At 37.6% G+C, this 72,089-nt stretch overlaps 4 protein-coding genes across 4 annotated transcripts in view; 1 reads left to right on the top strand and 3 right to left on the bottom strand.

Moving 5' to 3' along the window:
- Positions 1-3,606: 3,606 nt before the first annotated feature.
- LOC139742954 (uncharacterized protein MT2135-like) lies at positions 3,607-15,175 on the bottom strand. The gene is made up of 13 exons (XM_071653462.1): positions 15,164-15,175; positions 13,901-13,963; positions 13,064-13,150; positions 11,884-11,919; positions 11,373-11,418; positions 10,900-11,036; positions 10,074-10,214; positions 8,544-8,681; positions 8,009-8,104; positions 7,446-7,522; positions 5,738-5,926; positions 4,468-4,654; positions 3,607-3,822 (listed from the first exon to the last, which is right to left on the bottom strand). The coding sequence occupies exons 1-13, from the start codon at positions 15,173-15,175 to the stop codon at positions 3,607-3,609; spliced, it is 1,425 nt and encodes a 474-aa protein (XP_071509563.1).
- A 6,141-nt stretch (positions 15,176-21,316) lies between these two features.
- On the bottom strand, positions 21,317-38,955 carry LOC139742955 (uncharacterized protein MT2135-like). Its single transcript, XM_071653463.1, has 13 exons — positions 38,914-38,955; positions 36,147-36,209; positions 35,331-35,417; positions 33,446-33,481; positions 33,029-33,074; positions 29,674-29,810; positions 28,493-28,633; positions 24,778-24,915; positions 23,793-23,888; positions 23,124-23,203; positions 22,485-22,673; positions 21,977-22,163; positions 21,317-21,613 (listed from the first exon to the last, which is right to left on the bottom strand). Exons 1-13 carry the CDS (start codon positions 38,953-38,955, stop codon positions 21,317-21,319), a joined length of 1,539 nt encoding a protein of 512 aa, XP_071509564.1.
- A 7,518-nt stretch (positions 38,956-46,473) lies between these two features.
- LOC139742956 (uncharacterized) lies at positions 46,474-58,665 on the bottom strand. The gene is made up of 13 exons (XM_071653464.1): positions 58,630-58,665; positions 57,982-58,050; positions 57,398-57,484; positions 55,007-55,042; positions 54,527-54,572; positions 54,106-54,242; positions 52,530-52,670; positions 51,305-51,442; positions 49,772-49,867; positions 49,349-49,425; positions 48,314-48,502; positions 47,191-47,377; positions 46,474-46,665 (listed from the first exon to the last, which is right to left on the bottom strand). Exons 1-13 carry the CDS (start codon positions 58,663-58,665, stop codon positions 46,474-46,476), a joined length of 1,431 nt encoding a protein of 476 aa, XP_071509565.1.
- Positions 58,666-61,679: 3,014 nt separating this feature from the next.
- Positions 61,680-72,089, top strand: part of LOC139742940 (inositol 1,4,5-trisphosphate receptor-like) — a 146,872-nt gene continuing 136,462 nt past the window's right edge. The window contains exon 1 of the mRNA XM_071653448.1: positions 61,680-62,278. Coding sequence (XP_071509549.1) covers positions 62,187-62,278 — 92 coding nt within the window. The 5' untranslated portion in view covers positions 61,680-62,186. The remainder of the gene's footprint in view (positions 62,279-72,089) is intronic.

The raw sequence follows: 72,089 nt of genomic DNA on the forward strand, positions 1-72,089 counted from the left end.
TAATTAAAAATCAATGATATAGTTTGGCAAAAAACTGAATAGCTGTAGATATTGAGTATGAATTCCTCTACAAATTGCATTTTGGTTGGAAGATGAAAGCTTTTCTGGTGGAATTTGAGGGGACTATATTTCATTGGGTACGTGTACGGAAAATGGGTGATTTTTTGAGTGACAAGAACTTGTAGTCTGGCTTTGCGAACCCCTGGACAGAATTTGAACTGACTTATCCACCCTGAGAATTTGATGGATGAAAGGGTATATCTAACTTATCCAGGTTAGTGAAGCTGAAACACTTCGTTTCTCCCAGCTATTTTACAGAATTTTTTGAAATTTGATTTTTAACACACATCCCTATGGGGAAATATTTATGGGTGTGAGTCCTATAGAGGATGCATGCAATGCACACAAGTCTATGGGAAGTATTCATCCCATACAAACTCTGCTGCTTTATGTTGATCTATTGTGTCAGATCTCTTCCTCCCTCCCCCTTCCCCTTCCTACCCCCACCTCTCTCCTTTACCCCCCCCCCCCCCCCCAACTCTGTTTGGCTACAATTTGTTTTCTTATTATGTTGTTGTGGTATAGATAGATCTTTGTACATAGCAGTCATCAGTATCACACAACTTTGAATGACTGTGTTATTGTAATGTATTTCTTTGTTTGGCTACCACTGAAACAGGTCAAAATTCATAAAGTTAGTCTGTTTGACAAATAAAGTCTTTTCAAGTATTTTGTAGGCAATAATGTGATGATGACACCCCCATAATCAAAGATTACTGCCTGCATCTAGGTATTCATCTTATGAAGAACTGATCAACACTACATTTTTATTTTTATTTTAAACCTCAAAGGGCATGAGTTTCAAAAATGGCCCTTTGAGAAGCTTTATAACCATTGAATGTGTAATTTCCCATATGATGTAGGTGCAAATCTCATCAAGACAAAAACACATTTATGATGTTTAAAAGTCAAATGAGAAATATGACCTCCACTATACCAGTGTTACCTACAGATAGTGCTCCCTCTAGTGTTCAGGAAGGAATAGGCAAAAACTGGCAGTAGAGGAATCCCGTTATATATTCAGATTTTATGCAACAACCCAAGTAAGGAGAGTACTGAATTAACGCGCAACAGAACTTTCGCAGGTGTCAGCAAAAAATTCATAAGTGGTAAAGAACATTTTACAGGAATCATGAATTAGTTGCATCTCAAGTATCACATTTTCAAGTAACTAAGCTTTTTAAATGTTAAAAATTTCGACAATTTCAGTGTATAAGCACGTACCTCCGTCGATGTCCTCGCAGACTTTCGTTAATAATCTGTTTTTATCATAATCGGAAAGCTTCGGAATAAAAAAATGCCGTTCAGCATATCAAATATCCTAAGTTTATTTTAGTATTACTCTCTGTATCTCTTTCATTTGATTTATAATTAACATTCTTATCCACTTCTCTCTCTCTCCCTTTCTGGCTCTTTTCTGCAAATGTGTATGTGTGTGCTATTGCATTGAGTCACTGTTTAAGTCTTTTAGTGATTTCTTAATTTCTTCTTTTTAATCCAAAAATCTAAAGCTCGAGAAATGGAAATGGTTTCATCAAATCGTTTTTCATCCTCATGATATACTTTTAAGTGTAAACTGAGAAAAATATTAATATGTTTTTAGTTGAGATTTCTGTATTTTGGGTATAGATTAATTTTTGTATCGTACATAATATTAAGTGAATACGGTTTATGTTTCTTTTGATTAGGATGAATAAAACTTAGAAAAAAGTATTATAAATTATGTGAAGTACATAACTTTGTAATTTCAGAATGTGTGCATATCTTTATTAGTTTGTTGATTACCATTGATTGTCATACTTTGTACTGTAACTATTATGCTTTTGATTGGATTGGAACTAAGCTGAACTGAACTGAAGTGTACTGAACATAGTATTTAGACAGGTCGAATAAACACACTCTATGGGTTCATGTCCCAACCAAGGGACAAGTTAGTTTGCCTCTTATATAAAGCAGACTGCATAATGACCACAAACAATGAGTAATTGGCCAGAAATAAGATATGATGTAAGAATTCTTTATTTGTCTTGACGCATGATACAGAACCGACTCATCGTTCAAATGGACAGTTCAAACTAAGAGATGCAGCAATATTCAAGTATAGTTCTTATTTCTGAAAGTTTCCATCGCCGGACTAACATACACGAATGGACAGAAAGAGTACTGACTTTAATAGAAACAGAAATCAGTTATCAATAACATGCTCATATAATGGACCTACACATGCTCATATCAACCCGTTATGTATACATTGTGTAAATACATTCAAGATTCAAGATTCAAATTTATTTTCATTTCCATCAACAGAGAAATTATATACAATATATAAGCAAAACATATTTGTAACATTGCAAAAAAAACATAAATACAAACTTGTATGGCTTATTTTCAAAAAATTTCCCCCGATAGATACATCATTCAAACGAAAAGTTACGGGACTCAGGCTCGGGATCGGGCTTGTCCATTTATCTACAAGACTTTTCGAGGCACTTTTCAGTGGTTTGAGGACAGTTAATAAGATTGCCACCTTTTTGTCGCTGGTGGCGCTCTTTAAATATCCACTTCACACTAGATCACCTCCACTTCAAAGGGAAGTTGACTCTGATAATCAGTGTCAAGGAAAACAAACAAAAATTATGAAAAAAAAAAACGATGAAAACGCTTTCCTGAAGATTGGGTCAGGAAAACAAAAGAAAACGGAAAGCTCACAAACTGTGGCCTGCCAACCACATCTTCACCAAGCTTTGTTGTTGTTGTTGTTGTTATTTGTTTTAAAGGAATTCCAGCATGATATATTCCAACCTGTGCATCAACTTATTATACAGACATCATGATTTAGCAATGATGATTCGTAACTTTGGACTTGCAGTTGATACCACTAGTTCAAATGTAAAGATGTGTATCTCACTACGTACAAGCCAAATGTAGAGTAATGGCACATTTCTTCATTTTTTTCCCCGCATAGTATAATCTCAACAAATACTAATATTTTGGTGTGTTGGGCATCTTATTTCATGACATTCTTGATATTTATCCATTCATACTGGAACTTTCACCTTTCTGTTTGTTTTGTGTAAAAAAGGAAGAAGTCAAACTGAATGATAGAGCGGAGTCCCCTATAAGCGGGGAGGTGGCACCTACCTGCTATAAGTGTGCGCACAATTTAATGATGCACTGGACAGACTGAGTGGATCGGTGAAATTATTATTGCATGCGCGAGTATAACTTTGGAACTGTTTAAACCCACTCGCTGCGCTCGTGGGTTCTAGACAGTTTCCAAAGAGCATCCAATTCTCACTGATCCATGAAATGGGCCTGTGCATCATTTGTGTTGTAAAATGGCCCCGTAAATTCATGAAACACAACCACTTTCCCCGTTATGCTGCCGGTACACCTACAACACTTGAGCCATGCGTTCGGATTTTACCGGGCGCATGGCTCAATGTGGATCAGTAAAAATCAATGCATGACGATTGACCAATCAGATTGCAGAGATTCTAAAGCAATTTTTATAACATGGCATGACACACTTCACTCGTCACGACGTCACGTGAGAAAGAAAGGGTCAAAGACTGATGACGTCATAATCATCACCATCACCATCACCGTTATAATCAGCAGCATCACTGTATGAGGAGCTGCCAGGATGCGTGCTGAACTGGTGGGGAGCGGAGGAGGAGCGGCCTCGGTGGGGAATCGACCGGTGAGCCAAGGCGAGTAGTTCAACCACACTGAGCCAGTCGTACTCATGGCTTCGATCAACTACGTGGATGGAAAGAAACCGCGACATCACTAGTCAAAACTGTCATAATATAATAACATTCACAGACAAACACAGAGATAAATACAATTTCGAAGATGCAGAGCGTTATTAATCAGTTTCATGGGCCTTTCTTCTTGAATATTTTAAGGTAGATTACTTCTTCTATGTTACATTACTTTCTCTCTTTTTTTTAAATTATCGGAGTATTTATTCTATGTCTGGTTTCACGTAAAGGAAACACAAACACATAACATCATAGCCTGTATAAATATGTTCACTTAAAATCTGTACTCCATGATTATTGTTAGAAACTATTCCCTGTTATCACTCTATTTCTCTAATAGCATTATTTCGCATCGTTTCTCCTTTTCATTATCTTTGTTATCATCATCTTTTTTCTTTTCAGTTACTATTATTATCATTATAAACATTATCATTATTAACATTATTGCTATCATCTTTAGCATTAATACTATTACCATCATCATCTTTTTCATCATCTTCATTATTTTACCATCACCATCACCATCCTTTTACTTGAAGGTATCACTATCAATATTTTCTGATAAATCCCTTAGTAGTGCAAAATTGATATAGCAGACAGAAAAAGCATGAACATCAACCTATATGTGTCAAGGGGCCACCTTTTGCTGTTGGTATCCGTTACGCGGCACGCTGAACTTGTAGCCAATCGGACACAAGGGCTGTCTGACGTCATACGGCCACGTTCTCTCGCTGACCGTCCATTCCTCCGGGTTCGACGAACTTTCGCAGGCGTAGCTGAGCGAGCGCACGCAGTCTGGCGAGGTATACCATCGATGGTCGACGTGGCTGCATGATGACATTTTATGACAGTTTAAGTTCAACACCAATATATAGGATTATGTAACGCCAGAAGAGATCCTTGTCATTTGATCGGTTGTTTGACATTGATCATTCGGCCCATTTCACTATGACGTCATCATCCGTGCAATTCTGGCTCCATTTACAGTGCAATTTTGGATCCATACGATTTTTGCTCCATTGCATGCTCGCTAGTTGAGAGCCCGGGGACACTACGCGGGTTACGCGCTTGCGTTTGCAGTGTGTGTATGCGACAGCGCGCTATAGCGTAAAACGCTCATTGAGCACTCTCGCGATCTCAGATTTTCTCCTGTTTCTAAATTAATAAAACATCAAATGACGAGGATCTATTATAGGCGTTATGTAAAACAAATAATAAATGTTTTTCATTCGTGTAATGGACAGAATATTTCATTCGGTGAAAGATGAAATGTTTGATCCATTCAACGAGGCGCAGCCGAGTTGAATGGATCATTTCATCTTTCACCTCATGAAATATTCTGTCCATTGCACTCATAAACATTCATTATTTGTATGATATGTGATATGTGTAAAGTGATATAATCATATTTCTATGTAAATAATAATTGAACATCATATCTGACAACGTACGTGTATGTAGCGAGTGATCCTTAGTTTCGAACAACAGCTATAAAGGTGTGGGAAAAGTGCGATACCAGTGGCACTTTTCTGCTGCGTGGGGCAAATTATTAACTGCATTATAATTGCTGTGTTCCGCTTTGCAACTACTACTATGTACAACTACTTTTACCACTACTTCTACTACTCCTACTCTTTCTACTACTACTACTACTACTACTACTACTACTACAACTATTACTACTACTATATACTACTACTACAACTACTATACAACTGCTACTACTAATGATATTACTATTCATATTACTATCGACACTGACATTACATCTACTGCGTTAAACAACTATAATATTAACAGAAGCACAAAGAAGAACATACATCCACATACATACCCACCCACTCATACACATTATACACACACACTTTTCAATTCATACAGCATGATCTCATTTCCTGAATTATATTCACCTGAGCATGATACAGGAGTCTTCATCGAGCTCCAGACTTGGTTCCCCCTTGGCCCAGGTGAAGACAGCGGTCTCCATGAGTTGTGGGCTGACCATGTCAGTGGCCGGCAGGTTGATTCGACATTTCACCATCTCCGAAAGATCCGTGATCACTCCGACTCTTGTAGGTCCGTCGTAGATGGCATCCAGTCTAAAAGTAGGAAGGTAATAAAGTAAAAGTTTGCAGTTTATTATATCTTTAAATACCCTTAAAATACGATTTTCAGTGCAGTGGCGGATCGAGGAGTGGGGGGGGGGGGGCGGACCAGCTGCGTGCCCCTCTTTATTTTTTGTTGAAACAAAATGAATAAAAAACAAGGGGGCGCGTGTGCCCCCTTTAATTTTGATAAGGCGTCTTCCCTTCATAGAATTCCTGGATCCGATATTAAATACTGTATGTCACAATCACATGATTTGCAAATTAGACAAGGTGCTGTCATCATCGCTTTACAAGTTTCCCAAATGACCTGCACAAAAACCTTCACTCTATGTTTTTGTTTTCAAACATGAAAATGTATAGAGACATTTTTCACATCGATTATTAATGTTGTGTTGCTCCAACCTGACAATGATGTCTACAACAAGAAATGAATTTAAAATTGCAGAATTCTTGACTTAACGCATATCTGTGAAAGGAGAATCTCTGTCTCTTCCAAAAAAGCCAAATCTACTTACGCTTTCCTGTTTGTCATTGGTCATTATCAACGAACCCTTACTCCTTATTATACTACAAAACGATGACCACCTACCATCAAGGTGAAAGCGATGATTATTATGCTATTAACGTTGTTTATGATGGTAAAGATAATAATGATGATGATGATTATTTTGATAATAATAATGATGATAACGATAACAATACTTGATAATGATAAGGAGGAGAATAAGATAAAGAAGCAGCATGTAGCAAAAAAAGCTGCTGAAAACTGCTTATCCAATGAAGGCGAGCCAATGAAGTAAAATGGAGTCAAAAGGGGCCTGAGCTTTCGATCCTAGCAGAATCTTCGTCAGAGGCAAAATGACAAACAGGCAGGGAAAGCAATCACATATAAGGACTTCACACAACAAGAACAGACAGGGACAGGCTGGGTACACAAAACAAAGAAAACAAAGGAGAGGGTGGGAAGTCATGGGCAAGGAGCCCAACAGGTAAAGGGAGGGGATTAGAGCGAGCAGGAGGGTGGACAGACAAAAGGCAGAGGAGAGCGGACAGACAAAAGGCGGAGGAGGGTCAGTGATGATCATGAGGATCAAGGAGGCAACCATTGAAGGAAAGGATGAATAGGGAGGCAACATCAAAGAAAACAAGGAACACCAGAAGGATATGGAAAGGGAAAGAGTGAAAAAAGCAACAGCAAGGGAAGGGGGGGGGGGGGCTGAACAAACAGGGAGCCCTAAAGGTGTACCAGGAGGAGGCAACAAAAGGAAGTAATCAAACATATCAAAGTATATACACATATAGTAATGGCAAAAGTGACAATGGAATAACAGTAATGAAAAGATAAGAAGATAAAGAAGATGATGAATACTCATGATTATCATTGTTATTATCACTGTCAATATGATCATCAGTCTTGAATGTTACGTCTTTATCTGTTATCATCATGATCATCATTGTTACAATCTTATCATGATTTCTATCTTCTGGGGGTTTCCCCCTCAAAACTTACACGTAGTGCGTGGCGTCGCTGCGAAAGCGGCGGCAGTTTGTGCTGTTCTTCCCGCCACACTGTGGGTACGACGTAAACTGCAAACGAGCGGACAGTGTTTATGAACAAACATATATCTAGTAGCAACATTTCGATTATGAAATTCGTTTTCCTACCGAATTCTTTTTTTTTTTAATTCCTACCGAATTCTTAATAACCCAACCTCTCTATTTTCTCTCTTTTTGTAACTGGCAGACGGAATCTCATCAAGTTATCCCCCTCCCTCTGAAGCCAGCCACTATTTCATGATTATGCTGTCTCCGTGTGACTAATTTTACATACCATGTTTATCATTTTGTATTGGTTTCGAAGTGCTGTTAGAAATCTTTGATCAAGGGCATTATATATTTTATGCATTTTCTTAATAACTTTGAAAGCGTCAGTGTCACGTTTATCGAAATTTCATCCCTGCTTTATGACAAATGCTTTACACCTGACTTCTTTTAAAGAAAAGAAGACCCAATAGAAATGGAAAAACTATTGTAATTAAAAGATAAATATATGAGTTGGCTTAATCTACTTACTTCTTTCGCCCCGGCCGACTGGCAGCCTTTGACGTGCAGGTATTTTCCCTGGTGGGTCATATCGGGATTCCCGACAACAACCACCCGTTTTCCATCCTGGAAAAAAGAAATCAATGAGGTCAATCAAAGTATACCAGCTGCATGTGATGAAAGATCAATTTGTTAGAAATAAAGGCTGCAATGACGCACAGTTCGATGTAAAACAGGAATGTATATAGTATGGTACCCAAAGAATCACATGGATCATCAGTCTTTTGGTGATCGTATCAACTGCCAGTGATGACAATGAATTCTACCCACAACTTTGCCTTATTCAAACTTTCCTTCATTGCATTGATAGTCGACGTCGTCACAAAAAGGGGCCTATGAATCCAAAACTTAACATTGCAACCAGCACTTTAAACAGCACATGCTGTAATATTGGACTGTGTTCTGCATAACATTTTCAGCATTTTAGACAACAAATTGCCACGCATGCGTGCTTTTACGAGTGTTTTTTTGTTTGTTTGTTTGTTGATTGGTCTGTTTGTTTTACCTCTCTCATCCTCCGTAGCGTCGGCCAGACTCCTCCGTAGGTATCCCGGAGATCGGCGGGACTCAAGATGCGATCATGACCCAGGTATCTCTCCAAAGGACCGTTCACCTCGGCGTCGTGACCCTGATCGAACTTCTCCTGCGTATCGGGAGCGATGACAAGGAGACACATTTGGCTTCATCTTAGGCATAAGCCCTAATAAGTTATTTAATCACACGACAGCCTTGGCTTAACAATATTAGTAATGCCCTAATGTATATCTCTACATGAATTGGACATTTCTTCATACCGAAGAGTTGTCACGTGTACACACTCAGCAAAAAAAAAAAAAAAAAATAGGCACACGTCACAATGAACACTCACGTAAGAAGAGACTTTGATGCACGCGCGCACACACACGACCACACACACACACACACACTAAAATCTAAACTCTTGTAAACAAACTCGTGTGACTGCTGGTTGTCATCTTGCATAAAAGTCGACAGTTTTAATATGTTGACGTGCAAACTGGTAGAGTTTGCATTGAAGCGTTGATACTTGGATTTTTAGAGTTTAGCCACCAACTTCTGCTGTACTTTAACTGCTGGAATATCTTGGAAGAATTTTATCGAAAGCGTTGTTTGGATAATAGAATGGCTTTCGTTTGGTAGTTGCTAGTCTCAATGTACAGCCAAAGTGATATACCTACTGTTTTTAATAGGGGGCGAATGTTAGATATTGCCACAGTCCTCCCCCCCCCGTGTCAAAAGCCATTCTGCAATAATGAGGTGCAGATTTATGACTGAATTCAGTAATAGTATACGATCTTCGAAAATTCTTTTATTTCATTCATTGAAGTTCTGAACCACACTTGCTTATTATACTGTTATAGTTACAGAAAAGTGTAGTCTTGTATAGGTTCAGTGATCACGGATTATACTCCCATAGAATATATACTATACATACAAAGAATTAATTTCCCAAAGCAGGTAAAAAGTTTAATGACCCACAATAATTTTAGATGCCTATTGCACAGTAACCCATAAACATGTTTGAATATGCGTGTCACCTATATAATACTTTATAGCAGGTGAAAAGATTACTGAATAACATTAAGCCTGAAAAATAAGTCGGTAATTCTCTAAACTAGACATCTACAGTAATGAAATGAATTTCATTATTTTTTCACATTAAAAACTGCAACATGAAAAAAAAATCCAATGTCCTTATATATTCATTCTACAGTAAGGAAATGAATTTCATTATTTTTTCACATTAAAAACTGCAACATGAAAAAAAAAATCCAATGTCCTTATATATTCATTCTACAGTAAGGAAATGAATTTCATTATTTTTTCACATTAAAAACTGCAACATGAAAAACAATCAAATGTCCTTGTATATTCATTCTACATAATAGTCTATCACCTCTACTCATCGTTTCGGGTCTTTTTTTCTCTCTCTCTCTCGTTTATTGTTTTGTTTTGTTTTATTTGTTGTTGTTATTGTTGTTGTTGGGTTTTTTTTTTGTTACGTGATTTCACTTACGTCCAATCGAATCTTGACGAATTCTTCTTCATTCCCTGGCTGGTCGAGCCATTGCCCGATGTCAGCTATGACGTCAGAGAAGAGAACGTTGAACTCTCCGCACCCAATGGCCAACGGTGTACCCAGATGAGCGATCCGCATCTACACGGGAATTCCCCCAAAATGACGGCATGTCACACAATGGACAATATTGCCAGTGATTGCGACGCTCGCTAGCGTATAGACGCTTGAAATCACAATGGATGTTTTTTTTTTTTTTTATTTTGTCTGCATTGAATGAGAAGTTGTTGATTTTTTCTTCGCTTTCATCCCGAGCGTAAAGGCCGAATGAAGCGTTACATGAGATAAAACAAAAACAAAAAACAAACTAATGCTAGACAGTTTAACTCCTGTCACTCAAGTTGACTACCGTGAGGGGAAAAAAAAACACAAAAATTTTGGATTTCCTTTTTATTCGAAAGGATGGAGCAGAATCTCCAACACCAATAAAATTAAAACATGTTGAGTTAGTATGACTGAAAGGGAATTAACATGACATTGTGTTAAATTGGAACGATGTACATGATGTTTGTGATTAATCTCAGTAAGTCCTATATTACCCAGTTTGAAATCAGCCTTTGAATACCGAAGTGTGAAATAGTTATGCATTATAATGTGCAAAATGTATTCATGTGCACCGTACAGAGCATGTACGATTTGTGTCTTCCCTTCATTTACTCATATTTTCTAGTGTTGAAACGTGGCAAGCTTCTATGCACATCAAAGGGTAATGGTGAATGATTCAGAGGTACATAACATGCTGGGGAAAAAAAAAGTTGTCACTTACTGCGTCTGCGCACCACCATATATCAATGGATACCGCCCTCACGCCCATATTCAATATGTCGACGATACTGAACTCGTGATTGGCTAACCCAAGACACAGCTCGTCGTAAGGCGGGGGCCAGTGACACGTGTCGAGCGCTGTAGATTTTTAAAACAAGACGCAAGTACGATTTGATAAATATTCCAATAAATGTTAACTTTGACCTTGCTCAAAAGGGAACAGTGAAAACAAAGTTCATTATGATCTGATTTGAATGACAGGTAGATACAAAGTTAAGAAATCATTTTCGTATATTCTTTAAAACAGATATCATTCAGATCACGCAGGGCCTATGCAAATATAGTAATAATATCATTGCCTAATAAATACACTGTAATTAGTTTGTAAAGGTTTAAGTTCTGTAATCTTTCTGGCATATCAACCAGCAAGTTTAAATATTGTACATGGTCCACTTGGGCAATATTTCCTATTACCTCCGTAAGCAGGCCCATACGCCCTGTTGTTGAAAGCGTTGTGCGACTAAAGAAAAAGAAGACAAACAAAACACTAAATATCACAACTTATAGTCATGTTTATTTTATCTACAATAAGATGTGAAAGAGAATGAATTGAATAAAGATGCTCACTCGAATCATCATTTAGTGGATCGTAAATCTTAGCTAAAAGCACTGCTGTTTGGTCACGAAAAACGTTTAGCCACCTTAATATACAAACAGTGCTAGTATTATGCGATATATTATGCACTTACAGGAAGTATCATACAAATATTTGTTGGCATAATGAATTTAACATATTCTTTGCCATTAAATACCTGCGTAACTATGTCACACTGAGTAGAATCACGATACAATGTACTTGGAATGAACTGCTATCCCCCGTCCGAACCCGTATTTAGAGTCCTTTACACCAACACGGCCCATCCCAGCATGATCATGATGATAGTGATGTTCGAGTAAAAATTCAAATGTAACGTAAATCACTTACATCGAATATTTGCATGTCAGGAATCGGCATATCCACCTATTGAAATGAAAGAAAAAAAAAGCACTAGTCTATTGTACCTCGGTGAACATGCATTATTGACCATACATCCTCCAGTTCACAAACACAAGAGACTGACAGGAAGACAAGTGATAGTCCAGTGAAGGGATTTTGAAGGATTGAAACAAAATGTAAATCAGAAAGAAAACAAAAATGCATAATAAATTAAAGTCACTTTTTTGTGTGTGTATACAAACATATGATATTCTCCTCAGGATCACACACACACACACACACACACATACACTTTTTTATAAAATTTCATTTTTGGATCCCCTCTCATAACACCGAAATGTACATCTCTCCACGCTAGATTTCCAAGATCTGCCATCTCAAACCTATCTATCACTTTCTGCCACAAATTCTTAACATACACATAATTCCAAAATAAATGTTTTTATGTTTCTACCGATTGCTCACAAAAAGAACACCGGCTATTTGCAACGAAACCAAACTCAAAAAGATTTTCCTTTGTATAAACAACTCCATGTAATAATTTATACTGAAATTCCCTGAGTTTCACACACACATACACACACACACACACACACACACACACACACACACACAAACAAGACCGACCACTTCCAGAGCCAAAGTAAATAGTTACTATATATTGTTTAGGCCTATATCAAAGACAAGACCCTCATGCATATAGTTTTGTTGTCAACCCTGGCAGTCGGAAACATGCAGAGCCTCGTATTCGACCTACATCTTCTTGCTCGTCTTGAAACCACTACGGTGGCAGGTGCTTTGGCAAAGAATTTGGTACACTATGGATCACACAAAATTTAAAGTGATAACAAACAGAAGAATTCTCGACGTGAAAGATGTGTGAACATCAAGTACAAAGAGTATTTGATTTTGGTGCCATTGTCCTCCAACTGTTAATGATAAACGCCGTAAATTTCAACCAACAACAACAACAACAACAACAACAACAACAACAACAACAACAACGCCTATGTGCCCGATGGGAGCAGGCAATTAAACCTTAGAAGTTGATAAAAACATACACAAAAACAAACAAACAGACCGGCAGACACACACAACAAAGCACCACCCCCCCCCCCCCAAAAAAAAAAAAAAAATGTAAAGGGAGAGTATTATGAAACACGCTTACCTGTAATTCTCGCTGTGTTTTCAAAGCGAACTGCAGCCATGTTTCAATCTTTAGTGTGCCTTTTCCGCATCTCCCGTAGTCATCACACTATTTGGGAGGTGAAAACAAAGCAATATGTATTAATTAGTCCTGTAATCAAACGTGAAGCTACCTCCCAACCAGAACTTTATTGTATTCTCAAGCCAAACAAACAACAAAAATAAAGTAAATATTTATGAAATCTTAGTTGATTGTGAGCAAATAATCAGAAAGCCCGATGAGGAGTTAGAGTATTAAACTATCTTGCCCATTATTCTGTCTGGATTTCCAAAACTGATCTTCATCTTCTTTTACACCAGACACTGAAACATTACGTATAAGATCATATTATAGTGTATATACACCGGCGCATGTAAGCAAAATGTGAGTGTTTAACTTTCACCTTTACATAACCCTTACTATCATAATTATTCACTAGTACTGCTAAAGAACATTATCTAAAGTAAGTTCACGACTTTGGCCTACCAATATCGGTTCCATTATCATGTCAATAATCAAAGAAGATATTTACGATAGGTAACGAAGATTAGATAAGATAAGAGATCATAAGAGATGGTGGTAATGATTGATAGATAAGAAGACGCTCATCATTAACATTGCCACCATTAGCATTATTCTTAAAGAAACCTTTCTTCATGAAAAGCATGAGTGCGGATCGGTAAGAGAAAATGACAATGACAAGGACAGGGTCAACCTAGGCATATACAAGAAGGGGATTTAATGAATACGTTGTAATCCTGTTCACCTTAACAGATCAAAGGTTAATGTTACGAATCACACGCAAAAGAAAGGTCTCACCTCACAGTCGACATCTGCACTCAATCCACGACAACCAGCTCCCGTGCATCGCTGGATCGACGTCTTTAAAAAAAAAATGTGAAAATTGCTGGGAATTCTTGTAGGAACAAAGAAGAATCATGCTTCATGAAACTAAATATCTCTTGGTGAGCCTCAGCCGGTCGTCTAATTCACATTGATCATTACATCTTCAAACTGACATTACTATAACCTTTATATTATCATGAGAGTATCATAATTCAGTATCAGTATAATATAATATATAATATCAGTATAATATCAGTATACCCTGAAGTTCTTTGTGTTTATAACCCCATTTATGTATACTTCAACTCCATTATAGTAAGGCCAGATATAGGATGAGAAAATAATGTGTTCACTGCAAAATTGGTATTATAAAAGACACTTATATTAAGTCATCATCATTCATTCATGCATAAAATATATAATACACAAAGCGGTTTGGAATTATTTTTTGTTAGCTCACAGTTACTTATTCAGACACCTTGTCTAGTGGAGATCTTTGAGTGCTGTATAATGCGTTACATCTGACGTCATTCAGGCATTGTATTATCTACGCAGCGTAAAAGTTTCGCGTCAAAATATCAAAGCTTTTGCAGCTCTTTTATAAAGAGGAGTTGGTCACTTGGTCGTAATTTGGCAAAAAGGTGCATGTCAGAAAAATATAATGTTTTGGGTTTTTACCATTTGGGGGGTTTTCGATGCCGAAATTTTCATGTGACAAACTTTCGTAAGTCATCGAGCCTTTGTTTCCGAGATATTTGGGACTATCTCTGTATCATTTTATCAGTTTTCCTGCTTTTGATTAGGCAAAAAGGTGTATCTCTATACATACACCTTTTTGCCAACTTAAATGCACGATTTCTCACGGTGTATGTGAAGATACACCTTTTTGCCAAAATAGCGTGGGTTGCAGTCCCCGAAAACGTGGTTTGGCAAAAAAAAGGTGTATGTCTCTAAAAGTGCTAATTTCTGAAGTATTTTTTTAAAGTTTGATGCAAGAAAATTATCAGGAAATGAAATTAGAAGTGTATACTAAATCCTGGAATCAAATCCGAGCGCTGCACAGTTTAGATGGCTTCTACGATCAAGGAAACTGCCAAAACTTTTAAGTCGATTTTCTCGGCTTTGTAGTTGCTGTAAAACGGCAGACATACACCTTTTTGCCAAAACACGAAGTCATGAAGTCATATATTTGTCACTAATTCAGACCTTATACATTATATCATCATTATTCCTCACTTCCAGCCCCATGGCTGAAACCACAGCATGTGCTCTACAAAAGTTGATAGTCGGAACACTCACCAGCATTAGAAATGTCGATATTAGGGTCGACCGCCAGTACATCGTTGCAAGGATTTTGACGAGACGAATTATTTCGAGGGAAATGCGATACTCGCCTAAACGGCAGGGACGAGGCGCTAATTTTTGACACACGGCTTTTTGTAAATAGTTATCCAGTCAAATGATGGCCAGATTTGTATTTGGATGTAATCAGTGATAGATTAGTTACAACGGCGTGCAGTGTGGAAGTGCGCGACTTAACCGGTCATTATCTCCAAAAAGCTTTATCTACCTCTTCTATAGTGGCTTCAGTATATACAGTTCAGCAGAAGTATTCTTTGTACTTTGTTCTGTGTGTATTGTTTGTATTTCCCCTTGAGTGAGTGAGAGAGAGAGAGAGAGAGAGAGAGAGAGAGAGAGAGAGAGAGAGAGTGTGTGTGTGTGTCTGTCTGTCTGTCTGTCAGTCTTTGTCTGTCTGTACATGTCTCTCGCATGCATTCTTATTGTAACCCCCTCCCAAGTTCCTATGTGGTAAAGAACAGCGCATGTTGACTGCAACGTCGTATGAAAAAAAAAATACAATCATATGCATTCATCATTAATTCTTTCATGCGCAAAACTACAAAACACACAAGGCTGTTTTGAATTTCTTTACTTTTGCTTACAGCTACCCCTCAAACAATATCATCAATTAACATTGATGATATCCCATTAGAAAAGAAAATGAATTCAAAATTTCTAGGAGTATATATAGATGAAAGTTTGACTTGGAATGAGCATTTACATCATGTTACAACGTGTATTTCTAGAAATATAGGGATAATTTCCAAGCTGAAGTTCTTTCTTCCTCGTTCAACTTTATTTCTATTATATAATTCCTTAATTCTTCCATATATAAGTTATTGCGATGTTGTATGGGGTACTTGCGGCTCTACCAAAATAAATTCTATATTTAAATTACAAAAGAAAGTTATACGTATTTGTACAGGATCGCATTTTCTGGCTCATACTGATTCTTTATTTCATGAGCTTAAAACATTGAAGGTTTTTGATTTGAATATTATTCAAGTAGCAGTAATTATGTTCAAATATATACATCATCAACTTCCATCATCGTTTGATAACATGTTTAGGTTCAATACTTCTGTCCATTCGTACCCTACTCGTATATGTAGAAATTTCCACCTTTTGAATCCCAAATTATCAGTGACACATAAATCTATAAGACATTCGGGTCCGGATATTTGGAATAATCTCCCGGATAATATAAAGTCTTGTTCAAGTATTTATTCTTTGAAAGCTTCACTTAAACGATATTTGATACAATTATATTCTCCAAACCAATTGAGCTAACAAATATTTATAGTATAGATTGTCATCTTATTGTCAATCTCAATTTTCTTCCTTCAACTGCATCTTGCACTCTCACCTGCAACTGCACTGCACTCACCTGATCACCTTCCTCCAAGAGAGTTATGTCGTTGGATAGTCATTTTATGAGGCCTCCATCCATTTCAAGCTTAATTGCTTATGATGGTGGTCTCCTGCATTCAATTATCTCTGTTGTTTACTGAAAAATACTGTATATTTTATTTTATGTTTCTGTGTATCTACATTGCTCAATGCAATCACCTATGTGAATCTATTTATGTACTGTTATCGATTTATTTCACTGCACTTGTTATTCTTCGTCTTTGTACTTTTTGAAGTTTGCATTCAAATTGCATCTGATTGAATGCAGAAATAAAAGCAAACAAACAAACAAACACCTTATCCAAACATAATTATGTTAAAACCATCTTCTTCTTTCTATCTTTCTTGAGTTTCTCAATATCTCTAATGTATCCGTTACCGTCCTCACCCGTACCTTCACCCTCGCTCCTTCATCACTCGTTTCTTTTTATCCCCTGTGCTTTAACTCATGCAATCTAACTCTCTCGACCAATAGATCATTATACCTCTTGATAGTTTGTGTTGCATATGAATGGCTTTTATTTCTACTGCATGCTTTAAACAGTTGATTTCCTAATCTCCAAACATTTCATTATTTAGAGTATGATTCTTGTAGATTATGTGTATAACGTTTGAAGTTTATCAGATAGTATCTCTTCCCATCTCCCTGATATTACTGTATATCTCGCATTTGATCCAAACATTCTTATCTATTTCTCCCTCTCATCCCATCTCTTTCTTGCCCTTTTTCTGTAAGTGTATGTGGGTCTGTATGTATGTGAGTGTGTGTGCCATTGTTCGCTGTACAATTAGGGTTTGTTTCTTTTCAATCTTTAATTTCAATCATTTCTTTTAATGACTTGAATGCTAGGTGTTTGATATCAAGTTTTAACTTCCATTTTCTATGACGAATGAGCACTACCCATGCAGGATAGATTTAAGCGCTCTCGTTATTTGTGTCAAAAATGTGTGACCATTTTGCTGCTTTGTACAGTGCCATCGACTTTAATATAATATCATATTTGTATAGGTTGAATAATGAATAAAGATCGTTAAAAAATAGTGTGATACGTTGCATTGAAACGCCGTTTGGTTTCTTTTGTGTTTTTTCTATATTACTTTTTTTTCTATTCGAAGATCTGACGCTCCAGGAATGGAAAGGGTCCCTCTGGCCTGTTATACCGTATACCCCCCCCCCCCCAAAAAAAAAAAAAAAAAAAAAAGAGAGGATAAAATATAACGGGACCCTCCACAACGATGACTTTGAAATTAGTGAATCAATCCAAATTGTTTCAGGGTGGTATATGAAACTATAACTTATTACCCACATCCTATATTCCGCAAACCTCATCCCATTTGCTTCGGTGGTCAAAGAGAATAACGGTTGAGAATGATAAAGGGTGTTAAGTTGCCACTAAACCCAGTGTTCAAGACCACTCAACGCCCTTCTCATTCTCAACAGACTTAATGAGGATCTTTGTAGAGCATGTCACGGATATCTTTCCTCCAAGTTCTGTCCACTGTGTTCACATATTAATCAACTGTTGTTAATTTGCAGGTCCAAGAGCAACCAAGTGCTAAACTTGTAAGAAACAGGTCTATGACATACTTCACAACGACTCACATTACTCATGGTTTTCTGCAAAATATAGGTGAGATGTTATATTTTAGAGCCTGAAGTAGTATTTAGACAGTTTATTTTTGGGGGGCACATACTGTATACATAAACGGAAAGTTAATTCATCCTCGGTGCGAGGGTATTTCATTTTTTTTTATCCTCGTTTTATACTTAAATATTTATCTAAGTATAAACTGAGAATAAATTGTTAACAGAGCTCAGAATATTCTCTGTTTTGTGTATGGGCAATTCTTGTCTCTCTCTCTCTCCCTCTCTCTCTCTCTCTCTCTTTTGTCATACACTGGTGAATACGATTTATGTTCCTCTGGATTGGGATGAGTATAACTTAGACAAACGTGTGAAAGATGTATTGAGATCATCGTTTTCCGCTGTGCTTTTGAAGTTGTTATCATAAGGCTGCTTTTTCTTAATTTACTGTCCATCAACGTTAGAATTCATTAACATTGCATCAACAACTAAAAAAAGGGCAAAAACAAAAAACAAAAAAACCCGAACAAACAAACAAATAATGGAACAATTCCATAACAAGTCTGTATATAGGCTTCATGAAATTAGCCGTTTATAGAAAAGTATACAAATATAGTGAAAAAATTGACCCAACATTATTGCAAAGTGCTTAGAAAAGACAAATATTAGTAGGCACAAAACCAAGGGAGAAGCTGTTGGCCTCTCACAGAGGAGATTGCATGGTAACGCACAAACAATTCGTATTTTTACAGAAATAAGAAATGACGTAAGAATTCTTGATTCGTCTTGACGGATGATACAGAACTATGTCATCGTTTCAATGGAGAACTAGAACAAAGAGATGTAGCAATATTAAGCAGCCATTACGTCAAAAAGTTTCCATGCTCTGACAAGGCTTATATACTATGATCATGTAACAGATAGCAATATTACCTTTGAAAGAAAGAGAAATGAATCAATAATCATCTCAGTATCAACCCATACATACATGAATATTCGCAACTTTAGAAATTCTCATTTTCAATAACCTTTTTCACATAAGCAATTCCATACATATTACATGTCAATTCAATCTGTCTTTCCTCCTAATATGCCTGTTATTTTCGACACATCACTTTGCATTTTTTTTACATTTGTCATTTGCGTAGTCGTAGATTACTAAAGCCTGCCTATCCCTTACACAATAACACTATATAAACAATATAAAAGCACACACACACGAAAACAAACCCATACTAAGTTAGTTTAGGCTTTATGCAATCAATCATTGCTGTAGAAGTATACAAATGAACAGAAGAAAATGATCCACGATAACTACAGAGTACCGAGAAAATGCAAACAGACAAAGCCCTGTGCAGACTTATGTCAAAAAACCGGAGAAGCTTGTTACGTCTCTCATAAAGGAGACTGCATGATATTCATTTATACGTCAGAAAGTTTCCTTGCCCGACATACATTCACATACATTATACAAACGTGAGTACTGTCTTTAAAGGACAAGTTCACCTTCATAAACATAAGGATTGAGAGAATGTAGCAATATTAGTAGAACACATCATTGAATGTTTGAGGAAAATCGGACAATCCGTTCAAAAGTTACGAATTTTTGAAGTTTTTGTGCAGTAACCACTGGATGAGAAGACTATTGCAGTGTGTGAATAACTTAGATGTCACATGCGTACAACAATATAAGGAAAATATAAAGAGAATTTCACAAAATTTCATCTTTTGAAAAAAGTATACATTCCCCAGACTCGTTACCGACAAATGTTATGGGTAATATTATTCCCCCTGCCTTTAGAAAGTGGCAAGTCAAGTGCTCTTTTATCGTGCGAAAAAAGTGAAAATATGTTGAATTTTCTTTACATTTTCTTTATACTGTTGTACGCATATGACTCACAAGCTGTAGTAGTCTCCTCATCCAGCGGTTCCAACACAAAAATTTTAAAAATTCATAACTTTTGCATCGATTGTCCAATTTTCCTCAAACTTTCACTGATGTGTTCTACTGATATTGTTGCATTCTCTCAATCCTTATGTTTATGAAGGTGAACTTGTCCTTTAAAAGAAAGACCAATGAATCAATTCATCATGTTCATATCAAGCAATCATATATATAAGAAATTCACAACTTCCGAAATGCACATCCACATTCATCTTCATCTGTCACTTAAATATTTCAGGTTCTTATTTCATTCAGAATTACATACATGTATTGCTGAGATTATAATACAACGTGTACTATTTCATTCTGTCATTCCTCTTAATATATCCTGTTTTACCCTCACTTGCATTTATTTTGCCATGTTATAGACCATGCATGAAGGTCTCACATCTGTAAACTTTAAACAACTCTCTACAGACACAAATAAACATTTCATAAAGATATTATTATGTAGGGCATGAAAAATTCCATGTTATTCGTGTTTCGCACTTTAGTAAACTGATGTTTCATCTCAGTCGTGAAACTTGCATTCTTTTTTTGCCCGTTCAGAGGTCCTATAAAGAAGGCTATACCGTTTTACCCTCAAAAGTTGCATCTTACTTTTTATTTCTGAATGTAGTCATTCAAAAAAAAAAAGTATTCAGACTGGAAATGAACGTATTTTGTAAAAGGATGCACCCTCATCAACAGCAGCTTATTTGTTCTGACCAAGGTGGTATTTTTTTAATAAAATGTTTTTAGCGATTTTAGTCCCTTTTTTTGTATTGTTATTCTTATCATTATCGAAAAGACGAAGTGTTGGGGCTCTGACTGGTCCGTATCATCTACAGGTAGTGAGGCAAGTTAGATTGCCACCTTTTTGACGCTGGTGGCGCTCTTAGAGTACCCACGACAGAGCCTGAGAAGGCTCTGACCCACGACAGTGCAGGCACTGACCCTCATGAGACAGTCGCCTGGCCAAGTTGAATTTGATAAACAGTGCCAAGGGAAACAAACATACGAAAAACAGAAATCATCTAAAAAAATCATGAAAAACTCAACTAAATAGAAAGCTCTGAGTATTTGGTTCCCACCATATCTTCGCCAAGTATTATGTATTTGAAATTAATTATAGATCGGAGTTCCCTTCAAGCAGCAAGTGTGTGCATAAGCTGGAATGGCACAAGTCACTCGTCACGACGACATGTGGGAGTGACAGTAACTCAAAGACTGAAGACGTCATCATCATCATCATCGTCATCGCCATCGCCGTTATCATCAGCAACATCACTGTGTGAGGAGCGGCCAGGGTGCGTGCTGAACTGGTGGTAAGCGGAGGAGGGGCGGCCTCAGTGGGGAATCGAGCGGGGAGCCAAGGCGAGTAGTTCAACCACACTGAGCCAGTCATGCCCATGGCTTCGACCAACTGTGTGGATGCAAAGAAACCACGATATCACGAGTAAATATTGCCAAAAATTATTCAATCTGACGAAAACACAAAGATGGAAAATTCAAAGATGCTTTCGATTCAAAGTTGTGGAATTGTAAGTTTCATGCCATATGTCTGGTATTCATTGATAAAACCCTGGTACATGGTATTATAATATGTATACTAGAAGTACGCTCAGTTAATTCTGCGCTGCAAAGCGTAGTTGTCAATAATACAAATATTTACTATTCTCTATTGTAACAATGTTAACAATATTTTCTAAATCCCTACAGGTATTCTTATTATAGTGCATGTAGATGAAAAAATATATATATATAATAATTTGTATCACGGAGGAACCTTTTGTTGTTGGTATCCGTTATGCGGCACGCTGAACTTGTAGCCAATCGGACACTGGTCCTGTGTGACGTCATATGGCCCCGTTCTCTCGCTCACCGTCCATTCCTCCGGGTTCGACGAACTTTCGCAAGCGTAGTTGCAGGAGCGAGTGCAGTCTGGCGAAGTATACCAACGATGGTCAATGTGGCTGCAAGATCATGTTTGAACATAATAATTTAGCAGTGTGGAATAGAAAAACAGACATCGACATATTAAATATAATATGCGTTGCTATCTTCACAGAACAATATAATGTAGGAATAGTGTATGTGTAAAATTGTGATCATTTTTTGTTGTTGTTGTTTATCACTCATAAGAATATAAACACATATCTGGCGTGCATGTATGCAGTTAGTGACCCAAGATACACGCTACTTTAGTGGCGCTGATATTCCTCATGTCTCGTTCTTTCCCTGAGTACATTCTAATTCATAAACCATGATAATATCTTCTGATGGGTAACATTCACCTGAGCATGATACAGGAGTCTCCATCTAGCTCCAGACTTGGTTCCCCCTTGGCCCAGGTGAAGACGGCAGTCTCCATGAGTTGTGGGCTGACCATGTCAATAGCCGGCAGGTTGATGCGACACTTCACCATCTCCGAAAGATCCGTGATCACTCCGACTCTTGTGGGTCCGTCGTGGAAGACATGGAATCTAAAACGATTAGGTAGTATTCAAAAGTTCGATACTCTTCTAGTTTTCTTCATGATGAACTCACGTTAAAATGAACAGTTGTAATTCCACTATATACTAAATTATTAATCTTCGTTAAAGAGGAAAATCATACGAAAACTAGTACATGTAGAATTTCCATCAGAAAAGGAAAAAACATAACAAAGTTTTGAGGCACTGAAGTTTCCCGTGTTTTCATTCAACCCCGATATACGTCGCAACCATTATGTACATCAAATAAGAATGCATCGCCTCATAAGTCTCCCCTGAGCTGCACACTAATCTACACCATTTTTTTTAATACAATCACAAGGAAACGTTGTTTCTGTCAAACAAAAATCCATGATCGTCTCCATCACCGCTACCTTAACACTGCTTAATATCACAATTCTTTAATATGATGATTGTTTCTTTTTCTCCAACAAAACTTACATGTTAAAGTGCGTGGCGTCACTGAGATAGCGGCGGCAGTTTGTGATGGTCTTTCCGCCACACTGTGGGTACGGCGTAAACTGCAAACGAGCAGATAGTGTTTGTGAGAAGACAACATTTTGAATTTAAAATGTTTACTCACTCATTTATTGGTTACGCAAACTGTGACCTCTTTTGTCATTTCATTAAAGTCTGAATTTTCCTGAACAAAATTTATATATATATATATATATATATATATATATATTTTTTTTTTTTTTTAACCCCCAAAATACGAAATTCATTTACTCTAGAAGAAGAATTTATCCCAAGTCATATCAATTTACGGAAGGCAGAAATATTCGTGCAACACAGCAGTGAAGTTAAAAAAAAATCTGACGACCAGTTCAAAAGATGAATTGCTGTCACCCTGTCTTTGATTATTGCTTGGGTAACCAATATCCGTGTCCACTTCAAGGCCAGTTAATATTTCTTCTTTTTTATTTACGCTGTCATTTCGTGCTGAACACTGAACGGTACATGATGCTTATTCCGTATCGGTTTTCACGCTACGTCTACCTAAATCTCTCCTATCTCCAGCATTGCAAAAGCTTGCATTTTGAAGAAATTGTCAATCCTTCTTTATTTCAAACTAATTTCTCATAAAAAAGAAAAGTGGCAATGCTTTACCTTATTCACACCGGCCGACTGACATCGACTAACGTGGATGTATTTTCCCTGGTGAGTCCTGTGAGGATTCCCGACAACTACTACCTGTTTTCCATCCTGTAGAAATTAAATCAAACGGTAAATCCAAGTCACCTCGACAAAGTGGTTTTCTTACTGATATTCCAAACCGTTAAAGCGTGATTTTATTTACATGTATCTCGGCCTCACATGATATAGGTCAAACAAACAAATAAACGAAAAAAAAAAAGAATCAATTTGTGCTGCCACCTATAAGTATAACTATATACATCACCATCCACGTGTGTATTCAACGCCACATAAAGTGATGGGTTACATTGCCTCTTTTTTTCTTGCATGTATCGACTGCGAGTTTTCTTTTTTCTATTTGTACAACACATGTTTCCCATAGACAAATAAGGGTGAAATTTCTTATCATTTTATACTCCAGTTAGGTTTTCAGGTTAGCACTCCCCCCCCCCCCCCCCCGGGTTAAATTATTGGATAACGAAATGCTGCCGAACTGTGAAGGACCTAAATTTGCTTTAAGTTTCTGCCTTTCTTTGTGAGATATATCGAGTAGACATGCACTTGAAATGTATACTATAATGCAAGACAACACAATTTCAATACAAAACTTGACCGTCCTGGATGGAAGTATAGCGCCAGGTCATGACTAATCCTGAGAGAAGCGCAATCATTCATTAAATGTCCTTCAGCACATAATCATTTACCGTTCGAATGGAAATTGTAAATGCGGACAATAAATCTATTCGAAAGAGTGACGTCATCAAAGTGAACAAAATTTGAAGAAACGAGGATTCGTTGTCGTGGTCCACACCATCAGTTGCATATTCTATCGTGCTTTGGACTGTGTTCATACATTTCCATCATTATTAGAAAGAGGATCGTCTGACACACTCGTTTTTCGTATCAGGCCTATACACGTTTATTTGTTTGTTGGTTTAATACGATCGAGCAGATGTACCTCTCTCATCCTCCGTAGTGTCGGCCAGACACCTCCGTAGAGTTCCCGGAGATCTGCGGGACTCAAGATACGATCATAACCAAGATATGTCTCCAAAGGACCGTTCACCTCAGCGTCGTGACCCTGATCGTACTTCTCCTGCGTACATGGAGCGGTGAGAAGGACATAACTTTGGCTTTAGTTACGTATTTAAGCTATGAAAGCAAACGGCAGTACGCAAACACAATACACAAAACACAATACAGGAACATACACACACACACAATCACATGAAAAAAAAATGGCATCCCACGAGCCCGACACCCACGAGTCATACGGTCAACGAGCTCGACATTGAAAAAAGGTCCATGAGTCTTGCAGCCCACGAGTCATACAGCCCGACGTGAGCTCTACACTACGCAAAATTAAGGCCCACGAGACCGACACTGTCGGACTAATGGCCATTTTTGCTTAGTGTCGAGCTGGTGGACAATATAGCTCGTGGTTTGTTTGGGTGGGTTTTTTTTTCCTAGTGTGGGACTCGTGGGTCTTCTCTGCCTATGGTATATAGTGTCGGCCTCATGGAATGTATGACTCGTGGGCTGCATGACTTGTGGATGTCGGACTCGTAACATGCCCCCCCCCCCCCTATGAAACACCCATCAGACAAACACACAACACGCAACGCTGTTGAGGACTGTTGTGCATGACAGCTGACATGTATATGATAATTATCATGATCACATGTGTGCTGATAGGCCAATCTGTATTTTTTTTTTATTTGTCTATAGCCATCAACTTGTAATATACATTTGAGTGCTGGCATCTCTTCAAAAAGTTTATACTGAAAGCATTGTACTTTATAGAATGGATTTCACATGATTATTTACCAGTCTAATTGTCAACCCAATGTGATTGATCTAACACTTTCAATAATATTATGATCATTGAAAGTATATGGTTATTATGCTCATCAAAATAATGCACCTAATTTGCTTATCGTTGCAGTCTTGAGGCGCAGTAATCACGGGCAATATAATGAACGTACGCAACATTTAAAACTACTTACATCAACCCAGGCGCGCCGGAAGCAGTTTTGGATTGGGGGGGGGGGGGGGGGGGGGATATTGGAGGGGGCTCACGATAGACCATACATATGTTACACAATATACACATACACACACACACACACACACACACACATATATATATATATATATATATATACGCCATTGTACACACACACACACACACACACACACATATATATATATATATATATATATATATATATATATATATGTGTGTGTACAATGGCGTACCGTGGGTCGAGACATGGGGGGGGGGGGCACCTTGTGGAAGAGCAATTTTGAGGGTGTGTATGCTTGTGCGTGTGTGCGTGCGCTGTCAGTCTGCAAACTTAATGGGACTACAATACATTACGGAATGTGATACATTCAACAACGCAGTCATTGAGCAACATTGTAAGTTTTCCTTACATGGATTATGGAATGACGGTGTGAAACGACAAGCACTGTCAGCAACATCAGGAGAATTGCATAACAATTCAATGCGAGCGAGCGAAGTGAGCGAGCTTGAAAATTTTGACATTCTACAGTCCAAAAACTGCCGTTTGTAGCTATATCTTTCGCTTTGGAAATTAAGGGGGGCGCACCGGGCGCAACTGCTGGCAATTACTGGCAGCAACATTAGGAGAATGGCATAACAATTCAATGCGAGCGAGCGAAGTGAGCGAGCTTGAAAATTTTGACATTCTACAGTCCAAAAACTGCCGTTTGTAGCTATGTTTTTCGCTTTGGAAATTAAGGGGGAGGCGCACCGGGCTCAACTGCTGGCAATTACTGGCAGCAACGTTAGGAGAATGGCATAACGATTAAATGCGAGCGAGCTTGAAAATTTTGACATTTTACAGTCCCCAAACTGCCGTTTGTAGCTATTTTTTTTTTTTTTTTTGCTTTGGAAATTAAGGGTGGGGGGGGGGGGGGCGGGGGAGGGGGGCGGCCCAGGCGCAACTGATGGCAATTACTGGCAGTTACATTCTCTTTTACAATGGCATAACGATTAAATGCGAGCGAGCTTGAAAATTTTGACATTTTACAGTATAAAAACTGCCGTTTGTAGCTATACTTTTTTTCGCTGTGGAAATTAAGGGGGGGGGGGGGGGACGCACCGGGCGCAACTGCTGGCAATTACTGGCAGCAACATCAGGAGAATGGCACAGCGATTGAATGCGAGCGAGCGGAGCGAACGAGCTTGAAAATTTTGACATTTTACAGTCCCAAAACTGCCGTTTGTAGCTATATTTTTTCGCTTTGGAAATTAAGAAGGGGGGGGGGGTGGGCGGTGCGGGCGGGGGTTAAAACTATTTTCCGGGAGCGCTACCTACGTCAGGTGTCACGTTAGTAACAACTAGCGGTGGAAGAGGGACGTATGGAAGATTTTTTTTTTTCTCAAGAGGATGGGGGGGGGGGGGGGAGGGGCACACGTATAAAATTTCAAAACAAAGAAGAATTTGTAAAAAAAGTTGCTTCAAAAGGAGGGTTGGCATGGGCCAGTTGTGCCCGCCTCTAAATCCGCCAGTGCTTAAAGGGACTGTACAGTACTGGTTGAGGTAGGGATTAATGTTTTGAACATTCCTAAGTGAGATAATGAAAAGCCACTTATGAAATATGAAAGAGCATGTAATTTTAAGAAGGATTCAACGTTTATTTGATGAAAATTGGTTTTCAAATGGCCGAGATATCCAAAAAAGTACTAATAATAAAAGGCGACATGCCCCAACTTTATTAGTATCTCTTTGTTTCACCTTGTTTTTGGATATCTCAGCCATTTCATAACCGATTTTCATCTAATAAACTTTTGATACCCCTTAGAACTGCATGCTCTTTGACATCTCATAGAGTGGTTTCTGAATATCTCACAAAACGTTAAAAGCTAAATCTTCACCTCGACCAGAACTGTACACACCCTTTAAAGCTAACATTTTGATATTTATACGATTTTTCCATAGCCAAAGGCCTCTAAAAACTGCAACGGTTACCGTTGAATGCGGTTAGGATAATCTGCTCACGCGCAACGAAAAATGAATGTCTAAACATTTATGAGAGTTAGAATTACTAGTCTTAGCTAATAAATTTCCCTATTTGTATTTCATATGTATATATATATATATATATATATATACATATATATATATATATCTATATATATATGTATATGTATATATATGTATATATATATATATATATACATATACATATATATATATATATATATATATATATAATTCTATTTATTTTTATCTATTTATTTATTTATTTTTTATTTTTTCGGGGGGGGGGGGCTTTTTTTTTGGGGGGGGGGGCAAAAATGCGTTTTGCCCCCCCCCCCCGCTTCCGGCGCCTATGCATCAACCACAGTCACTTTTAGACTTTGCATCAACACTTTCGAAGGTAGAATGCCATCTGCGAGGCAGCTTAAGAAGGCAACTGTCTGATAATCACATTTCATGACAAAACAACATAAGTTTACATTTGTACGACAAATTCAAATCCAATCAATGGTTTCTACGAAAGATAATCGTTTTCTCGCATCACCGATGAAAAATTCTAAATCATCCAACTTCCAGATAATCATATTTTGTCTCGGTTTGTAGCCAAAAACCTGTAAACTTAATTTTCATTTGATTTAGTTCTTTTTGTGTATTTCCACTTACGTCCACTTGAATCTTGACCAACTCTCCTCCATGCCCGGGTTGGTCCAGCCACTGCCCGATCTCAGCTATGACGTCAGAGAAGAGGACGTTGGTCTGTCCGCAGCCAATAGAGAACTGGGTAACCAGATAAGCGGCCCTCATCTACAGGAATTACCCCAAACAATGACATGATATGCAATTCCGCATGCGATGTATACCATAACCAGCTAAAATTACATTTTTAGAAATTTCACCAGAAGCGTATAACATGTGGGTATATAAACTTCAAAAATCACATCATGTAACTGTCAGGAATGTTTGTGATTTTCAAATTTAATATACGAATCACCTGATACATCGTGCTAAAGCTTGTACCCTGTATAGTTGTTATGCATTTGATGTAACAGATAATTGCACTCTCACCTGCAACTGCACTGCACTCACCTGATCACCTTCCTCCAAGAGAGTTATGTCGTTGGATAGTCATTTTATGAGGCCTCCATCCATTTCAAGCTTAATCGCTTATGATGGTGGTCTCCTGCATTCAATGATCTCTGTTGTTTACTGAAAAATACTGTATATCTTATTTTATGTTTCTGTGTATCTACATTGCTCAATGCAATTACCTATGTGTATCTATTTATGTACTGTTATCAATTTATTTCACTGCACTTGTTATTCTTTGTCTTTGTACTTTTTGAAGTTTGCATTCAAATTGCATCTGATTGAATGCAGAAATAAAAGCAAACAAACAAACAAATATAACAGATAATTACATTGAAGGATACATATTATACAGAAAAAAAAATATGACGGACTAATTATGTTTCTTCAATGCAATATATCGTCGAATCGAATTGCAGGTTAATCACAAGAGAGATAAACACCAATATGTGTATACATGGGCACTGGTGTAAAATGAATACTTGTAAGTGAAAATGCGGGTAATGTGTATTCTGCGTAGAATGTGCACGACGCTATTAATAGATCTAATGTGCATTTATGAATATACAACTGTATGCTCCTGATAGCCCCACTAAAATACTCATACACAAACCCTATCCCAGAAAGTGTAATGTGCAACATATGTAGAGAGTGTAAATCATTTTAATATATACAATGAGTCAAGATTTCCAAATCGTGTAAACCGAAGGGTTATGACATGCAATACGAAGGGGCACATGGAAAGTGTTCATACTTACAGCGTCTGCGCACCACCAAATATCGATGGATACCGCCCTCACGCCCATGTTCAACATGTCGATGATACTGAATTCGTGATTAGCTAACCCCAGGCACTGATCGTTGTAAGGCGGGGGCCAGTGACATGTGTCCTCTGCTGTAGATTTTCACGACACAATGCAATTAAGATTAAAGAAAAACTTCCCTAACAATCGTTGAAGGGATCGTATAGTTTTGGTTGAGACCTAATTTCAAGTTTCCAGCATTTTTTGGTGAGATAATGAGAAGCCTTTTATGAAATATGGAAGAGCATGTAATTCCATGAGGAATTCAACATTTTATTTGATGAAAATTGGTTTTGAAATGACTAAGATATCCAAAACAGAGTGATTCTAATAAGTGTGGGACCCACAGTTTATTAAATTTTGGATGTTTCAGTCATTCAAAACCCGATTTTCATCAAATAAACTTTGAATTCCTCTTAAAATGGTATGCTCTGTACTATTTTATAAGTGTTTTCTTGGTATCTCGCAAAACTTTAAGAGCTTAATTCACGTCTGCACCAATACTGCACCATCCCTTTAATATTCAAGATGACCAAAAAATCATAATTGATCAAAAGGAGTAAATTTAAATACAAAGAACAGTGAAAGTTTCATACAGTCCAATTAAAACAAAGAAATATGATACAAAATTTAGTAATTAAGAGTTCCTCATGTATCTTTAAGACATTTGGCAAACACAGTCATATATGCAAATGAGACATGGTAATGACATCATCGCCTCACAACTTTTGCTTGGTTTGTACATTTATTCTAAAAACTATTTTGGGTCTATAAACTAGGAGGTATAGGTCCTCCTTTGTCGACAGAAGTCACCAGAGCATACCATCAAAAATTTAGGATAACTCTAGGAAAGTCACTTTCTTCTTAAATCTACCTATATAATTGTATAAGTCAACTCAGTGAAGACATGCATGCACATCACTCGGAGACTTATGACGTGCTGACATTATCATCTTGCCTCATTTTAATATTAGCATACCCGTGATAGTGAAAACATCTCCCAATTTATCAGTGTACAACTTAATTCCTCATTTAGATGTCAAATGGACTGAACGAAAACTCCCGACGAAGTCTTCTCTTTTAGAAGCTGTTTTCAGTTGCAAACTACTTTTGAAAGCTTTGCTGTCATGATTAAGTTGTAGTGATTTGTTTGACAGCTGAAATGATGAATTATTTCACTGATACATACATGTACAAGTGTCTTAACCCTATAAAGCCCAAGGTGAGCACATTGTGCCCCCCACCCTATTTTCGTTTGCCACTCCTACATCCTTTACTCGATTCCAAACAAATTTGGTGACTTTCCCTAAAATCTTATTGCGCACATTTTGATGTATAATTCAGCTATGTTCGATATTGCTGGCTGCCATGGCAACCATGAACTGACAACCATGTTCATCAGATTTTACATGATTTTCTGTTCCAATTTCAGTTAACAATATAATAATGGATGAAATGGGAGTGTTCTTGGCTGTAATTTGCTGAAGGACCAAAGGGTGAAGTAATTATGGTTGTGAACTACCCTGAAATGGTCTTCTTATTATTTCCTTCATTTTCTATATGTCATACGCATCAAACAAAAGATATAATATAGGTTTTCCCATCCATTTTCGCACTTTTGTCATTCAATTTCAAAGAATTATTATTCAATTTCGTCCCGAGAAGCACGTGGAACGCAAATCTAACTTCAATTTCGTCAATTGTCATTGTAATTCGTTTTTCGTCAAACATTTTCGAAGACAAAGCATTCAGAATCGTCAATTGTCATTCAAATTCGTCCCTCCCGCTGACGGATCGCAGAATGTGAAGATCAAATTCGTCTTTGTTCACACAATTTCATGAATTTTTCATTCAAATTAGTCAGATGTTGTCGATTTTTTATTTTGATGGTGAACCAGCTTTAAGCTGACATGTTTTTTACTTTCTCTGGTAAATTGCATCGTTACACATTATTCCCTACACAATTTGCTTAGACAATACACACGAAAAACATGACTGCCAACCAAAATTGATTGAAGGATATAACGACAGTCAAAAGTCATAACCCAGGACAGTATGTCAGTGTCACATTTTGAACTTTAACTCGTTATGTTCAGGTTTTTGCATCATAATGCATGAAGCAAACTTTAAATTTTGTACCCTGGAAATCAGCAAACATAATTATGTTATCCATTCTTTGACATTAAATAGGCGACGATTCTACACTTAAATTTTGTCTTTAATAATGTTTGCCTAGAAATCGTTTGTCAGTGTTTTCGTTTGCGAGACGTGTGTCTGTATCTGTGGTTCTGTGTGTGTGTGCGTGTGGGGGGGGGGGGCATGTGTATATATGTTAACTCCTGAATGTAAAATATGAACGGTTACAGAAAAAAAAATACATGAATGACTGGAAAATCACACCGGATAGAGATATGAGACGAATATGAATGAAAATTTAATGAAAATGATTAACAAAAGACGAAATCGATCCTGCTGTTTTGAGTACTGCAAGTGAGACTGACGAATTTGAACTGTAAATGACGAAAATGTATGCCAAATGACTAAATTGAATGGACTTTATTTGAAAATGAACGACGAAAGACGAATTTGAAAGTAAGATTAGCCTATTCCCGACATCTTGCGACGAAATTGAAGTAAAAATTTGTGAAATTGAATGAAAAAAGTTTGAAAATGAATGGGAAAACCTATAGAGATAATCGAAAATACAGCATTTTCCAAAGACTACCCTTTCATTTTGTGCTATCTTCACACAAGCTTTTCCTGTAATATCATTTGTTTATCATATCATCAATCTGAAAACTCAAAATTTCAATATTTGGAAATATGAAATGCGATACCAATATATGTACACATTCCGAGCAATACATCATAGGTTTTATATATTTCTTTATAATGTAATGAATAGCACCCCCATATGTTGACCTTGTGGAATTTCAACCTTAACAAATAGTGGAGGTTGATTTGCTTTTCCTTTGGGGTAAATATAAAAAAAATGATTAATATGAGAAAAAATATATATATACTGGGGATAAAGAAGTAAAAAGAAAACACATAATTCTAGCGTATTTCCTATGTATTTCTTTATATTTTGGTAAATAGAGCCCTCAGTGGATGACCTTGAGAAATTTCAAATGTTGGGTCATGTAGAGTATGAGTTGCTCTACCCATGTGCCAAATATGACGGTCATACATCATATTATGATAAAGAAATTATATAGGGGGGCACAATGTGTCCCCCCCCCTCCCTTTGGGCCCGGAAGGGGTCAAAATAGCTTGGGCTTTATAGGGTTAAACAATACTCTTTTCTTACCTCCGTACACTGACCCATACGCCCTGTTGTTGAAGGCGTTGTGCGCCTTAACAAAGAAGAAGAAAAACAGAAAATCGAAAGTCAAATGGGACATGTGTTATTCATCTACAACCAGATAAGAGAGAGAGAGAGAGAATGACGTGAAAAAAAAAAAACATCTTATACTGCATCGTAAATGGCTAAAGGTCATTAAAAGGCATTCAGCCACTTCAACACCAACACAGTGGACGTTCATGGTGGCGTGAAGAAAAAATACGCAGAGGAAGTAAGAACTCTTTCATTAAATTGATATTACGCGACATGACGTCATTGTTGTGATACTATTTTTTAGCCTTAATTACCATCTTTAGAGTCGTTTCTCCCAACACTATCCATGTAATACTTGAGTGAATATCAATTGTAATGTACATCACTTACCTCAAATATTTGTATGTTTGCGATCGACATATCGACCTGTAGTAATAAAATAAAAATAAAAGACAGAAAGGTGCATTTAACCTTGTGCATTTCATTAGACAATGAGAGCATAATCGTGCTGATCACAAAGCACAACAAATACTTTGGACTGGAGATGAGAGTTAAGTGAGGCAATTTTGAAGGATTGAGACAAAAAAAAATAGATTACTGAGGGATAACAGAATGTGAAATCAGAATTATTCCCCCACAAACGGATAACCCTCGGAAAATATCACACACACACACACACACACACACACACACACACACACATACTCACAAACTTACACAAATACACACACGTTGAATTTTCTCCAAGGGACCCAGGTGCTATCACCGATATCCTCGTAACTCCGAATAGCCAACAATAAAAAGTATACCACCATCAGTGTCTACCGTAATGTTTTAAGAAAGACATCATCTCATCGTGTTCAGTCCCCTCAATTAGACACTTTGTATACACACAACAAAAGTCTGATACACCACCAGTCCACAGTATCTACTTCACGACAGTGGTACTACCGTATTTCATAATTCAACTTTGGGGCGTTCTTCTACAGTTTTCAAATAATTATTCTTCTTCAACATTGCACGACGCAATGTGCACTCCAGCAGTAATTTTGCCATTGTTGTATTTCATTCTTTGACTACCTGCCAATTGATGGTGCGAATCTCATGATAGTACGTCAGTACCAAGTACCAGTGTCATCGCATGCCACACCATTTAGTAGGTCCAAGGCCAGACCTTTAACCCTATAAAGCCCAAGAAGGGGGGGGGGGGGCACATTGTGCCCCCCCCTACCAGATTTTCGTTTGCCACTCCTCCGTCCTTAATCCGATTTCAACCAAATTCGGTGACTTTTCCTAAAATCTTATTGCGAACATTTTGGTATATAATTTAGCTATATTTGATGTTGCTGGTTGCCATGGCAACCATAAACTGACAATCATGTCAGTCAGATTTTGCATCTTTTTTCTGTTCCCATTTCATTTAACAGCATTACAGTGTATGAAATGGATGTTTCTTGGCTGAAATTTGTTGAAGAAGCAAAATTTGAAGTAATTATGGTCCTGGAAAGTTTTTCTTTTTATTTCCTTTGTTTTTACGTGACAAAGGCATAAAACAATAGATATAATAGAGATAATTGAAAACAATTTTCTACAAATTGCCTTTATATTTTGAGTTATTTTGATTTCTTCACCCAAGTTATGCCTCTAATATCATCAGTTTATCATATTATCAATTTGCAATCTCAAAATTCCAGGATTATGCAAATATGAAATGTCATAACTATACATGTACACATCCCAAACATTTCATCTCAGGTCTCATAATGTATCACTATGTTGATATGAATAGCACCCCCATGTGGTGACCTTGAGAAATTTCAAACGTAACAAATAATAAGATTCTACTTGCTTATCATTTGTGACAAATATGAAAATAATTGGTCTATAATAAGACATATATAATGGGGATAAAGAAATTATACCGAAAAATCATGCTTTTAGCATATTTCCTATGTATTTCTTTATATTTTTGTAAATAGCGCCCTCCATGGGTGACCTTGTGAAAATTAGATGTACGGTCATGGAGAGTATGAGTTACTCTACCCACGTGCCAAATATGACGATGATACATCAAATAATAAAAAAGTTATATAGGGGGGGGGGCACAATGTGCCCCCCTTGGGCCTGCGAGGGGTCAAAATAGCTTAGGCTTAATAGGGTTAAAACCATGCTGTAACACCAAGTTTGAAGACATGCGGAATCCTCCATTGACGCACCATCACGACTCGCCTCTCCCCCCTGTTATGGAGGAGGGGGGGGGGGGGAGTATACCCACCTGCAGTTCTCGTTGTGTTTTCAAAGCGAACTGCAGCCAAGTGTCAATCTGAAGTGTACCTCTCACGCATCGCCGGTAGTCGTCACACTATGTTTGGGAGGTTTAAATAAAGAAGTAGGGCCTACGCAGTTATTGATAAAAGGTGAAGTTACCTTTCAAAAATATTTAAGTGTTCGAAAACGAATATAATTATGAGCCGATAGAGTTACTATCTTGCTTCTTTTTCTTCATGATAACAAAAACCATGTTCTTTGTTTCTTTTCCACAAGACGCTTGCGATTTAGAAGAATATGCATACAATGGCGCTAAAAACAAACAAACAAATAAATAATTTCTCCTCGTTTTTACACAAGCATATTAGTTAGAAAACCTAATAACACATGCTAGTTTAGGACTTTTTTAACCAATATTGGTATAATGATTATGATAACAATCTAACTTTCTATTATCTACTACGATGGAGATGTCGATAATGAAAACGACGCCTTTTCCTATTACCGTTACTATCGTATATTTACCAAGTTTGTTATTGCCACCATTATCACTCATTATCATCATTGATGCTATCGAGCATACATATTATATATACTTTTACTCCCCCTCCGCCTCCTACTACTACTTCTACTGCGAAACTTACCTTCGTGAAAAACATGACTGCATTCTTGCTATCAATCAGCAACATAAAATGACAACAACAATGACAAGGTCCATCTCGGCAGATATAAAAAGGTATGATATAATAATCCTTTTCACCTGAACAGATCGAAGGCAATTGCGTGGTAAAAAAGAAGAAATGAAAGAGGGGGAGGGGCTCACCTCGCAATCGACATCTGCACTCAATCCACGACATACGGCTCCCATACATCGCTGGATCGACGTCTTTTGAAAGAGTAATGCAAAGTGCTGCCATTACTTTAAAAAATGAAAATAATCATGCTTCATGCAAGTAAGATATGAGTCTTGGTGAATTTCGACAGGTCATAAACAGGGACGGATCCTGGAACTCCGAACAGAGGGGGCGCCTCTATACGAAATTAAAGGGGGGAGGGGCGCACGCCCCCCCCCCCAATTTTTTTCCATTTTATTTCTTTTGTCTTAACAAAAATAAAAGGGGCGCCGCCCGGTGCGCTCCCCCTGGATCCGCCACTGATAAATAACTCCGATTGACCATCGTATCTTCAAAAAGTAATCAGCTTCAAAATCGTAAGTGCATTATGATGTAAAGAGGTTTAATCGTATGTATGATATGCTATACGAGAATTTCCTCCTTCTGTATTAACTGCATATACTTTTAAATTTCTTTAATTGTAGGCCTACATTCTAATGCAATTATTTTCTGTAAAAGAAAATCATATTTGTATGTTCTTGCTTATTCATTGCAAAAAGACTGTTTACAAAAGACTTTGTGGATTTTTAAAGTATGATACAATTTTCGTTTCTAAGCAATTGGTTTAAGAAAAGGCATTCGACCGATTATGCTATTGTATAGCACAGTATATAAGACAAGACAATAATACCGAGTCTTTTACCATCATGGAAAATTGCATTGACACTTTCATGGACCTGAGTAAGGCGTTGGATACCATTGATCACTTTACTTTACTATATAAGATGGAAAAATATGGCATTCGAAGCCAAGCTCTAAATAAGGAGGTTTAAAAATTATCTGCACAACAGAAAAAAGTGAGTATTTTATCATTCAATAACTAAGAATCCACTATACACAAAACATCCTTTGTGAAGCCCTGCAAGGATCGACTTTAGGACCTCTATTGCTTTTGATATATGTAAATAATATTGAATATTCATTGCCGTTGCTCCATTTCATTATGTTTGCAGATGATGCGAGCATTTTCTTGTTTACATACATTGATTATGTTAATCAATAATTTAGAATCATTTAAAGTATCAACATGATTCAGGGTCGATAAACTGTCTCTTAATATTGATAAGGCAAATTATTGTGTCTAAATTGATTATACACCAGTAGAGCCTACTAAATATTGTCATTCATAATAAATAGACGGACAAAAACTGGAACAAAAATCTTTGAAGTTTTTGTGAATAACCATTGATGCTCACTTACAACGGTCCTATCACATACGAAACATCCACTCAACAATATCAAGAAATATCGGGATTCTCCGGAAACTCAGAGAATATCTTACCAAGAACACACTGTTAATTCTTTATGACGCTTTGCTATTTACTCACATTGTGATACTGTGTTGGGAGACTGTGGTTCTACCAAAATCAATACCCTTTTGCTTTTACAGACACGTGTGCATGCAGTACGAATTATCACTGGTTCTCACTATTTAGCACACACTGATTCACTGTTCCATGATTTGAAGACTCTCAAAATCACCGAGTTACACATAATAATGGCAAACTGCTATATATATATATATATATATACATGTATATATACATATATATATATATAATTATATATATATAATCATATATATATATATATATATATATATAGAAACATAATAAGAAAATTGGTCTGCTCGGCATCTATGCTATGCTCCGTTTTTAAGATCTTCAAGATCTAGGATTTATTATTTTTTACGGCGTTCTTCTTCTACTGATTCGTTTACTTATATATATATATATATATATATATATATATATATATATATATATATATATCTAAAATACACCTGGGAGAACTACACTGAATTGACGGCCAGTGCATGCACACACAGACAGCTTAATATCCAGTCAATGGATTCGAAATTTGTGCGCAGTGATGTGTGCGCCTGCGCTGACCGTCAATTCAGCGTAGTTCTCCCAGTTTCCTCTCGACCGAGTCACATTTAGTCATCAATTTGAACAGAAAGGAACTATTTGCAGAAGCAAACCTTGCACGAACTCTGTTATCAATACTTCAAATTTATCAATAAGTCTTCAAATTGAAGATTTTTTTCCGATTTTAAGTTGATATTTGTCCGCGATAAAACTTCCGTCATGATCCTGTATGCTACAGCTCACAGCCCCATTACGATTTATGTGTATTGGGCTGCTGGTCGCAGTTTATAAAATATGGATTTTCGCAAAAACTACAGGATATTTCGAGGAGAACTTTTTACAGTATATTTAGGATGTACAAAACATCACATTTCCGTATTCAGAAAGTAGTGCCAGTGCTGCTGGAACGAAACCCATTTTCTAAGCCTCTTTTTCAGCTTCACCCCATGGCCTACTGCACTGACACTGAAAATTCACAGCACAATCCATGTGCTGCACGTGTCGCTGTAAACATGTACAGTCGTGATTACGGTGTATTTGCATACACACGTCGATGAGCTCGGTGCGACGCGAATATTCATAGGGTTCTGCCACAATTTGCACGTGAACTTTGACCCCGCTCAACAAACCGACTAGACGTTTTTGTTTTTTTGTTTTTTTCGGGCGTCGCAATCACTGGGTATGCGCCCTCACTCGGCCTAGCGCAATACAGCGTGTGTAAGAGTTCTGTGGGTACAGCACGTACACAATCGACTACAACTCGGAGAAATAAAGACGAAACAAAAACGGCTAGAAACTAGACTATGTGTTCACGTGATCTCCGTACCTCCTTGCCAGACTGCCCGCCTTGCCAGGCGTTCCTTTCCATCACGCCTTCTATAACGAGAGGACGAACACTAGGTTGAGCTACTAGGCTGACCCACAGAACTCTTACGTGTAAGAGTTCTGTGGGCTGACCTTATGCAGACGCTATGGTGGAGGGGACTCCACTCGTTTCGAGAATTATGTCATTGGGCTGACCCCTCTATAATGCTAAATGTTACTGTCACTTTAGTCCGTAAAGGAAGACTACGCTTTCAACTCCCAAAAGCCAAAATGAATCATGTTCGTGACAACGCTCTATATGGTGCTGTCTCGAAGAGGAATTTGCCCGAATCTATCATATCTAATTAGTTATTTTCAAGCTGATGGCATGGCTTATTTGATGCGAAATTTACGAAGATTTTTTTTTTCTTCTCGTGTCTGTGAATGGACTGGCTCATTTTATTAACAGGTGTGAGATTATTCAACAGATGCTAACACATGCAAGGAAATGGAATCGTGAGTTCCTTACTACAAGGGAGGTGCTCACCTCCCTGTTTCGACCCATTAACATCTACGCTCATGAAAGAATGAAAAGTATTCTGTACTTATTTATCTGTAAAGATCATTACATTTGCATGATTCTGTTGGGGACAGAAAAATGAATGAATGAATGAATGAATGAATATGCCAAAAAATAAAGGTTTGAATGTAACTAGTGCGACTTACAGAGACTTCTATATCTTCCGGTCACAGTACAGTAAATGTGCCTTTTGCACCATGCATACCTCCACATTTTTGTGCTGTTTAGTGCTAACTCAATAGAACCATAAAGGATCATAATACATTGTAGTGGAACACACAAACGCACACACACAAGAGATTAATAACAGTCAGGTACTATAGTATGATATACTGTACATATCAAACGAACATACAAAAATTGTATTATAATGTTCGTTTGATATGTGAGTAGGTATGAACGTATGTATCATTACAAGGTCATCGACCTTCTCTGGCCATTGATTTGTAATCACCGTTTACTCCCTTAGTAAACAACACAACGTGGATTTAATTATCAGTTTACTCACCAGGATCAAAAAAATCAGAGTGGCACGGCAGTACATCGTTGCAAGATGGTTAGCATGAATGATGGATTTTGCCTCTTGGAGAGTGACATTTAATACAATGGAGTAGAAATACTTCTGTCTCTTCCAATCTCCCTGGTCTCAGGAAGTGCTGGAAGCAGGGAAGTGCAAGCAGTGGCCGCGCGAAAACAACCAGAATGCCAGCCGAGAAATTTTATATCAGTGGTCAAATGCAACGCCTGCGCGTAAATGCACCGGTGCATTCGCAATAGTCTAGATTTCGGACTGTCTTCTCCTCCCTATTATAGGGCAACACGCCCTACATGTGTCAAGAGGTGTTGTAGCGGCAGGAAGTATTATTTCCATGTACATCAGTTACCAAATAGGGGTCCCACCCCTTGGTCGCCCTCAAGAAAAGTACTGTGTTTAAATAGGTATGGCACCCCCAAATCCCTTAGATAATCCCTCTGAGGAGAGGGGTAACATTGTGCCACACCAGCAGTTGGCACATCATCCTTTGTGAGGCAAGGACCACTTGCACCCCAGCAGAGATGTGTAGTGAAAAAGTCTGTGAAGTCAGGGACGGATAACAGTCGGTAAGTTATAACTCTGTCCAAATTTCTATATATTTGAGATGTTGCTGATCAAAGGCAGTTGCACGAAACATCAAATGTTATAATTTAGTCAATATTATTGTCTGTATATAGTATCTGTGTTCCTCATGCACAGAAAGGTTACATAGCAGAGGAGAAAATAAGAAGAAAGACATCTCGCAGATTGATATGATTTGTTCAACCTTTCTCTAGTAAATATTGATTGAGTATATGAGTGATTTAGCTGCTATATCTGTTTGCAGATATAGGCAGAATCAAAAGCTATGATATGTTTTATATTGTTGCACTGAAGTGTCCTACTGTAGATGTAAGTTTGCTCCGGATACTATATGAAATGTGAATTGGCTTGCAGGAGCAGAGTGCAGTATATAACAAGTGCTGTGTGAACAGCTCCTAGCTGTAATCTCAGCTTTTAACCTTGTGTGTGAACATGACAGTATGAGTCACGGTGTATTGTATATAGCATGCTGTAAGAACAAAGAGAATATGATGCCCAAAGTTTGATACAAGTTCAGGTGTATGGGGGCAGTGTAGGTGGACAATGTCATTGTCCAGCCAAGAGGCAGTAAAACCCTCTGTACATAAATCGAGATTAGTTTAGCTTTTCAGACCCAGTTGCAGCATACTTTGCTTGTGGAGTTGGGTAGATGACATATTATCTTACAATTTAACTTATGACGTAGTTGTGGTATAATGAAAGGATTCTTCATTATGCACTGTATATTTTCTATGAGCATATAAGCTCAGATGTAGTGAAGAAAAAGGCGAATTTTACCTTCCTATCGTGTTATGGGTCTGTGGTGTAGAATAGTTCACCTCCTACAGAAGTTGTGTAGGAGCATCTTAATTGTAAGTGCCTCTTCCAATGTTTGGGTTTGTAGCAGAGCAGGAAGGGATTAGCTCACTACGAAAAGAGGTCTGAATGAACAGGCTCTTTGTTTTATCACAGATTTACCTCTCCTCCTATGTTCTGTACCTTGCTTCAGCCTTCTCTCTCTCTCTCCCTCTCTCTTCCAATTAATCCTCCATTTCCTTCTTTATTGCACTATATGTAGTGTACTGTGGAAGTTGTTATCTAATTTATGCAATGCTGGAAGAAGCTTGCAAGTTTCGATGTTAGTGAAAGAATACACTGACTCAGTTGAGCCAGGAGCATTTAGGCTATGTATATACCGTGCAAATTGTATGTGCACTGTTGAATAAGGTAACAGAATTAGTTGAATTGAAGAAGAAACAAAGAATTGTAACAAAGTACAAAGAATGCAAACGTTATTATGTATTTGTATTGTATTTTTTCTGTTCACTTGCAGTGAACCACGCTTATGTGCAGCCGATGCTTACACATGCCAGCTCGACGCTGCTAAAGAAGAACGCCAATAAAGATGCTATTAGTGTTTGAATAGTAAAGAAATTGGTGCCTGTGATCATTGGGCTCGTCGAGTGGAGAGTCTGATTGGTGCACGCGTGCGTTTGGACTGAATCTTAACCACTTCTGTGTAGAAGGCTCGCTTGAGTGCGAGATAACGCTACAGGTGTTATGGCATGATCCCGACAATTTTCCCCGACAAACAAAGGTTTTGTAATTGCTCTATCATACTGCACTATACGCACGGAGCGTGTATCGCCCTATTGCAATAAGGGTGGGGGAATCCAACAATAAGCGAAATGTTTAATATCAAAACTGTCTAGGGGCTACGACTAGACCAACTGTGTAGAGTCTCCTGATTTTACGTTGTCTGCCTTCACGTATATAGTTTGCAGGCACAAACCCTTGTTGGTCGTATTAGGAGTCTGCATGTGCCAAGACTAATACACGCACCACTCAGAGCACACTCTGGCACCACTGCAGCCTCCCCCAACAACTTTGACAAGCCTTGTTGGGAGAAGATATACAACACAGGGCCTATATTGCCGAAGTGGTGCATATAGTAGTCTTGGCGCAGACTCCTTTACGACCAACAAGGGTTTGTGCCTGCAAACTAACTTGCATACATCATCGGGGCTTGCCCCCCCCCCCCCCCCCGCCGTTAGCGACTGTTTATGATCGTCGCGAGATGGCTATGGTTTACAATTTTGCACTCGGCAACCACAATGAAGCATTAATTTTATCTCTGCATGAGCGCATGTTTCTAATATTCATAGTACACTGTATTTCGAAACAATGTTGTTTGTATGGAGCTACCATTCCTCACTCCTTTTTTGTCCGATCTTCTGCATTCTTACTTGTATATCCGTGTACACAATTCTTCTATCCAGGGTGCGTCTTATCATTACTCTTACATCATGGAAATCATGGCGCGTGTTGTAGTTTCATTCTTTTCTTTTTTTTTCTCTCTCTCTCTCTTTCCTTCCTAATTTGATTTTATGTCAGTTGACATTGGTTACTTTCATTTTGCTTTATATTCAAGAATTTGAAGTATATCTGCTGTAGTTTCATTAAGTCACTATTATTTACTCTCTAAACAAAAATCGAGTGAAAAATGTTCACTCTTGAAGGAGTATAAATAACAGAAAAGAGTGATTTCAGAGTGAAATTGGAGTGAATTTTGAGTGAAAATATTAATTTTTACTCATTTTGGAGTGACCTCAGAGATCACTCCAAAATCTTCGAGTGATCCCTGAGGTCACTCCAAAATGAGTGAAAATTAACATTTTAGCTGAAAATTCACTCCAATTTCACTCTATATTCACTCTTTTTTTGTTATTCGCTCCTTCAAGAATGAATATTTTCACTCGATTTTTTTTTAAAGAGTATATCTGCTGATTAACAAATTGCCCTACATCGATCAAAGAATTTGAATACGCAGTACTCGCTGCAGGCTACATTGTATTAGTATAAGGATTAGAACCAACACTTGCTGTCGCGAGGTAGCGCCTGTCCGGAGATCAGGAGGTCGTAGGTTCGAAACCTGCTCGAGTACGTACGCCCATGATTTTTTTTTTTTATCATGGCTACTACTAAAACACTGATCAATTCAGTGCTTATTTACGTCAATTTGGGGGCAATTTGTCAATCAGTTGCAATAAAAACACCTCGGCGGAAGAATTTCAAGAATTCGAAGTATATCTGCTGTAGTTTCATTAAGTCGTTATTATTTTGTTCTCTAGTGTTCTGAGGGTCAAATACCGTACAAGCTTTGCTTCTCCATTTCCATTCCCACGCATCTCACCAACGGAGACGTCTCCGCGACGTCTCCATCTTATCAGTCGCAGCAGTAGCGGAGACGTCTCCAAAATGAAAACGGCTTGCGGTCTCACCAAGAGGACGTCTCTGTCTCTAGACGTCTCAAGCAGGAAGTTCTTTGAACGAATAGAAAGCTTGCGTCTCTTCCCGTGTTCGCTGAACCTAATCATTTTAAAGCTAAAAATCTCCTCTTGGAATTTGATATTAACTAAAAATCATGTCTGGCGCTTTTTGGTTGGTTTTGAGATGCACGCTCACATTTATTGACCCTATTACATAAATGGATTTTGTTGAATTTATACATTTTATTGAAATATACAGTAACACATAAAATTGAATGCATATAACTAACTTTTCTTTAAAGGATACTATATTTCACTCAAATTATTTATTGTAACGCAAATGAATGTGTATGGAATTCAACTATAAACTCACATGTATAGGTAGGGGCTGCCCTTCAAACATATTTTCTTATCGAGAAGGAAGGAGACGTCGTGGAGACTAATATCCGCGACTGCTAAGACGTCTCCGCGATGTCTCCGAGACGTCGCCGAGACCTGCTGGAGACCAGAAAAAAACTGGTGAGAGGTCGCGGAGACGTCTCGGAGACGTCTCGGAGACATCGCTGAGACATCACGTAGCAGTCGCGGATATAATTAGTCTCCGCGACGTCTCAGCAACTGATAGAGACGTCTCGGAGACGTCGCGGAGACTTCGCGGAAACTGGAAAAAGTCTAACATGTTTAAATTTCTTGGAGACTCTTTAATTTTCTGAAGATGTCTCGGAGACGTCGCGGAGACATCTCTGCAACTAGCAAAATCTGGAGTCGCGAACTAGTTTCAAGCCCGGTGAGATACCCCCCTTTAATGTGTACTATGCATATATAATATACGTTAAAATACAATTATGTTGTTACTCATCACATGTATTTAGTTAATTTACGTTTTTGAAATTATTACAAATATTAATATGTTCTGCTTAAGCATTGTATCTAATTTTCGCTGTTTATATAATGGAAATAGATTTGAACCTTGAACCTTGAGCCTTGAATCGTAGTCATAGTCTAGATTCCGGACTAGATTCCCCTCCGTATAACCAAGGAGGTACTAGGCGAGCTCGCCTAGTACTTCCTTGGTATAACAGCGCGAGACACACTACATGTTTTAAGAGGTGTGATGGCGGGATCCCGAAAAAATTTCCCGACAAATACAGGTTCTTGGGATCACTCTATCAAACCACTGGATGCACGAAGCGTATATCGCCCTATTGCGAAAGGGAAAAATCCACAAGAAACGAAAATATCAACACTGCCTAAGAGGTACAACTAGAACAAAAGGGTTACCTCATTGATTACATAGTCTGGCTTCCATAACCCTCTGATTGTACCACTTTTCCTTTCCATAATACTAACGACTTTGACTTTTATTTGTCGGCAGAGGTGTAATTAGAGGACGGGACTACAGTTGGCAAAGGGACTGGACACCAGACAATAGGAATTGCGGTCACTCGGGACAGTACTGTTTTCTGTAGCATATCAAATTTTGTTGTTGTTATTTTGATTTAAAAAGTCAATCAGCGCGGGTACGTTTTTAATTTTGTGTCCAACTCATCAGCCTTAGCCTCTTTCAAGACATCTCTCGCTGAGTGCTTGTCTCTCAATGGTGCCTGGCTTGACCTCCTCTCTCTGTTTGCAGCTGTTGCATGTCTATCTCTTACATTACATGAATTACGTCATCGGCTTGCCCCCTTGTTACTGTTACTGTAGGACTCAGTCTTGTAAATGATTATCTGGTACGGGTACTTCGTTTAAAAAATAGCAAATAAGATATAGAATACACGAAAAAAATCGATGTCTTTCCCGTGCATCACATCTGCTGAACCAACTCGTTTCCCTTTACTTCTGAAATACGCAAAAAAAAAGAATCACAAATGATACTGTGTACATCAGAGTTAACTAGTATAGAGGTAATAATGAATTAAAGAAGCATATATGCATAGTTATGAATCAACCTTGTTACATGCTACATTGCCCACGCTCTTAGAAAAGAAAAGAAAAAAACCCCAAGGAATTCACTGAAAAGCAGAGCTTGTACATTGTGGACAACAATTTACTACTTGCAAGACAATTATAATTGAATAACACTGAGAACGTACTATTGGCTATCAATAGATACGAACTTACGATAGCCTCACACCGTTCAGCTTTCATTGATAATGGCTTTCATTGCATTGTTATTTGATATGCATCGGGTGCTCGAATCCACTTTAGGAAGGGAAGCTGATAAATTTAATTCAACATAATATAGAGTCATCACTCTCTGTAAAAAAAAAGAAGATAATAATAAACGTGTAAAGTTACAATTAATTTGTCTTTGGGAATGTATCGGAAGTACTGTGTACATACCGTATTATACGAAAAGACAAAACACAACAGAAACACAAAAAATTACCATACTCGTCATAGTTTTGAAACCCAATTTGCATGACTAATTCGGAAGCATATTATGATAATGGTTTAGTTAGATAAAACAGTAAAGAATCAATATGATAGACCAGTTTATGCTCCATTGTTTCCTTTGCTTAGTATCAGAATATTACAATCGTTCCTTTCATTACACATATCACACTTCCCCCTTTTATTTCATGTTGTCATGTTAGAGTGTACACCTTGCATCGAGCGTATAGTAACATGTCAAAATCATACAAAAGATGCAAAACTCTTTGCGAGTACAGCGCTCAGTAAAGTAGCAATGGCGATCAGTGCACCCGAGGCCTGGAGACCTTCTGTGGAAGCTTTGGTAGTCGACGGCGTGATCGTTGTCGGGAAGCGCCCGGTGAGCCAGGGGGAGAAATTGAGCCAGACAGATGCTCCTCGCGTGGCTTCGATTAGCTGCATATAAATAGATGAATAAATGAATGAATATATAATATGTATATGTATATGTATATATATATATATATATATATATATATATATATATATATATATAATATCATATTTTCATTCATTTATTCGTATATATATATATATATTATATACATATATATATATATGTTTGTGTGTGGGGCCAATGTGTAAGAGGGAAGAGGGGAGAACTGTTATTTCAATTCCAAACTTCTGTCATGCTGTCATTTGCTGGAATGAATTTAGTTTTAAAAACAGTAAGAAAACGCACATAATTATCTTACACATCCTATTCGGTATCTTCTAACAAAACAAAGGTGTCCTCTTGTTACGGTTTTTAATATCAAATCCTCTTTCAAAATACTATTGATAAATGGTTCCAGCTATCGGATCCCCCTCGACCCCCCCCCCCCTTGTTTTCCTTTCCTTTTTTTATGGGGGGGGGGGAGGGTGGAAGGGGGTGGGGGTTCACTTTTAGTAGTTTCTTTTTACATAGGTTACAACACTTACCTTCTGCTGTCGGTAGCCATTGTGCGGCACACTAAACTTGTAACCAATCGGGCACAGGTCAGTTGTGACGTCATATGACCCCGTTGTCTTGCTGATCGTCCAGTCTTCTGGGTTCGACGCACTCTGACAGGCGTAGCTGAGCGACTGTCCACAGTCAAGTGGTGTATACCAACGGCTATCTTCGTTGCTAAAAAAAAAAGAAAAAAAAGTTGGAAGTTCCAGAACGTTCGTGTAACAATGATGAGAATGGTAAAGTTAATCAAGATTGACAAAGCGTGAAGATGTTCTAAACATTCTTTAAGAGGTAGACGAATTGTCCTAGATGTAACGGAGATAGTATCGGTATATGTACGGGTGCACACGAGTCCACTTTGTATTTCCGATAGTTTCTGGTTTTTCTTTATTGTTCTAGGGTTGGAGTTAATTCAGTACAAATCATTGCTTATGCGGATAACAATTATGATGAATGTGATAAGTATGTTAAAAATGCACAAATAGGAATATTAGTCATGCTGTAATAGACTATACTCATCCACCATTGCACTCAGGAAGAGAACGGTAATGACATGCCTCAACATGTGGCTACCTAGCACCGAAAGCGAACTACTCAATTCAGATAAGGGTAGTTTAAATTGAGGACCATTTGAGTACTTTTCCTTTTTATTTAATGAAAAACTTATGGAAATAAAATAAGATAAAGCCAGGTATATTCTATTAAAAATAGAGTAGAAGCGAAAGTGGGTTCTAAAATGTCCATAAATCTACAATAATTCAGAACATCAGAATTCAAATTAAAAGTTTGTTTAAGACATGTTCATTTTTGAGCCACCTGAAACTTCAAGTGCAAGGGAAATCATGGATATTACATTGCTTGATATTGACTATATTACAATTTCTTATAGAATAAAATCACAATCACAACACTGTCATTACAAAAATAAATAAATGAATGAATAAATAGATAAATAGATAAATAAATAAATAAATGCAAATAGTTTAAACGTTAATCTTGTTCTATGTCTATTATATACCCAGTATAAAATTCTCTAATACTTGTTAATGTATGAAGTACAGATTAGCTAGAAGTTGCCGCGGATGATTCCTGCAAAATATACCATCTTACTTCAGTAGGACGCATGTCGTCTCGTCCAGGTCTAGGGATGGCTCTCCGGGCGCCCATGTGAAGACAGCCGTGGCCATCAGCTGGGGTGTGACCATGTCCATTGCAGGGTACGTGATGCGACACTTGACCATCTCGGAGAGGTCAGTGGTCACTCCAGCCACAGACGGCCCATCGTAGATGATGTTAAATCTTGAATAGAATAAAATAAAAAAGTATTTCCGGTAAAACAGAGCTGAACGTGTTTGCTTTCTTCAAACAATGTCCGCATCGTCTAACCAGCAAGCTGATACTCAAAGGATTGAAATTCTCCCAAGGTGAACTATTTTGCGTTAGTCAGCAAAATCAGATACTTATGTGTAATCATCCCTTTAATTCACAATATGAGAGAGAAATTCGGTTGTTATAGTGACATCATTAACCCGAAGTAGAGGAATAATTATATGAGTATGAAGATTTTAACTTTAACATTCAATTGTAACATTCATTTGTATCATTTACAATAGTGTCTTTAGTTAAGTATGCCGGAACAACATTTCTGCAACCTAGAATCTTAAAACGGATATGATATTAAAATGACACATGAGCGCTGATGGGCTGTGATACTTATCATGCATATGCTGTGTAACGATTGACGTCAAGATCCAAAGTTCGCTTGAATTCAATACAGTAATTACATGCAGGTACTCTTAGCTACATATAGCATCGAAAAGTCAACCGACAGTACTTTTTTTAAGAGCGATGTAAAAATCGCGTTAGTTTATGATGCAACGTAAAAAAAAATACAATAATCATTTTCTTTCATCACATTTATTTCTTCTTCTTTTTTCTTCAATGAAAACACTAGACTTTCCTCTTTTCTATCTCTTCTCCTTTTGCAGAAAGCAAGTTAGTATGATATTGGAAAGGTAAACTTGATATGATTATGTACCATGAGGTTTGCAAGGATATGATGTCTTAATTGAGCTTGTTATAACCCTTGAGATCAGATGAATGAATTACTAAATGCCCAGAAGTGTTATATTCATGAGAACGTACCCATAGTGTGTGGAGTCACCGTAAAACCTCAAGCGGTTGGTATCGTTCTTTCCTCCGCACTGAGGATAATTTGTGAACTGGATAAATAGAGGTTTTGTGGAGATATGAACATAATGAGTTCTTCTTTAATTGATTATCGTAACTTTCCAATACATATGTTTTTGTTTTATTTCACCATATCGTTTGAAGCTAAAGAAGAAATAGATAAATAAAACAAAAGATAGAGGATATGCCGAAAGTTTAAGTGACCTGAAGTGGAAGTCATGTGGCTCGTTATCAATAATACAACTGGAATAGGCGCCTTCTTTTCCTTATCTGACTTTCTAACATTTTCTCACCTTTCTTGTCAATCTATAGTGTTACCAAAAGAAAACAGGTGAATGGGATTCTGCAGAGGTCTTATAAATCAGCATGTGTACTTACCTCATCCGCGTGAAAGCCTTGATACCGTGTTGTGTGGAGGTACTTTCCTTGATGAACATTGTCACCATCCGCTACGACCACCACACGCTTCCCATCCTATGGCGATACATTATAGGGAACAGGGAAATAGAGAAATAAATGGAAAGATAACTAGATAAACAAATAGATAGATAGATAGATCAATAAATAAATGCACACATACATACATAAGTAGATTGATAGGTAGATAGATCGATAGGATGATAATTTTGAGAGAAAGAGTGAAAGAGGTTACCTGTAAATGGCAAGCCTGTATAGTTTAATGCATCATGATGTGGTGTTCACCTGATTCTATCCCCCTCATTTATTTATTTATTTATTTATTCATTTATTTATTCATTTACTTATTTAGTTATTTATTTACTCATTCATCTATCTATCTATTTATTTATTTATTTATCTATTTATCTATTTATTCATTCATTCATTCTACGAAATCAATATCTATATTATGGAACAAGCTGCCGTGAGATTTAGAATTGTATATGGAAAGAGATGATGCTTGATAGGGCAGGTTAATGGTGTTCTGATGAGCGTTGGTTTAGAGCCAGTTATTTAAGGGGAAATCAAGTCCAAATGTTATAAGTAAGTCTGATAAGATAGAGTAAAATATTACCAGTTCAATGGTATGATTTTAATCGAAATCAGACGAAAATATAAGTAGTAATGACATTTTTAAATTTTGCCAATTTGAGAGCAAACAGTTCTCGAACGGTCAATATGAATATGCAAATGGCAAAGGGAGCATGTCAATTCCTCACAACTTACCAAAAATTGTTGAAATTTCCAGTTTTTCATTCAACCGTAATTATGTCTGAGGCTCATATCCTCGTATATCTAACTGATCACTATTCTAAAGTTATCAAACCAAGAATAACATTATGTTTCAGACTTCAATGGCAGAAACATTGAATTTTCGTCATTTTTGTTTTCTACACGGTCAATAGAAAATTGTGAGGGTATGGTTAACTCACTCATTTGCATATTCATATCCACTGTACAAGAACTGTTTTGCAGAAGCTAGCAAATCTTCAAAATGTCATTACTTCCTTATTTTTCATCCGATTTCAGTCAAATTTTTACCGTTGAACTGGTAAGATTTCACTCTTTTTAAACAGACTAACTTATATTATTTGGAGTGGATTTCCTCATTTAATGACGCTGGAGGTGCTCCAGGTGGAAGTGTTGATGTTGATGGTGGCAACATAGTCATGGATGTGGGTGATGCAGGTAAAAGATGATACTCATGTCAAAAGTACGGTTGCCATGGTTATGGCATTGGCAGCAACATCACTGACAACCAATTTGATGTTGATGAAGCAATGGTCTTTTGCGTGGTGATGCTGATTAGGTCGGTGTCTGCAAATGTAGTTGTACCGTCATGATTGTGGTGGAGATTGGCGCCGTAAAGTTGAGGTCAATTAAAGGTTTGAGGACCAGAAATCACGAGAGAATGGATTATACCAAAGGAGATGAGTAGATGACTAGATTTACCTCTCTCATCCTCCGTAGCGTCGGCCAGACTCCTCCGTAGGTACCCCGAAGATCTGCAGGACTCAAGATGCGATCACGACCCAGGTATCTCTCCAGAGGACCGTTCACATCGGCGTCGTGACCCTGATCATATCCTTCCTTGCATTTCACAGAATAAAACGGGGGAGTTTGAGTGATATCTGGCTCAGTAAATAACTATAAAAAAAAAATCTTTATGAGATGAAATGCAAATATTTTTGTATATCTCTAAAGACATTGTGCTAAGCAAATTATTTTCTCCTTTCAATTGACAATGTAAATATTTGCCTTCAATAGTCCTATTTGCGAACCCACCCACCCCCCCCCCCAAAAAAAAATGAAAAACAATGAAATAAATATCTGAGAAAACTTCTACACAACTCCTAGAAAGAATGTATTCTCCAACCACGACATCTTTCATTATAGGATCACATGGAAAATGGAAAGAATTACATTGGTGAGTTGGCTCAGTCGGTTGCGCGTCTGTCTTCGACCCGAGCGACGCGGGTTTGATACCCGATTGTCGCTGAGCAGTGTTATGTGTAATCATACCGCCCCCTCTATTAAGAGGCAAAACACTCTGTCCCTCGGATAGGACATAAAATGGAGGTCCTGTGTGAGAGAGAGAGAGTCACAACTCATGCACGTAAAAGATCCCGCTTCATTCATTCATCGCAAAGAGCAGGGTGTTTAATCCGGTGAAGTGGTCCCGCCTCACATCCAACTTAACTGGACCCCGTGGAAGACCAGCTTAATGTAGCCTAATATGGGATATCCAGCAATCTTCGCAGGTGGAAAATGAACAAACAACAACAAACAAACAAACAAACGAACAAACAATGATAAACATAGAAAAGCACAAGCGGATGTATCTATAAGAACGTACTATTGTGTGTGATATACATTTTGATTTTTTTTTTTAACAGAGAAATGCATTTCCAACACAATATGAAGCTATTGGTTTTGTCATTTCTTTTTTTTTAAATTCCACTAAAAAGAGCCTGACAGGTAGGGAAAAAAATGATTCCAGAGAAAATTAGGAGCAGTGCAGGTAGAAAAAAATCACCCTGATGCCCACCCTGGAGGAGGTAGAAGTTTCAACATAAACTACATGTATTCCTCGTAGCATGTTGGGAACTTCTTTCGAACGAATGAATTTTAAGACTACACACAATAAAATACATTAGCTACTTCTATGTTATCTTACATTGAAGTAAATCCTCACGAACTCGTCCTCGTTCTCGGCTTGGTCTAGCCAATCTCCGATGTCAGCGATGACGTCGGCCAGCGGCACGTTGAACTCTCCACAGCCGAGAGCGAAGCGGGTGCCGAGGTGTGCCACTCGCATCTGACGAGAATACGATCACACCTGATTCGTAACGTAACTCTTATCCGTATGTGTAGTAGATCAGATGTATAATCAGATGTACATCAATTTAAAAGAGGGCAGTTCGATCATCAAGCGACGGTCACTTGTGTAGACCACTAACTTCATCATTTTTTTATAGTTTTCGTTCAAACACAGAGAGAAGGCACATAGAAATAAGAGGATGGAAGAATGAGATGTCATAAGGATGCAGAGCTGTCATGAATTTTAAAGGGGAAGACTAGTAACCGATCAGTGGGAATCAGTGGGAATGCTTAGGGATGATTGTTCCAATCCTTGTGGGATTCATGTAAGAGTACATTATATATCTACTGTTGTGCGAAAATTATTTGCTTCAGAACGGTCTCATATTTAAGTAATGAGCAGATTAATGCCCCGTCACTGACCAGGCACGCTAACCTGGAAACATTAAACTGCACATTACTTGAATATGAGACCATTCTGAAGCAAATAATTTTCACACAACAATAGATGTATTATGTACTCTTAAATGAATCCCACAAGGATTGGAACAATCATCCTCCAGCATTCCCACTGATTCCCACTGATCAGTTACTAGCCATCACCTTTAAAGGCCCCGTCACATTACAGCGAATGCCCAACGAATGCCCAACGTATGTCCAATAAATTTGAAAATTTGAAGATAGTTAACATCCATTGGTAATACTAGAATAGTATGTAACATGCTTGGCGTTCTTTGTATTCATTAGCTATTCGTCGGGATACGCAGAGATACGCTGGAGCAGATTTTATTTTTTAAACATGTCCAAAATCTCCAGCGTATCTCTGCGAATCCCTAAGAATAGATAATGAATTCAAAGAACGTCGGGCATGCAAACTGTCTTCACATTTTCGAATTCGTTGGACTTTCGCTTGGCATTCGTTGGGCATTCGCTGTAGTGTGACGGGGCCTTAAAGGTTTTTCGAGTTGTTCAATTCATCTTCGGCTATAAATATTTCAATATTTTGAAAGCTATCTGATCTCACCAGCGTTATTCATCGTAATTTACCTTCTTTCTCCTCGCAAGCACATTTTTGTTAGAAGCAAATGTGACTCCTTCCGAAAATAGAATATAGAAGAAAGAATGGGGCGCCGGGATGAAACACAAGCAATCAGCGCTTTGATTATGGCTATGATCATTATATTGCTATTCCTTTTTTCCTTGTTGGGTCATTCATCTTCTCGTTATACCATTATTCTTAATCAACACAAATCTTTCCATACCCCTTAAATTTGTTCATTTTCGTCTAAGTATTTTGTTATTATCTTTGCAATTTCCTAATTTCATTATCATGTAATAGATGAAGAATGAGTTGTTATTCATGTATAATATTAATGATTTAAAACAACGACAAAACAACAACAACAACAACAAACTGAGAACAAAATTCTCACGGCATCGAAGCACCACCAGATGTCGAGTTCGACGCTGCGGATGCCCATGTTCAGCATGTCGACGATGCTGAACTCGTGGTTGGCGATTCCGATGCAAACGTTGTCATAGGGAGGGGGCCATTGACATGTATCGTTGGCTAGGAGATGTAAATTATGAAGTCATAGTGAAACAATATCCAGTAAAACATTATATATATATATATATATATATATATATATATATATATATATATATATATACATATTATATATAAACGTAATGAAAATAAACAAAGGGAAAACTGACCAGAAACGAATGATAAATAGTGAAAACTTTTAGCAAAGAGAATGGGTTTCCATTGCGATTCGAATCGTTATTTTTATTTCGTTATTTTTTGTATCTCCTCCTGAAAAAGAAAAATCAAACTTTGCAGAAGCTTACCTCCATATGCGAGTCCATACGCTCTGTTATTGAATGCATTGTGAGCCTGCGTGCGAAAATGAAGGTTAAATTTCAGTCATAATTCGAAGAATGTTAGCTAAAGCCTGGTTTTACCTTGCAAGGAGGCCCTATTACCTCTTTGCATGGTTTTACAACACAAGAATCAATTTTACAGGTGTGTTATTGTGATGAATATTAAATTACTATTACGAAAGAAAAAAGTATGCATAACTTAGTAAGTCATTGAAGTTGCTTTTATCGTATTTCTGAAAACAAAAGAAACGTGAAGTATTCACCCGTCTTCTTCTGCAAATATACGGTAAAACCACGAAAATGTATATAAAACACAAGCATAACGGTAACCATCCTATTCAAACTTCAAGCAGCTATCCTTATGATGAACTTTGTATCTGTCAGAATTGATGCCGATATTAATGTTGAAGATGTTGCAAGTTTAATAAGAAAGTTTGGTATACTCACGTCGAATACTTGCATCTGATCAACACGAAAATTTATCTGTAGAGAATTTCAGCACAGAAAAAAAAGGTCCGCTAAAAGATTTTTTTTTTCACACAATCATATTGACAACTTCTTTCGTTACTTTACCAACCATTGTAATGTATCCTTACTGTAAGTTTTTAATTATTGTTTTCTTTTATAAATTTACATACTTCATTTTTTTTTTACTGAAGAAAGAGAGATTTATTGTTATATATTATTTCATTTTGAAAAAAATAATTGAACTGAACTGAATTGAATTCATGGGAATTAAATGTTGTTTTTCTAGTGCCTCACCGGCAATCCTCAAAGATACAATGTTGTTGACAGCTTTCAGAGTGCAAGTTTCGTAGGAAGTTACTGTTTGCTTGTCTGAGTGTCTGTCTATATAGTTATGTATTTGTCGCAAACTTTCAGTTTGTCAACGATTTGTCATTAAAGAGAACATGATCATATCATAACATTGTATTACACTGATATAGCTGATTCTGTGTGCATGCACTGTTCGTGATTAAGTTTGCCTTTTCTTCCCCTGGCAACCAGCGGCATGCACCTGGAATCACCACAGTCTTTGTGTCATGTAATGTGATTTTTTTTTAAAATGTTGAATTGCCAAATGCATAATGATAATAATGACAACAACAACAATATTAATGATAATACTAATAATAATAATGATAATAATGATAATGAAAATAACACAATAATGATAGGCCAAGTTACAGAATAAAATTTAGAAGATTACCTCTATTTCTTCCCTGATCAAAGCTTCACGCTGTATAGGCTTAGATGAGAGGACAATTAGTTACCCGTTCATCTAACTACCGACTACAGCAAAAAGTAACCAAATAATAATAATAATAATAATAATAATAATAATAATAATACTAGCAGTGAGTATAGAGTACAGTATAGTCATTCAGTATTACAGATGTGAAACCTGCCTGTGACAGGAAAATATCCGATGACACGGACACCTCGCTCATTTACAGTAGATTGCATATAAGACTAAGGAAACATTTTACTACTCAGGAAACAATACAGCGACAAGTGAGTGCATGCACACACTTTCATTTTCATCCCACTTATTACAAACATGATTTCTTCTTCACGCTCATTGACGGATTGTCTCTGTTGAGATTGGATCTGTTTTAAAGGGTTGATATACTTCTGGTTGAGATGGGAATTCAGATTTTAACTTTTTGCGAGATAATTAGAAACCACTTATATGAAGTATTAAAAAGCATACACCGGCATTATAATTCTGAGGGGGGGGGGGGGATAAAAGTTAAATTGATGAAAATCGGTTTTTAAGTGGCTGAGATATCCCAAAGCAAAGTTGTCATATAATAAAAGGTGGGTCCCACCTTTTATTATGACCACTTTGTTTCACTTCATTTTTGGATATCTCAGTTATTTCAAAGCTAGTTTTTCATCAAATAAACTTTTATCTCCTCTAAGAATAATAGTAATGCTTTTTGGTATTTCATACAAGTAGTTTCTATTATCTCGCAAAAGTTAAAACCGAGCAGAAGTTAAATACCATTCCTTTAATCTTTTTCCGTGCCAGTGAGTAAGATGTGAACAAATTTCACGCACAAACATATGGACAAGAAATAAACGTGGCACTCAAAGAGTAAGGTGGCTAAATACGAAGGAACTAAACGAACCCACGATCAAGTTACTGACACTGTGGCGAGGACTATCATAGCAGTAGAATCAAAACGTAGTTTCATTTTCGGGGGAGGAGTCGGAAGGCTCTTTTCTGCAGCAGAAACATAGGTTTTGAAATTAGATCTATTGATAAAACTTGGACAATTGTGAAACTTGGCCAATTGTGAAACTTGGCAGCCAGATTTGAAGTGAGCATAAGACCAGTGATTTATGGCGGGTTGTCATGTTAGGCCGAAATCAAAGAGATCTAAACATTTTACATGAGTAACACCAGACACAATTTGACAACGTGTTTTGTCACGTTTTCGTGTGTGTGGTAATCTATGACACCAACGTGTCCACGAATAACCTGGAAGGAATACCTGGGTGAACGTATACACCCTAAACCCGTCCTTATAGGCGTCAAAACTATGCATTAAGCCAAGTAAGTACTTTCTTTCAGCCCTTTACTTGTAAGTGGAAATAAGCAAATTGAAAATGCTTTTCTGCGAAAATTTTATTGCTCTGGAGTATTTTTAAGGATCTTATCATTCTACAGAACACGCATAATGTTGGAAAAGTTACAGTCAACCATTACCGAGGTTACTGTTCTTTGGCTTCGCCCCGGCGATGGGCTCGGCACTGCCCGGGGTGGGGACGGCTATGTCTCAATAATTATATGCTGCATGTGATTCCGTGTATACTAATGTGGTGTCTTACCTGCAATTCCCGTTGTGTTTTGAGGGCGAACTGTAACCAGGGCTGGACTTCGACAGTTCCTTTCTTGCACCGCCCCTTGTCATCACACTAGAGGAACGGGACATGATATTCAACTATACTTATTTAGTGTGAAAAAAATCTATATATCGACGAATGTTTGGTCTAAATGATTTATTAGACATCAGGTACAGTGTATAAGGATTTTAGGCACGTCTGGCAATCTTTGGTCGAGAACGTTATGATTTTCAGTAATGACCGTAACAAGTCTACTCCTGGTTTTATACACTTTGTGCCTCTTGAACCAATGTCAATTTAAGCCAATTTATCGTTTTCCTGGGAGGAAATTTTCTGTTGTTCGTTTATTGTTGCTTTTTCTGCAGTGGTATAGCACTTCAATATAATCGTGCTGAGCCTGCTAAAGAGTGTGTATATAACACATGCCGTTGATTGCAGCCTCTTACATCAGAGCCTAATGATAGGTACAATTATATCTATTTCAAAGATGCACCAAGAAATCAATTAAAGCAATGGTAATTTGGCATAAGGTTCAGCAATGACGAGGTATTACACTTCCTGATACTAACCTGGCATGGCACCTCTGTACTCAGTCCACGACATTCGTTTGCTAGAGATCCAGTCACTGCTGACGTGATCTAAAAATATACAAGGAGAGACAGAAATGACAGACGGAGAGAGGGTGTGTGTGTGTGTGTGTGTTTGCGTGTGTGTGTGTGTGTGTGTGTGTGTGTGTGTGTTCAAAGGGGAGAAATATAATGATTGATTGATAATCACAGAAACATTAACAATGACGTTATAGCCTACTGACATAAGTAAAGTATCATAATAACTAAAATACAATGCAGAATTGATACTTCTCAATCTATCCAAACACAAGGTACGAGATAATCACGATAATAAGGCACCAAAAATATGATTTCGATAATGTTATTGATATGAATCCATGAGACGGGGAAAGCGTGTGACAATTAACGAATGGTTGATGGAAATTACGAAGTGTGAAACACTGATGGAGCAAACATTTTGACTAATCCGGAGGATAGTACCCGTTCACCAGTTTAGCATGTAATGATTGGAATCAGAAATGACATCGAAGTAGATCCATTCAACACACATCAATTTGACCGTTTGTGCATGTCATCTTGGCCGCGTGCATGTCATCTTGGCCGATAAACCCCCTACAGGAATAATTATTGTACAATGCATTGTCTTACTTGGACGGCGGCATAGACAACAAACAGTAGACGCATGTTGACAATGGAATCAATAACCCAATGTGGGGAGACCGAGACACAGACGTTACTGTACTCCTGAATAGCTACTTCAATTTTGACGCTTGTTTTCTGTTCACGAGACAAATTGAGAAGATATCTGTGTTTGTCTTCGACCTGTGGCATATTTGTCGAATAATTTATCTTCGCCGAAATGTTCTTTGACCCAGCCCTGATCCCATTCATGACTCATGCGAGTATATAAATTGATAAGCAGCAATAATTACGCAGCTCGTTAGGCAAATTAGTAGATTATTGCGTAGCATCGGGTATGTAGCTAGATCTATAAGGATAACTTATCTACGAGTTGTGTGTATTATTGTAATCAGTGTCGTATATACGGCACTGATTGTAATTTGTAAAGAGCGCCCTCTTGTACGTGAGCCAGTTTCTTGATTGGACGTTTCAGACCAAGTAGAGTTTTAGTTTTGACATTATCAATGTGAGAAATCATTCAAAGCGTTGCGTTGTGCCTTTCAAGCTCGTGTCATTGCATAATTACATAACGAACATACTCAAAGCAAAACGGAAAATCGTAAAGGACTCTTCCTTTATTGTAGTGCATTGTATTTGGAAGATACACAGCGATTGCATGTTATTCCTGTTTCCTCTGATTTTTTATTTCTTTTTCTCTCATGTTTGTGATGTTCGCCAAGTAAAATAATATCAAATGTGTTGACAAAATCACATCTTTCATTTAAGTCACAAATATCGAAATCGGACTCCTGTTTAACTAAAGAAGAAGAAGAAGAAGAAGAAGAAGAAGAAGAAGAAGAAGAAGAGAAAACATTGTAGCAGCTGCAACCATGGATATTGTGGTTACCATGACTACAGCAAGATAACAATCAACTGTGTACCCATTCCCATTGTCATTAAAATGAGAAATTTGTTCATTGTAACATTGTAACCTATGTGATATAAATGCAACTTCATTAACGTTCACCAACGTGGGGCAAACGCTGAAAGGGGTTATACGTCCATAACGAAGATTATATTTGCGAAATCCCCTTTCGGGATGTGTCGGAGGAATTTTGTGAAATCGCTTAATAAATGCTCTTTCATCATTATCATCATCATCATCACCAACATCGCCATCATCATCAATAATTACGGTAGGCCCTACTTCGGCACTGGTGATGTATGGAACGTTGAGGACTAATACGTTGTCAATAATAACAGTGTATTTTCTTGGTTGTCAAATGAACTCGAAAGAATATCAAAAGCAAAGAGAGCGTTTATTATACCAGAATAATGCGGACTTGTGGCTCTCAACTGATGATGGCGCTGTTGATAGATTCACGATAAAGTTACTCGTGACCTATCAAGTCATGGTAATCACCATCATTCACGTTATTTCACAAAATGTGTGTTGTTTTTTTTCGTTCGGTTATATGCCAACGCCATCTCATGATTAATTAATTAGATCACAAAGCCAGAAATCAGGCAAAGTTGTAGCATAATTCTTTTTACCTGATATGATAATTATGTCTGATGATGTTAGCGCATCATAAGGATAATATTCTAGTGGAGACACACCAATCAACCCAATTGAATTTGGTGACTTTTTCAATTAAAACCTTATTTTTATATTTACAATTGGTCTACTTTATTTTATACCTTTTTTTTTAAATCTCTCTCTTGAGCGGCACTTTTTAAATTGAATAGTTTGATATACAAGCCGATGATGTGAAAATCGATATATCTGCCAGGTTGTCTAAAGTTTTTGTAGTTCATTCCATCTGTTGCCCTCTCTACATCAGAACTCCTGAGAAAAAAAAAAATATCTAAGCCGTTGCATCGATTTTTCTCTTCAGGCCTACTTTCCTCTTTTTGTGGTTATATAGATTTGACTATTTGAATATTTGAATTAATCATATATCTGTTTTAAATGTCAGATTAAAATTATACTGCGCTCATTATATTAGTTCGTTCAATTGACTTTGTATTTCATTAATGTATGAAAAAGAAATTAAGAAGTAAAATAAAATCAATCAATCAATCAACCAATCAATCAATCAATCTGATATCCATCCATCCATCCATCAATCAATCAATCAACCAATCAATCAATCAATCAATCAATCAATCAATCAATCAATCAATCAATCAATCAATCGATCAATCAACTGTGTTTGGATAATCCGAACTGATGAATGTCAGGTCCAATGGGTTGAACTGATTTTAATGACACAATGTCCTCACATACCAAAATTGGAGATAAGCTTAGCCTGTTTGGAATTGATGCCATAGTAACGTTGAATGAAATACGATTGTGACCTACATATCTCTTTTTTTGGGGAGGGGGGTTGAACATGTGACACTAACAGATACCTTGATACTTTGGTTTTGATGAAGTCATTCTTTTAGCAGCTCACACAGAGAATAAGATTGGGAGGATACGTGAAGTGAGCCATCGGAACGAGTGTCACAACATGCAAAAAATAAAAGTGGTAATTGGCGAACATAGCAATGTAATGTTATACGTAGGCCTACAGTAATTGCAAATGCAGGTAAAACCCAATCCAATGTATCTAAATCATAATTTCGTAGTCATATGGGAGCCTGCAGGTCGCTGCATCACTTTGATGAAGAGAGGCAGTGAGCTAAGCAAGTTGCTCCGACCCTTAGCGTTCTTGGGTAGAAATAGAACTTGAATCATAATTTCTTTTAATATGTTTACTCTTTATTCATTTCAGTTACTAGTAATTTTACCATAGCGTTTTAGTACCACATTTTGGATAGCATACCGGCAATATTAATTCAACCATAGCACAGAATCCTGATGTTCATTTACACTGTATTTCTGTGCTTTCAACATACTGGTACTGTTGTAGGATGCATAACAGTATCATCAAGTACGCCATCACTTGGTAGTGAATCAACAGGTTTCGTCCACGGTGTGCTCGAGTGCACAACGTACCAGGCACTGTGGTGTATGTGGTAGCGGCTTGAGAGCGCGAGCAAGGGCTGTATGCGGACGTTACGAGAATTCTACGAATGTGTCTATGTATTTGTGTGTGTGTGTACGTGTGTTATGCAGGTGTAGTTCCACACACGACATAAAGCGAGTATAATCAGACAGGAAAATGGAGGATAACCTTTTGCGAAATACGGACCTCTAAGGCTAATACTTACACCCAGGACAGTGGGTTGCAGGTTCTATCCATTTGATCGTTTTGTAGGCTCAACCTTACATTGTGGAGTTAATGTGAAGTGCATTGTGAGCGAAGACGGCACCTATTGAGCACTTTCCAACAGGTGGTCTGATATTGGTGGTGAAACTGAAAGACATCGCCGCGGGTCTGCGGCTTGCTTCCGGATTGTGCTACATGTTGCTGCCCCGCCAAGCCCCCGTAGAGTGGGAGTGACGTTAGTGGACTGAGCACGTCGTTCCCGTGCAAAGGCAGCCTGGCGAGGCGTTGTTGGGTTTGTTGTGTTGTGTGACAGGAGGACCAACAGGGCCAGGGAGGGGGAGGTTGGGTTTCGATATCACGACAAAAATGGGAGAGATGGCGGCCAGTTTCCTGCAATATGGCGACATCGTGTCTCTCTTCGCCGAGGGAAGTGTGAACGGATTCATCAGCACCCTCGGGTAGGTAGAGTCTGCACTTGACTACACATACACCTTCAATACAACTTGACCGAAAGATCGGTCTGTATCTGGTCGTCGGGGATATGTTCCGTGGAGACTGCGTCTGGCTTCACGGAATCCCCTCCTACATATACCAGTGGCGGATCCAGAGGGGGGCCCGAGGGCACACCAGGCGCGCACCCCCTCTTTATTCTTTTGTTTAAACAAAAGAAAAAAAAATGGGGGTGTGTGTGTCCCCTTTAATTTTGTAATTTTAAAGGCGCCTCCCTTGGATCTGCTCCTGTATAGGCTACAGAGGAGAGCTGATAAAGTAAAAAAAATAAAAGACTCCTCCGCTCCGGACAGACGGATTTTGCTCTCTACAACTACACTTACAATTTCTCCACTTTATGAATTGGCACTCCTCTCTTGATACAGACTAATGAGTAATTTATTAAGATAACTTGTACTACTACTAACTACATAACACACCGCACAATAGTCAATATGCCAACTGAGCTGATGACGACATGATCACACAAATAATAAATAATCGAGGCATGATTTTTTTTCTTCAAATAGATCTATTTGAATGTAGATGTCTAGAGAACCTAAAGTGTGACTATGTTAAAAGATGAATGAGTCTTCTGCCTAGTTATAAGGACATGTAGTTGCATACCGTCTGAACTAACTAGACAAAAGTCTGTACAAACTATAAAATTACAGTTAAAAAATTAGCATATTTTATGTAGGCATGTGCCCAATTTTACTTTTGTTGTTGCAATGTTGCTAGACATTTAAAACTATATTCAAGCAACTTCAGGCTTTGGACAATTGGTGAATGCCTCAAACAAATGTGTGCCTGTCAGTCATCAATGCACCAGTGTACATTGTAGTACTTTGAAAATGTTGTGCACTAGACCATGGAATGTTTTGTAAGGGGGGGGGGGGGTTAATGGAAAGTGGACTGGTAGGACACTGGTACAATTGTACCTGACCATCCTAGAGTAGCATTATTCTGTGTGAGACTGCTGTCTGTCTTACTCTTGATAGGTGGCTTACATGCAGAAAAGGGACTTTTGAAAACAGTGTAAAAACAGTCTAAATCATACATGTATCGCAAGTTGCATGTCAGGTGATGGCATGTGAAACCAGTGTGCACGAATAGAAAATATTTGTGTTTGTTGAAATCATAAATATTTGCCTCTGAAACTAGAAAAGCACTTGCAGAGGGCAGACCTCTGCCATGCAGCTCATCTCCCATCATACTATGCATGCTGAAAATTGCCCAACTTCCACATAGAAGCCTTTTGTTTACATCATCAGCTTCCAGCTATGCGGCATGTGGCACCTTGCCTGAACAGAACAATGCATTTTACTAATTTAGAGCGTGTATGACATGCAAACCTCAAATTCATGCAGCTTGAACTCCCAAGTTCATTGACCCTATCTGCCAAGAGATGAAAATAATCCTATAAAAGTCCATGAAAATTCCAAGATCATTGCCAAAACTGAAGTGTTGCTTGTGTCATTTTTAACTTTTCCTGCAAGTTTCATTCAAATTCGTTCACAACTCTTTGAGCAGTTATTTTGCAAACAAACAAACCAAACAAACCAACAGTGATTGTCAGGAATCTCCTCCTCCTTCTTTGGCAGAGGTACGTAATAGGTAATTGTGATCAAATAGTTTGATTATTGATGCTACGCAGGTAATACTCAAGGAAAATGCCCGGTCTCATACAGCAATGTCAATAAATAGGCCTACATTAAGTACACATGCTACCCAAACATTGGTACTGGGGTATTCCAGGGTGAAACAAAATGGAATTTATTGGATGTCTGATAAACAGACCCTCCATTTTTCCTAGACAGGGGTTCTTGTTCTCTAGATAATGAGCTATTTTTTAGTAGATCACATTGAATTGACAATGTAGTGAATATTAGCTTTTCAATGAAATCAAAATCATATCTATAAAAAAAAAATCCTTGACAGTTGTGCTCATTTAAAATTGACACCATTCTTTGTAAAGAGCACACATTTATCTTACCTACGTGTATGTAGTTTGAGGACACTTCTCAGCCTTTAATTGCTGGCTTACACTGTATTTTAAAGACAATAAAAAGTTTTGGTACTGGTACCTCAAAAGTTTCCTTGAATTTCCTTGTCTTAGTTTGTGTTTCAGATTAAAGTACCTTTCATGTAACTAACACTGTGAGACTTACTCGCCCCAAAGTGCTCTCATGTCTTAGTAATCATGCAGTTAACTGCGGCCAGCAGCCCCATACGCATAGCGACCAGCAGTCCCATACGCATAGCGTAATCGGGCTTCGCATTGTAGCATTCAGGATCATGACAGATTTAGTATCGCAGGATAAATGTCAACTTAAAATCCCAAAAATTCTTCAATTTGAAGACTTACCAATTAAGGTGAAGTATTAAAAACAGGCTTCGGGGCAACGTTTGGTTCTGCCTATAGTCCCTTTCTGTTCGAATTGATGACTGAATGTGACTCGGTCGAGAGGACCTTGGGAGAGCTACATACACTGAATACTACAGCCAGTGCATGCGAACACATCACATGCGCACAAATTTCAAATCCATCATCGGATAAGATGTTTGTGTGCGCATGCGCTGGCCGTAGTAGTCAGTGTATGTAGCTCTCCCAAGGTCCTCTCGACCGAGTCACATTCAGTCATCAATTCGAAAAATTCGACTATTGGCAGAACCAAACGTTGTTCGAAGCCTGTTTTCAATACTTCAACTTAATTGGTACAATGTAAGTCTTCGAATCGAAGAAATTTTTGGATTTTAAGTTGACATTTACCCGCGATACTAATTCTGTCATGATCCTGAATGCTACAATGCGAAGCCCCATACGCATAGCCCCCCCTTCAGATCTCGCCTATGGAACGCGTGATCGCGCCGAAAATCATCACACGCGACGCCCACGACGTATACTATCAAAATGTATGGTTGCTTTCTCCGAAAAATTTTTCTTATATTTTATATTAATTAATTATTGTAATTTATGCATAAAATCAGTTTTGGGCTCTAAATCACTTATTGATGCTCTAATTAAGCTAATTTCTTTTAAAAAATGTTTCTTGTATCATTCTCCTGAGACATAGGATAAAAAAAATCTGTATCGAAATTAATTTCTTATATATTTGATTGTTTTTTGAATTTCTTATGTATTTCCTTGTTTTTCGACCTTTTGTTTTTGTTTGTTTTTGGCCAAAATTTGTCACAGACATTTTTCGAAGCTTTATTACGCTAAAATAAATTAATTTCGTCCATTCTAAGTCAAGATATGAATTTTTATGTGAATTAATTAAAAAAAAACACAATTTGCATTGGATTTGTACACAAAATCACGTTTTGGAACAATTTTGGGGTTGACAAATTTTTTTTGAACGGGCGTCGCGTCAAAACGGTACGTGCGGGCACAACAATTTTGGTCTCAAAAGTTGCGCGACACTTGAAAGAAAAAAGTCATGAATCATCGCGGCGGGAGCTTATCGCGCTGCGAAGATATTGCGCGAAACGTCGAGGGGGGGCGGATTCCGCCCCCCCCCCAGCCTGATTAGGGTTAAAGGAAAGTAGAGCAATGAGGATACCATTGGCCTGCCTCCCTTTGTGCTTTAAAGGGAGCATGGGGTACAACGTACTTTGCAAGCTGTGCTGAACATGCATAAAGTGCTGTACAATGACAAGTTCAATATATGAAAGGGCATAAAGCCAAATGAAAGCCAGATATTGCAAAAATCATATCTACAATGTATCTGAATGATTCTCGGTGTATGACACCATGATCACCATTAGGAATACAAGCATTATTTATTTCCGACGAGTTTACTCATGTGGTAGTCTATTTTTCTTTACCTAAAAAAAGTGTAACTCAAACGCTTCAGTTTAGAATTAGCACATTTTATCATTGTATTATCTGCTGTGCAGTGTACATTGTACTTGTAGATACATTGTACATGTAGGTACAGTGTAGTTTGTACATTTTTTGTTGAGCAAGGGCTGTGTCCTTTCACTTCTTCTTTTAAAGTGTTGAATTTTGTCATTTTCATGGTCCCTGAACAGGTGTACAAATGTAATAGAAAAAAAAAGCGAAATAATGTTTTACATGAAGAAGGAAAAAAAAGTGAAATGTAGAAGTAACTTTCCAGGGGAACATTTTGAAAAAAAAAGAAGAAACTTCTGCTTGAACTACAGTTATTGTGTCTGCATCCATTATTCAAGAAATTACAGTATGCATTATATGTACCATTAGTGTCAACTTGAATGTATTCTGTATAACATTGTGTAAAATTTATGCATCATACAGAATAGGTGAATTATGTCACATTCTTCAGATACACAATGTATTGCTGCAAATATTTCTTCTACTTCAATGACAACATTTGCAGTATAAATCCATTTTATGAACAGGCCTACATGTACATTGTATCAGGTCCTGTACCAATGAACATTTATGGTTCTTTTATGTTATAGGAACTTTCTTCTTTGCATGTTTTGAGTACTACACAGTTATACACATGTAATTGACATTGAAAACTCCGTAGCATTGTGCGTGCACACTTTCCAAAGTGCCTGGCACAGAAAGGGTCAAGTTTATGTAAGAAACAAGCACATGGAAAACTGGTCATCTCGCTGAATAATATCATGACACTCTATAGTATGACCCTGGTGTGATCAAACAGCTGGACATCCCAATTAATGCATAGTGAAGAGTATTCATATCCAAGACCTTTTGTCTGTCTTTGGATGAAGATTTACTGTGTGGGAGGGTTGTTTTCTCTGGTTGCTAGGCAGCAAGCGGTGCACGTTGCGCCCCAGCCCCATTAGCTGATGCCCCCAGCTTCAGGGAATTTCCGCCTCGTGTCTCCCCTCAGTTACAGGATGTCAACATAGTGATCCTAGTTAGCGTCTGGATTGGTCTCTTTGCTGTTCCAGAGGTTGAATTGATTTCTGCAGAACTGCAAAGAAACTTTAGGAAACTGTTCTACAGTGCTTGAAAGGAGTTTTCTTTCATGTCATCTCACTTTCATTCAAGCTCAAGCTTTTAGATTGAGTGATGTGGATTTTTAAATGATCACAATAATGATAGCATTTATTGAAATATGACAAATATTTGTAAGAAAAAAATTAAATATGAGTATTAAGCTTTTTGGAATTTTAAATTTTATATTTATGATATTAGGTAAAAATTACATGCATATGATATGAATTGTTTTGATTTTCACTGATTTACAATATTATTAGCAAATTTAAAAAATCAAGGTGTAATATATGCATTTAATTTTTCTTAGTTTTAGCACACTATCACAGTTGTACATCACATGCACACAGTGTATGCCTGCTGACTAATATGCAAACCCTGTGTTGTATCATTCGGGTTTGGGCAGTCCTTTCCTGCTTGTAAGGTTATACAGTTTGTATATTAGGATTTAAAGGCGTACTGTAATTTACTATTTGCAGATGAAACAAGAACCCTGCATTAGTGCTTTAAAATAGTTCTAAAATGTGAGTTACATATAGGGATAAAACAACCACTGTAAAGATTTGAATCAGTAAAATGTGAACAATAATTAATAAAATTGTTTCCATACTAAACCATTTACAGTTACGATTTATTGAGAAAAATACTGATATCTCTTTATCCACATATTTTAGGCTTTATCGCGAAAATTGTGTACAAGACTTGGGGTGTTCTGTGGTACAAAAGACCTACACATCTATACTATGCATTAAATGTCATATCTTGAAAATTTTCTAAATCACTGTTCCCAAAGGTAAACAGGACCTTTAATAGGCCTACTGGTGTCATTCATGGTTGATATGGAAAGTGGATAATGTAACATACATGTAGTGCTATGGAATATAAATACATCATGTACATATGTATCATCCATTACTTGCCATAGCGTTGTACAGAAATGTATGAAATTACCGTATTAAGATTTTTATGTACATGTACAAGTTCGTCTGTACACTCTTGTGTGATATTGATGTCTACATTGTACTAAATGTACAATAGCTGAGTTATCTGTCTCAAAGTTCTTGGAAATATTTTTCTGGTGGTAGGTGTGTTTTCCCTAAGGTCTTTATTCCATGAAAAGATCAAGGTTAAAGGTGAACAAAGGGAGGCAGGTTCCTTGTTGCCAGAAATTGTTTGAAGTTTATAGTCAGTGGTGGTGATGATGATAATGATGATGGTACACAACAAACATCAACTACAAGGCCTATTATAATCCTTCATGGATGTATGTTTGCTAATCCAAGTTCCTAATCCTCTTGAGAATTATAACTTTGTTCCCTTCAATGATCCATTGTGACTGAGTAAACCATAAAGGAATCCAAAGATGTTAAACACACATAATACTACAATGCATTAATTGTATAAATGTACAGGGCCTTCTGTATATTTAAAGTACAGTATAGTTGAAACAAACCAGATTTTGAAATTTGTTGTAATATGTGAATGATGTCCCCCAAAAGTTTTTTTTTTCTGTTCTTTGATCTACATTGTACTGTACATGTATGTGATTTTGATAATTTCTCTGTTCTTCAATCTCTGTGATACTGATAAAATGTACAAGTTGAAAGAAACAAGTGCCTCCACATAAAACATTGACTGATTACCTTCTGTTTTATCTATTTTGTCCAAGTGCAAACAAATTGTCACAATCTAACCTGTCTTAGCGACCACCTGTCTATAGTGGCCACCTGCTGTATATGGACACTAGAAACAATTCCCTCTGAGAGAAAAAGTATGTTAAGCCGTTGAAGACAAATCCCGAGAATACTTGGGCAGGTGTCTATGCAAAATGCGTATGATAGCAAAATTAGTCCATCCTCAATGGGTAAAGAACCTGTCTATAGCGGACACCTGTCTGTAATGACCCCTTTTTTTGCCTCCCTTGGTAGGCTGCTATAGACGGGTTTGACTGTATTCTGGCATTTCAGATTATACAAATTTGAACTTGCACTACCAACTGTAATCTTTAACAAGAGTGCTTGAATTTGTGATCTAGAACCATATTGATGGAATGAGAAAGAAGTTACATGTATCATCTCTTTTAAAGAGAAATATAAACAGTTTTCCGATTGAATATCATAACACAATGTCTAAGGTACAATGTACCATTATGATAATATGAATTGCATGATTATGTAGTTATGCTGTATGGCTGCCAATACTTTCCCTAGTTGTTAATGCAATTGTATTGGTTGATTAATACCTTTGATGAATTGCTAATACTGACAGCAAGTAGTATACTACAATGCACCAATATACGCCAAGGGCATAACTTTTATAGCTTGATTCTGGACATTTGTGTACAGTGGAACTACATTTGTAGAAAATAGTTCAGAAGGATTGAGAAATAGAGTATTTTGCAGTTATTCATGTAGCTGGAGAAACTAATCAGTTTTTAAGAATTAATAAGGATCATGTAAAAAAACGAACAAACATAGGCTACCATCTCTTAGTAGGATTAAGAGATAATTCATTGTAGATGTACAGTACGTGTAGTGTATACTCCCCATCTTGATGTGTGCAGAGATTTTAATTAGTCTATTCATATCATATACCCCTTTCGTAAACTCACCCTCCAATTATCCGCCTAAGAATAATGCGGACATTTCAATAAAAAATGCGTTCACAAACTCTGAAAATTATCCGCATTATTTTTGCGAGCGCCCGTCCTGAAAAAGGCGGATAATCGTCATGGTGACTGCACACGTCCCTCCTGCGGGAAAGACAGGTGATGTTTGACCGCACCCCAGCAATTATCCGCGTTATTTGGGTTTGCGTTCATAAACTCCAAATCTGGTACCGATGCTGCTATTACATGTATGTGGATAATAGAAGGGTCGAAAAAAAGCGGATTATTCTCCCCCCCCCCTGCTCCGATTTTACGACCAAATGATGCGGATATTATCCGCATTATTGAGTTTATGAAAGGGGTAATAGATTGGTTTATGGGATGCATAATCATGAGTACTATTGACATATGCCTCATTGTCAAAGATGGAAGAACAAAGTGCTCACTAAAGCTAGAAAATACATCTTCACTTCATGTGTTTAAATGGTGCTTGTAGTTCTCATTTCACAATTTGTAGTTCCCAGTGCCATCCGTGGTATTGTGCATAAATTCATACCAGTAGAAATGCATATTTTACAGCTCCAGCTGTTGCTTGTTTCAGCAAAAACCAGGCACTGAATTCATTGCCATCATTTCGCCCTGAAGGTTATAACAGAGCATTTTCTCTATGATTGATGAGTGCACATGAAACAAATATGTGGTAGAGTTTCAGTGATAGAGCTTCATATGTGAATAAAAGGGTATCATCCCAATTTATAAACCCATTATCTGCCTGGCCCTTAGCTTTTCTACTTGCCAAACTTACTCATCAGCATCCAGCAACTGATCTATAATACCTTCTTGACCTACAAGTTGGAGATTAGCCCACTAAGAGGTACTGTAGTAATGTGCCTTAAGTCCAACAGGAAGGTCACAGTGACTCAATAGTTATTAGAAGATTACTTTGTCATGTACATGTACATGTACATGTAGGTAATCCCTATTCTTTGACCAGTTCGTTTCTAGACATCTGAGACTGCATTCGCATGCATTGAGAGTACGTACAGCACGTTGAAATACGATTATAATGACGCATCACTTACAGTCATGATTCAAATTACGCATTTTTTGCCGTGCGAATGCAAACTGGAATCGTGGAGGACGATTTGCATTGTAATTCCAGTTGTGTTTCAGTGACGGTCTGATTGTGTTTTCAAATCACGATTCGCCAGAATTACGAAACAAACTGATTGTGTGTATGGATCAACCTCCAGTCATGTTTTTAGGGGCTGAGCTTATACAGTGAACTTTTAACCACTTCTGCAGAAAAACTGTGCTGCTCAAATGCTCACTAAGCTACTAAAAATACCTGTGTGATCACATGTCCCACTGAAGTACACTACAGGAGAGTCAAGCGAATTTGATGATTGGTCGAACAGCAAAGCAGTCAAAGTGTACGCTACTAATACTGCTCTAGAATGATTGATGGAAACTCAGAGAGAAGTCACACCTTTCCTCCATGCTCTGAAATTCAAAACACCAGAGTCTGTTAAGCCTTCCTCACCCATGTGAACAGACGATTATTTGAATCCTAATTGCAGTCATATTTGTAATTTAGCATTATAATTACATTTCTCTATCAGTGTGAAAATGATTTGAGCCAGGTCAAAAAAAAAAGAAAAGAAAAGGAGAAAAGCAAGGTAAAGGGTTAAAGGTCAATAGTTATTGACAGGTGATCCAGGGCAAGGTTCATGGACTGTTGGGAGAGGTTGTCAGTACTTTGAAGTAGTGACATAAAAGCCAAGGATCGTCTCAAGAGGTTTTCTTTCTTCTTGTTGTCATGAGTTCAGCAAAGTTTAATTTACCAAAACAGCTGTGTAGGGTGAGATGGATGCCAATGGATTGCATGTGTGAACAAAAGTCATCAATGTCTGGTGCAGTCTGAGTCATAAAATTGTGCCTTGCACTTGTGCCCTTCTTGTTCTAAAGAGGCTACAGTCCCAATAAGTCATATAGATTGCTCCCCCCCCCCCCCCACCTCCTATCCTTTTATGACTGTGGCAGTAGTATAAGTGGCATGTTGTCATGGCATGGCAGGGTGACAATATCAGTCGAAGGCAATCATGACTGATGACACACAGAGATTTACCTTGCAGGAAATCTGTGCTGTACCTGTGAGAGTGCGGGTGTCCTCCGAGGACTCCTCTTGAGAGAGTTACAGTACTCTGCTCCCGTG

This window comes from Diadema antillarum, unplaced genomic scaffold, assembly GCF_040938485.1.
Source record: "Diadema antillarum isolate AM-2024a unplaced genomic scaffold, OU_Dant_1.0 seq00001039_RagTag, whole genome shotgun sequence".
NCBI classification, from domain to species: Eukaryota; Metazoa; Echinodermata; class Echinoidea; order Diadematoida; family Diadematidae; genus Diadema; species Diadema antillarum.

Bases quoted from the DNA above. Each gene is read 5' to 3' on its own strand.
- LOC139742954 (XM_071653462.1), bottom strand. The intron at 11,920-13,063 runs GTAAGCGTGTTT...TCATTTCAATAG, and splicing joins AAACACAGCGAGAATTACAG to GTGGATATGCCGATTCCTGA. The intron at 5,927-7,445 runs GTAAGTTTTGAG...TCCTACTTTTAG, and splicing joins AGCGACGCCACGCACTACGT to ACTGGATGCCATCTACGACG.
- LOC139742955 (XM_071653463.1), bottom strand. From the start codon at position 38,955: ATGGAAAGGAACGCCTGGCAAGGCGGGCAGTCTGGCAAGGAG. The intron at 33,482-35,330 runs GTGGGTATACTC...TTATTACTACAG, and splicing joins AAACACAACGAGAACTGCAG to GTCGATATGTCGATCGCAAA. The intron at 22,164-22,484 runs GTGAATGTTACC...ATGATCTTGCAG, and splicing joins GACTCCTGTATCATGCTCAG to CCACATTGACCATCGTTGGT.
- LOC139742956 (XM_071653464.1), bottom strand. From the start codon at position 58,665: ATGCGTCTACTGTTTGTTGTCTATGCCGCCGTCCAA. The intron at 57,485-57,981 runs GTTAGTATCAGG...CCGTTCCTCTAG, and splicing joins GTACAGAGGTGCCATGCCAG to TGTGATGACAAGGGGCGGTG. The intron at 52,671-54,105 runs GTGAGAATTTTG...TATTCTCGTCAG, and splicing joins TCTGGTGGTGCTTCGATGCC to ATGCGAGTGGCACACCTCGG.